The following is a 72,089-nucleotide window of genomic DNA, read 5'->3' on the forward strand; positions in this document are numbered from 1 at the left end:
AAGAGCAAATATTTCCTAGTCCACAGAAGTTATTGTCCATTATGAGGACTAAACTACCTCAAATAAAAGATGGTTAAACTGAGTGAAATTACATCCTTTTACATAACTTTCAAAAATGATAAATAAGCTTGCTGCAAAGGAGGGAAAAGGAATGTTTGACTGTATCTTTTTTATTGTTTTTAGGAGGAAATACAGACAAAAAATCACAAGCATAACATTATTACATTACATTACATTACAGCATTTTCCCGTAAAAGCTTATCACAAATGTAGTGAAAATAGCCAAAGTGTGATCTCCTGACACGGGGGACAGAATATTTCAGGGGAACACAATTTCTCACAACACCTGACCTCCCGGCTGACATCACCCCTCCTCCGTGTGTGAATCTTGACCGCTTCGAGAACAGAACTTGCTTCCTTCAGAACTGGTAGGTTGATAAAACAGTCATAATTGTAAATGCTTTTTTAAAGAGGTGAAGTAGCTTGTTTTAAGCTTTGTGTGGGTCAGGCTGCACAGGTTGGAAACTGATTATACAGTCAAACTCATGTGAGCCACCGTAGCTGCAATACTTTCTCTGAACTGCACGGCGCTAAAGAGTCACATTTTTTCATCATGATTTCAATGGATTTCACACATGGGGCCTTTAAAGTCCCTGTTGGCCACACATGTTTGCTCTTAGTAAGTTATAATAGTTCTATGGTCAATGTAAATCATACTTATGAAGTTCTTTGCACAAAATCTCTCTCATATAAAGTGATTTCATCAGCTTTATTCTTGACATTTTCAGTGCCTGCCAGAATGAGCCGTTTTAGAGCTTTGTCACTTTAAGAAAACAAGCAGGACCTGGCCACGCCCACCTATCCCTCGCTCAGGCTGCTGTACACTGAGAAGCTCTAATATCTGAACTGGGCTCATAGTAGAGCTGCTGCTCCTCCTGTAATAAGGGAGGTTCAATGCTAATTTCCCTTATATGTCACAAACCAGTACTTAACCAAACAGCCTCTTTTGGGCACATAATTTCTGAAACCAAACAGAAAAATGGGTGGATGGATTTTTTTATTGTTATTTTTTATATTTGGAGTGTTGATTGAGGCAGTAGTGACCCACATGGCAGCGCAAAAGGATGCAGAACTGAGTTTTGCACATTAGGACCTCTTTAACCAATTTGGAGAAATATCATCAATGCTAACAGCAACTGTCAGGCTAAAGAGGAAAGTTTTGAAAGTTTTATTAATCAGATTCTTGTTTTTCAAGTTCTGAGCAAATGTCCTGAAGGTGTCACCCAGCAGGAAGCAAACACACACACACACACACACACACACACACACACACACACACACACACACACACACACACACACACACACTTTTATAAGTGAGTGTGGCTGGACTGTGAGTGACTGTTGCGTGATAGTGGCGGACTGCTGGGAGTATGTCGAGTAATCCTGGTTGATTTGGCCCATGGCCTGCTGAGGTATTACATTGCTCACAGGCTGCATTAGTCCCTCTGTTGACATGTGCATGCCTGCACAGATAACTGCTGTGCTGCTGGGACAAGACGAAGGGATGGAAGAGGCATCAGAGGTTATTGAGGACGTTCTCTTCTGGTAAAAAGGATCTACAAATGACTAGAGCTGAAAAAGGAATGGAGCAAAGATAAACAAGGATCTGGAGAGATGTTAGGCTGACTGAAACAGGGTGAATGAAAGTGGTGGCAAAACAATAATCTAATTGGTTACTAATTGGTTAGTATACTATATTTAATACATTTTAATCATATTTAAAATACAAACATGGATAAAACGTGTTGGTACCTTTTGTTATGAACAAAAAAAAACCCTCAGTGATTTCTAAAATAACTTGAACTGAACAAAAGTTAAAAAATAAAGAAACATTTACTGCAAGTGACCCGATAAAAGCAGACCCATTAAAAAAACAAGTAATAAAACTGGCATGGACTAAATGGATGGTTCCCATAGAAAAGACTGAGAATGTTGACATAACATGGATTGAAGCCAACCTCCCTGGACATGGACACAAGGAATACTGATGATAAACTGAAGATAAATATTATAAATGGTGATCAATTATTCCAAAAACTTCCAAAGGAATTAAGAGGTCACTTCCAAGGTCATTATTCATCAGTGTTACATGATGCCCTTCGTCACTGTTTGCTCCAAAGTAGACACCACTGCTGGTGGCTCCAAACAAATTTCTGTCCTCCCTATTGACATGCAACTGTATGTAATTTTCATCCTAGGTACACTTCAACTGTGAGATACAGAATATAAACTAGGCTACATCAAGGAAAGCACATTATGTGACTTTTAAAGAATGTATTTGTCTAACGGTTCTGAAGATAAGTAATTAAGAACCTTCAAACAAGCAAGAATTCTGACCCCACAGATCTATTATTATCTACTATCGCTGATAGTATTGCAGACACATATAGTATTGCAGACACGTGTAGTCATTATTTTGGCATTTTAGAGAATCTTGTCAAAAATTTAAATATTCTGTCTAAACCCATCAGTGTAGCACCCTCTTCCGCTCAAAAGTCTGTTCTAAATTTAATGTTGAATCAGCCACATCTTGCTCATAAGCATGCTCCACAATGTTTATGTGTACCACGGTCAGAGATCACAAAGATAACAGCTACATGCTAACCTGAAGCTAACAGACTTGTACAGGGCGTTTTAGCGAGAGCCAGTAGCCGTGTTGATGCATACTTTTAGATTTTAGATTTTTGGATGAGAGACTCAAAAGTGAAGCAGCATCAACTCAAAGAGCTGCAGTGTTTGTGTGGTCTCCCTCAGAGCCCTACAGGCAACCTGCATGACTACACCCTTGCATGGGAGCTGGGCAGCCGTGCGTCTTGGCTGCCCGGGGAAACAGGAACATCTAGCAGCCTTCTCAAACAACTTTTCCTGGGCGGGAGACAGGAGAAGCTGGGCACCCGCTCAAGTGTCATTATCCAGCCAGCAGCCCCACTAACATGTTTGACCAAGCAGTTTTAAATGCACAGCATTTTCCCCATTCAACTGGCGAAATAAAGCACAGAAATATAATTTTACTTACTGATAAAAGCAGAGACTTTTTGGATCATTTTTGGATAATCTCTTAGCCCAATCAATACCACATTGTTCTCTTTGATTAACGACCAAACACAAACACAGAGGACACAACTAAAGTTTGGTGTTGAAATGGTTGAACATACATGAGTCCCAGGCTGAGGTCTTTTGCTGGAGTTTCTCTGGGAGTTGAATAACTGTGTTGCCCAGTGAAGTCCCAAAATGTTAGCCTGGCATGGCATTCTATATATGTAAATATAGACTAGCCACAACCCATAGGGAAAGTCTAATTGAGGGGTAGAATCTACGACTGTCTTTCAAACTGTCTCTGCACACTAATGGACAACACACAAAGTGACCTACTCCCCGGTACATATGTCCATCAACTCGGCAGTGTGTCATACACCATCGAAGAAGATGCAAATCTATCCTTCTTCTAAATAAAAGACTTAAGAACCTTTATCTGGCCTTGACTAAAAAAAAAAAGCTCAAATCGAAACAGTCCATAGTTGATGTCAAAGCTGTTTCAAACAAGCTGTCCATCTTATTTGTTCTGCTCTGTCACATCATTCAGCCCACCAAGCGTTATTCCCTGAATGAGAGGAACAAGGTACAATGAAGGCACTATGGAACATCACGCCCTCGTGTGGCCTGGCTAGGTACAATGGGACTTATAAAAATGCATCAAGAGCAGCTATCAATGCTGGGCTGAGAATGCAATCTAAGATGGCAACTCAGACCCAGCAGAAAGAACTTCATGAGCCTCCGAAGGGACCACGAAATCCAGACATTAAAACCTCATGAAAGTGTGGGGTGCAGCCCAGCTAGCAGCCGAGCAAATGTCACCAACTAAAATTTAATTGGCCTGAAGTGGCCACACCTTTAGTAGATTGCACTCTGACCCTGTGGGGCTGAGAGCTTTTAACACTCCACAGTCCAATGAGAAAGTCTTTGCATTGACAAAGCTTACTCATGGAGGGTTCGGTGAAAATCTGAGGCCACCTAAGCCTGTAGAGCAGACAATGGAACCTCCTCTGCTCCTTAAAGGCTAAAAGAGGATGAGTGAAAAGCCAAAAGCTATATGGTCATAGAATCGTAGGTCAGCAGGATGACCTTGGGCATGTATGCAGCATTTGGGTGGAGAAACCCTAGACCTGTCTATTGAAAATCACAGACAGGAAGAGTAAAACAAAAGAGCATGAATATCCCCCACCCGCCACCGCCAGGGCTAAGAGCAGGGTTGTCTTAAGACAGAAACTTCATGTCGACCAACTCAATTGGCTTAAACGAAGGAGCACAGAGGGCCTGCAGAACTAAAATGAGGTCCCAGGGAGGGACAGAAAATCTAATAGCAGGCCTCAGCTTGCAAAATCCCTTCAAGAACCATAAAGGTAAAGAGTGGGCCCAAAGGGAAATACTGTTAAAAGACTCATGGTAAGCAGAAATGGCTGCAGGTAGACCTTCAAATTGGAGAAGGACAAGTCCTTGTCCAGTAGTTCCTGTAGAAAAGACAGAATGTCCACAGTGGAGTTCTGTGAAGAAACCACAGACCTGCTCAGGCACAAATCTAAAAATTGTTCCACTTATAGGCCTATAGATCCCTAGTGGTGCATGCTCTTGAGCTCTGAATAGTATCCACCGCAGTCAGGGGAAGACCTGCAAGCCTGCAGTGTCCACAAGTGTGGATGTGGGTGCAGTACCTCTCCCTGAGCTTGAGACAGAAGGTCCTGCCGCCACGCTCATCCTGTGCCCCCTCTCCAGTATGACTGGAATCAGCTCCACTGGAGGACAGGCACATAGGAGAACATCGGGCCTAGGGTGCACCAGAGTGTCCATCCTCTTTGAAGCAGCCTGGTCTGTCAAGGAGAAGAACAGAGTACAGTGTGTGTTTGAGAGTGATGCAAACAGATCCACCACTGCCCTGCCAAACCTTGTCCAGATCTGGAACACCACAAGTGGGTGAAGGCTCCCTTACCTTGCCTGGGGTCAGTGCTCAATTTGAGCCAGATCTTGCCGGAACAAGATCCGGGAACTATCTTATTTTGAAAGGACCGTTCCGGCAACTCACGCAACAAACTTGTGCTATACATAGGATTCGAATTACAGGTGAACTAGGGAGCTCCTGGAAGCAGTGGCGGTTTTACCATTAGGCATAGGTTGGCGGCCGCCTGGGGCCCCCTTGTGTTGGGGGGCCCCCTTGCCCTGACCGCCGGCACCCCTCTGTTAATGCCACAATATTCTTATTACCAACCTGTCGCCGCAGACGGGATTGGACATGCGCACTTCTCATTACCATAATTCCTGAACCATTCAAGATATCATTAAAATTCCAAAGTGCTGAAAAGATTAAAAATGGGGCTTTTCGTGCTTATACAATACATTACGGTAGCCACCGGGATTCCCTGTCTTGAGTGCAACGAATCACAACACAGATTCAGAGACTTGCTGAGTTTGTCATCCAAAATGCTCGCTTTATAACTTTTGAATGGCTGATCAGATTAAAAAAATTCCAACGGTTCCTAAAAGTAGATAAAAGCAGCTTTGCAACGATCTATAGCATGAAGCAATCAGAGTTATGGGAAATATCGCTATGAGGGGAAATCCTGCTGTACAGCCTGATAGAAACAGAGCGCAGCGCCGCGGTGAAAGCGGATAACAGAACGGGAAGCTAATTAGCATAAAAAGCCAGCATGAAATTATAGAAATGTCTCAAAGAAAATCAACACGATCTATTAGGTTTCCCAGAAGGCTTATATCTGAAGACAGTGACCATGAAGACAAGTCAGAGTGGGAGAACCAAATACTTGTAGACTTGCCCTTCTAAAGCGAAGCTCAGGAACTGCCCAGTGATTGGGATAGATCCTCACTTTAAAATTTGCACCCATGAGATCTATCGTAACAAACCGATTTCTGAGGGGATGACAGTATTTGGCAGCTACTTGAGTGCTAGCGTTTTGAAATATATATTAGTATACACAGATCCAGAGTGGGACAAAGCCCTCCCCATTCTTTTCAGGACAACAAAGTAATGGTTACCATCCCTTGTTTGTTTCCTTGAGGGGGGACCGCTCGAATAGCTCCTTTTGTTAACAGCCTCTCTCAACATGACCCCTGCATCTGCATTCAAAATAGTATGCACAAATGCAGTATAGAGCTCCGGGAGTTGACGTCACGTTTCCCGGCATGCAACAGTTCAAATCGAAACGGCGCCATTTGGCAGGCAGAAGCCGGCAGCTGGACTATTTGTTATTGTCAGAAAACTCAATCAAACTGGAAATATGGTAGATTCCTGTTGTGCCCCAGGATGCAGAACAGACGCGGACGACATAATGATTGAGCCATCTACAGGATTCCCCAAGATCCGGAGCGCCGCAAACATTGGATCATTGTAATAAAACACACTAGTGACCGGGCTAAAATGAAGCTGTGGGATCCCGAGAGTAAAGGATTTCACTTATGCAGCGATCACTTCATATCAGGTACTTAAACCAACGTTTCCTCAGCTGTATATGGTATTTATTTTAAATACTTTTATTACGATTCTTAGTGGGCTTCCTAAACTTATTTTGGCGTGGCTTTTTCTGTCTTATTACTCATAGCATCAAGTAAACATCACGTAAAACATTGCCTCGTGAGTTCTGCGTGCTGCCGTTTACGTGTTTTATGATCAAAGCAATTAACCGGCTAAGCTGTATTTAATTTTTAAGCAATGGTTGATCAGTTGTCAGATCACACATAAAAAGCACTTTGGATTGCTATTTTCTGTCTCACCGAGACAGATCTCAGACAGATCCTGAGACGCTCCTGCCTGACATATTTATTTTATTCACGGAAAATAATCAGACTAGTGATTTCTCTTGGTGTTCAGTTTATACATTCAAACAGCACAGCACTCTATTTAAACTACTTACGTGTAAATCTGTTATTTGTCCATCCATCCATTTTCATCCGCTTATCCGGAGTCGGGTTACGGGGGCAGTAGCCGAGAAGCCCTGACTTCCCTCTCCCCAGCCGCCGGAGCCAGCTCCTCCGGGTAAATCCCAAGGGGTTCCCCGGCCAGGTCCAGTAAGAAGTCCGCTCCGACAGCTTCTGGCGTCGGAGCGGGCAGTAGCGTCGAGAGTCCCAGACCTTTCCCCAGCTCCTCCGGCCGGGGGAATCCAGGTCCAGTGTAGTCCGCTCCGACAACTTCTGGCGTTTTAAAAAGTATCCCAGGGGCACGGTAAGGGTCGGAGATGTTTAGTCTATTTAATTTCTGACTATATAAAATGATTTCTTCGGTTTTAAAGTGTGAAGTAAACTCAGATGAAGTAAAATCCAAGCCGATCCCGTTCATTTTGTTTACATTTGTTGCCTGCCAAAATGGCGTCTACTAACTGAGAGTCACGTGACGTCAGGAGCTCTATAGAGCTCCTGACATCACGTAACTCTCAGAGAGTAGACACCCTGTTGGCAGGCAACAAATGTAAACAAAATGAACGGGATCGGCTTGGTTTTTACTTCATCTGAGTTTACTTCACACTTTAAAACCGAAGAAATCGTTTTATATAGTCAGAAATTAAATAGACTAAACATCTCCGACCCTTACCGTGCCCCGGGATACTTTTTAAAAATGCCAGAAGCTGTCGGAGCGGACTACACCGGACCTGGCCGGTGAACGCCTTGGGATTCCCCCGGAGGAGCTGGCCCAAGTGACTGCGGAGAGGGAAGTCTGGGCCTCTCAACGCTACATGCCCCCGTAACCCGACTCCAGATAAGCAGATGAAAATGGATGGATGGATGGATGGACGGACAAATAACAGATTTACACGTAAGTAGTTTAAATAGAGTGCTGTGCTGTTTGAATATATAAACTGAACGCCAAGAGAAATCACTAGTCTGATTTTTTTCCGAGAATAAAATAAATATGTCAGGCAGGAGCGTCTCAGGATCTGTCTGAGATCAGTCTCGGTGAGACAGATAATAGCAATCCAAAGTGCTTTTTATGTGTGATCTGACAATTGATCAACCATGGCTTAAAAATGAAATACAGCTTAGCCGGTTAATTGCTGTGATCATAAAACACGTAAACGGCAGCACGCAGAACTCACGAGGCAACGTTTTACATGATGTTTACTTGTTGCTATGAGTAATAAGACAGAAAAAGCCACACCAAAATAAGTTTAGGAAGCCCACTAAGAATCGTAATAAAAGCATTTAAAATAAATCCCATACACAGTTGAGGAAACGTTGGTTTAAGTACCTGATATGAAGCGGTCGCTGCATAAGCGAAAACCTTTACTCTCGGGATCCCACAGTTTCATTTTAGCCCAGCCACTAGCACGTTTTATTACAGTGATCCAACGTTTGCGGCGCTCCGGATCTTGGGGAATCCTGTAGATGGCTCATCCCTTATGTCGTTCGTGTCTGTTCTGCATCCTGGGTACAACAGGAATCTACCATATTTCTCGTTTGATTGAGTTTTCTGACAATAACAAATAGTCCAGCTGCGGGCTTCTGCCTGCCAAGATGGCGCCGTTTCGATTAGAACTGTTGCATGCCGGGAGATGTGACGTCAACTCCTGGAGCTCTATACACAGCTGGTCTCACCCGAAATTGTAACCAGCGGTAATCCACGTTGACCATGCGCTTGACCCAAGGGGACACAGCACATTCTCTCCCAGAGAAAGGTTTGCAGTATATTGGCTGCTTAATGCTGTCGTGATGATGCCATTGCCCTCTAGTGGAGCGGAAGGACTCGGCACCATGTTTATGACGCACGTCCTGAGCTCCATGTCTGCAAACAGACATTACACGCAGAGAGAGATGCTGTTTTCCATTCAAATGAGAGTAAACAACCTCTCCTGCTTCGACTGAAGCTGTTTGCAGTCGTATTGTGTTGACAATTAAGCCATTTGTCGCTAGCAAAGTGGGCTAACCCAACCTTATGTGACCAATTTGAAATGCAGCGTTCAGACCAGGCCCCCATAATCCTGGTATGAAATTAAAGCCAACACGGAAGTTGACAACACATTCTTCTGGCTTGGAAATCCAACAGAGTCCAAGACCTGACCAAACTTGGTCCTGAGATCAGGACATCTGAGTCTTCTTTTTACGGTTCACAGAGAGTTTATGTGGGCATGCAGGAGGTTCCTTACATCATACAGACTGGCTGGGAGGTAAGGGCTGGGGTCATCAACCAGCAATGGGGTTCACCACCGCCACTGGCAACACTGCCTTCCGAGGCGGCAGAGGCAAGATGATGGCTGTTAATCACTTGCTGATTAAAGTCAGGTATGTTGAAGCAGGGAAAACAGCTAAACATGCTGGATACCAGCCCTTGGAGAAGGGAATTGACCACCCCTGACCTACAGGAAACATTTGACCTCTGTCATTACCAACCAAGGTTACATTACAAAATATTGATGTGAACTTTTGTGTTGGCCAATACTCATTTTCTGTACCATTATACAAGTAAACTCTTCAAAAATCTAACAATATGATTTCCTGGATTTTTTAAAATACAGTCTGTCTTCCAGCCGAAATGTCCCTATGATGAAAATTACAGAACTCTCATCTATTTAAGTGGGACAACTTGCACAATGGGTGGCTACCAAATAGTTTTTTGCCGCTCTGAATTTATTGCCTTCTAGAGTCCTAGAGTCCTGTATCCATGGGGCCTGCCTTCTAGAGTCCTAGAGTCCTGTATCCATGGGGCCTGCTGTACACTAGGTACCACCAGTAATCTTGCCAGTGCTTTGCCCAAAGACACCACTGTGACAGCCTGAGTGGATTGTTAACCTGCAACCTTCTGGTCCTCTGCCACTATCATGATGTTTTTAAATTAAGTAGTTTTAATCAAGGTGCTACAACAGAACTGTTACATGTTTATTTAAGAACAAAAGGCCTTAAACCAATCTGTCAGAAAAAACAACAAAAACATTTTTTTTTACTTGTTGATGCATAATGAGTCCAGACTATTATTACATGCATGTGCTTTATGTTGTTGTTATGCTGCGTTTGTGCTTCAAAGACGGCCTAACAATGGGTTGCAAGCCAGATATCTACCATATTTGGAAAAATCTACAAAATAAACACACAGCCAAGATGAAGAAGACAAGGGAATCCTTCAATGTGGGATTTTCTGCAAAAATAAACTAAATAACTGAGAAAACCCAAACTACATCATCATGAAGAGAGGTTTGTAGTCTGCTTTGTATCAAAAGTCAGCAGAATTTGTTTACTCTAACCCTCTTTCACATTTAAGTCGAAACTTGACTGACTTTGAGTCCTCTGGCAAATCTGCTGAAGCAAATTAAAACATGACATGAACAAACACAGCGTTTAAGACTTTATCATAATAAAGACGACTTCTCTCAGACCACAGATCCTCCAGTGGATTCATTTTTTGAAATGAAGTTCTTCATCAAAATCCAGTTCAGTTCCAAAGTATTTTATTATTCCCAACGCAATCCCAACAGTGGCTCTTAAAGTTTCTTTAAAGATACATTATGGCAGTTTACAGCCGTGGGCAGCAAGAAGCTTCAGTGGTAATTAATGTTGCAGAGGAAAGCTGCATGGCATACAAACCAGGACAAAAATAAATAAATCACTCAAAAAGCAACACCTTCAATTAGAAAAACAAGGAGAAAAATTCCAAAAGGAAAAACTGCTTGTTACATAACAGAGCTGCTGCAACAGAAACCGTCTCAGTCTGGGAAATGCTTCAAAACAGGGGTTATTTAAACAGCAGTCTGATGTTTTTCATTAAAATCACATTGAATACTGCTTTTGTGTATGTGTGTTTAAGTCTAAAGCTGGAGTGAGTAAGCCTGCTGCCTCATCGTTCACCTTGGACCCCCTCAGATCAATTTCATCGATATGAGCTGCGAAGACCTGGCCTGGCAAGCCAGACTATATATTCACATATATACAAACTTTGCAAAGCAAGAATTTGGTCTAGTTCACTAGGCTAGCAAAGACCTGAATGGTTTCCTTATTTTAGAGCAGCGGAGAGGTGGATGCGTTCTCCTCCTCTGCAGCTCTGAGCTTTTAGAACCAAGAGTGTCACCAAATACCTCAGAAATACAGTAGAATAAGGAACGCTACGCAGAGTATCAGCTGAAATCTGAACGTTGGGCCTCAATTATTAAAGTGCTGGTTCAGCTCTTCTTATTACACTTTGGGCTAAAAGGTCCTTTCTAACATGAATCCATCCCATGTACATCTTGCTCTCTTTATGACTCATTTCCTTTATTTTAATGGTTAAACGGTTCTTTCTGGATTTAAGAATAAGTATCATTTTATCCCAAATGTCATTATTTAATAATCATCACATTCATAAATTAGCATATTAGAATATTTTGTTCTGTCTGAATGAAAAATTTATCATTTTGTTAAAGAAAGAAAAACCCACAGAAGTCATTAAAACAACCTGAAACTGACTAAAATCAGAGTTTAAATGAATGAAAATCAAATATTAAAAATCAGATGTTGCCTTCAATTTGTGGTTCAACAGAATAAAAAACTGACTCCCAATTACTTATATGTACATATATGTTGCAAATAATGCATTTTAATTCAGTCATCAAGAAACATGAAGCACAACTCTGTTTGTATCTTCTGCTTTCTCCTTAATGAGCCTCTAATGCAAACTAATGAGTTATTTCTCTGAACCAAAAAAAAAAAAAACACTTCACAGTATTTTCTAGTTGCAGATTCTTGTAGATTCAAATCATTCCTACTTTATGTTTATGTTTATTTATTTAGCAGACGCTTTTATCCAAAGCGACTTACAATTCATAACCTATAGTGCATGTTGTGATCTGTGGGGGAAACCGGAGTACCCAGAGGAAACACGCAACTCCACGCAGAAAGGCCGCAGTCGAGTTTCGAACCTGCAGCCTTCGTGCTGCGAGGCAACAGTGCTAACCACTGTGCCACCATGCAGCCTCCTTTGCTGTTGCACATTAAAATAATGTTTTTCTAATATGATTATCTGTAATTAGTAACTAGATGCTCAAAAAACACAGATGCTACAGCAGGGCTGTCTGCTCCACATCCTGAGGTCTCAGACTGTGGTTCCAAAAAAACAACATGGCAGCTCTTGGAAATAAGATTTTTTTGTTGTTGTTTAACTTTTCAACAAAAGGAGCCATTTGCTCCACCATTATTACACATAAACATGTTGCTGACCAAGAGCACATGCATACCAGTAAAACCTCTTTAACACTATCATTACCTGACTTGGTTCCGTTAAAGATCTGCTGGATAAATGAAGCTATTTGCTTACAGCGTAACTCAGTCTGTGCTTCACATTTTATTTCTTGCTGTCAGTATTTTGAGGTCTTCACTGCCAAACATTTTACATATTTATTCACTACTAATGATTAAGAATGTAGACAGCAAACAAACAGCTGGGATGGGGAGGTGTTTGGTCAGTCAAACAAGCATAGCAGCTATAACAATAGGTCTCTTATGCAGTACCTGTCTGCATACATATGTATATGTTGATGGTCTGCACATAGCTTAGTGTGTCTCTGCATGTGAGCAATCCTCAGCACAACCAAACTCTTGTCTCTGTCCTCCTATGCCGTCCTCATGGCGCAGTCGACTCGTGGTCCAGGAATCTGCTGAGGCCTCCTACATTAAAATAGCCAAGCATGCACCATCAGCACGCCCTCACAGTGTATGCACGGGTCCTAGCAGCTGTTCAACGAACCCAGGGAGAAACCAGCAAGCCGACTCTGATGACAGTATGGCTAGAAGTAGAGGCAGTGGGGTCAAATTACCCTGAACTCTTCCCCTCTTCTGCTACTCATCATAACCCTGCACTTTCACTCACAACACTCATCAGACGAGGGCTTCAGGTGATGAGGCAGTGATGACCCATCAGCCTGATTTGGACTGCTCTTCTGGCAGCTGAGTGTGTGTGTGCGTGTGTGTGTGTGCGTGTGCGTGTGTGTGTGTGTGTGTGTGTGTGTTGCGCAGTCAGAGGTGCTGGTAAAGTCCAAACTTGTGGATGCATAACAACACAAAACGGAGTCCCTCATTCTTCTCTGAGTTTGTCTAAAATGAAAAACTTTCAGACATTTTTGCTCCAGATGTGTTTTGTCTGCTCACGAGTCATCCATGATTTAAATTAAATGTTATATTCTTTGTGTTGCATCTAATACAAGTTCCTGGTAGAATAAATGTTAATGGTGGCAGTGATCTCTAATAGGAATTAATAGGTGTAGGAGACTATTTTCATGTTCAGCCTGCCTGAAAAACTCACAGTGACCGATTATAATGAGAAATGAGATCTAAAAAAGGTTTTCAGTGAACCACACCTTTGTTTCTTATGAGAAAAATAGTGTTGTAAAACGGTGGGTAGTGCATGATCCGGCTACTAACTGTATCTGGCCAATCAGAGAGCAGCTGACTTTGTTTCTATACCTACAGGAAATAGCACCTCTTCATATTTTCACACACATCACCATGTGAACTTTAGTAAATATGGGATGTTTCAGTTTAAAACATGATCAACACTATCAAAATGACTAATGAAAATACGTAATGTGTCATTGACAATGACAACAGAACAATACAAACGGATCAAAAACAACACAGTCCACCATTAAAACCGTGCATAACTTATTTCTTGATTAACCTTAATAATGTCCAACGTGTCCCTTGTATTTTACTCACGATTGTTTAATTATTGGAAAATCAAAATGTCTTGATTTGCAAAAAATATGTACTGGAAAAAAATTTTGGTAAACAAAAATATTTAACTGAAGAGTCAGGGGGGAAAGCAAAAAATCTGTTTGTTTTTAAAGTTGAGGTTCACGCAAATTAAGCTATTGTGTAAATTAAGTACAACAGCAGATCCTCAAAAGTCCTGAAGCTGTCTCCAAACACACATAAAATCAAGCTGTCTGCAGCATTGGTCTGTGATCAGCTTCTTAAATTGGTGATCAGCATGTAGACGTGCATCAGTAACTTTATTTTACCATGAAGTTAATATAGAAAATGACTGGCTTTGATCCAACTAAACAACCCATCTTCATGCTTGCATTTTTTGAACATTTGATATAATAAAAAGCTCTGATTGTTGATCAGGACTTGAGAAACGTGTTGCGTTTAAAGACAATTTAATGAGGTCTGACTCTTTATCAGCAGGTTTAACTCCCTGAAGTAGAGGGACCCAAGCATAGCCTGGTATCAGAACTAGCCAACATCGAGCATCGTGAGTCCAATCTGAAACATGAAAATCGGATGGTTATCAATCAGTAAGCACATAAATGCCAAAAAGCGTTTAAAAAAAATTAAATCATCCAAGTTTCCATGAACTCGCCACTAAGCACTAATTAACACAGGTAAAATACCTTTCATCAGCAAATGTTTACTTTGAGAATTATAGTGCTCGAGTTATTTTAAAGTGAAAATTTCAGATTTTTAAGTAAATGAGAGCAACACAAAACCGACTTCAGCATCAGCTCTAAACCCGGTCTTGCCAGTGAAATGCAGAGTGAAAAAAGTCACATCAAAGACAAACACAATCATTAAAGGTTATTTTAATTCAGGAACTGATATATTTTTGTCTCTGGGAAAAACAAAAAGAAAAATAATCTGGTACTTCTGAGTAACAACTTTTGCTGTAAGAAATTAACTTTTTAAAATTTTTCGTCTCGACATTTCATTAGACAGTACATTTTCTTTAGAAGTATTTGAAAATATCTTTTGCTGGTTTGTTTAATAACATCTTCCTTATAAGTAGAATTTCATTTCAATATAGTTCTCTTTAGGAAAAAAAAGAAAACATCCATCAACGCATTTCTGTCCAGGGTCATGATCCTGAGACGGATCGGACGTCTGACCATCTCCGAGGGGATGATGGGAAAACTCCTTCCTGGATGTGATGCGGCACTCCCTGGATTATTTGGTTGGACCCTTGTTATGTGGGAGATAATAAACCCTGGAAAAGTCCTGTAATAAAACGTCTCGTCCTAGGTGGAATCTGCTCCTTGCCTTCTCAAACACCAGAGATGCTCTGGTGTGAGAACGCACCTCTCTTTTAGGTTGCTCCTGCTGAAAACACCACGCTATGCATTGCTATGATTGTATGTATAACATAAAACCCAGCTGAGCTGCACTTTAACTGACTGCTGGAGTCAAAGCTTTAATTTATTCCATGAGGCCCTTGTTGTTCAGGCTTACAGATAATCCTCTCAATAGCTTCCCCCTGACATTTTTGGGTAATCTTTTCGATTAACGGCCTGCAGATGCTGCACGCTCGTATGACAGCTCTCCATCTGCTGGCGCTGATCTTATGCACAGCATCTACATCCGCCACAGCAGCTCTCCATACATTCCTCTAACGTTCCTCAGACTTGTAAGAATCCCACAAACTGCTCACGGAAGAGAGACCTGGACTGGAACTGGATGGATGCTCGCTCTTGCCTCCACCGGAGTGAGGAACTCATCTTTTAACAGGTTCACACTCTCTGACTATGAATATGAAAGCAATCATCAGTTTATCTTATTACAGAAACCAATCTGCTGCTTTTAGTAGGTTCTCTCTTTCCTCATTAACAAGGCATATCACACTTTTTTCAACCAATGAGAAACATCTCATCTACACATTTTTCACTTTCAGATTCACACAAACCACTTCAACCCTCAACCCTAAAAACTTTTAAGATAATACACCAATAATTCCCTGCACATGTACTTTTTTACGCCACAATACTTTAGTAGGCTATTACAGCACGATTTGTCATGCACTTTATCTGTCGTTTCATATTTTTTCTTTTATGCAAAATACCCCTATGCTGCAGATCCGTGTAGCTGGACTAACAGCTGTTTAAAGTTCTCAGTCGTCGTCCACGTCGTCCCCCTCCGACTCCTCTCTCCTCTCGTACATCTTATCCCTCTGCCTCTCCTGGATCTCCTTCATCTCCTCGGCGTATCTGCAGAAAGCGCCTCCGAATTTGCTCCAGGCTTTGAGCGGGACGGTGATTGAGTTCCTGTAGCTGGGCTTCACCTCGCTCACGCGCAGGAACACTCCGTACTTGTTGGACCCCACGTCGAAGAAGAACCGCTTGGAGTCCACCATGATGGAGGTGCCCTCTGGGAGCTCGCTGAAGCCCCCCGCGGCCGTGCCCCCTGTCAGCTCCTCGTCGTCTCCTCCGTAGTCATCTATGAGCTTAGCAAGGGCGTCTCTAAACTCTATTAGCCCTTGCGCCGGAAGGGCAATGGTCTGGCCGGACAGCATGCCGCCCACAGGGCCTCCAACTCCAAAGCCTGGTCCACGGTTTACGGTCTGCCGGATCCGCAAGAACCGACCCCGCTGGTTCTCCTTCAAGTCCAGGTAATACTTGCGGTTTTCCCGGACGAGAAACTCGCTCTTGAGCGCTCGCCTTGGCCCGCCGTCTTCGCCAGCGGTGGCCTGGGCGATCTGCTCCGGAGTGCTAGGCCCCAGCTGGGCGTAGTGCTCGATGAAATCCCCGAGGTAGTCACGGAACTCCGCCGCCACTGACAGCGAGAGGGTCAGACGACTTTTGGAGCCCCCGGCCCCTACCTCAGCGATTTTGATGAACCTGCCCTTGCTGTTCTGCTTGACGTCCAAGTAAAAGCGCTTGTTCTGGATGTCGAGGCGCTTGGACGCCAGCTCCTGGGTCTCCTGGTCCCTCTGGAAATGTTGGAAGCCGCCTCCTCCCCCGCTACTTCCACCACGCTCACTCCCACTGTCTCCATCCGCCATCTTCAGCTCCACCATTCGGCTTCTGCCCTCCTCTTCTGCGTAGCTGCTCCCTGCGTGCCCTCGGCCAGCGTAGCGCGCCCTCCCTTCACGCGGTTCCCCAAGGAGCGCTGTGATTGGCTAAAGCCTTGCCACTTTTACTAGTTTACACAGTTACGACCATTCTATTGGCTCAGAACATTTTGTAACCGCGCCTACTTATTTTAGATCTGTTTGCCTATTGGTCTAGACTTGGATTCTGTTAGGACCTTCGACATAATAGGTTAGGACAAATTAGCTAACTTTAATTTATGTATTTTGGACAGACACTGCTTTAACACAGGCTTTAGATTATCTTGATTAATCAAATTTTACTTTTTTTATTTTACCAATAAAAAAATCTTATAAAAAAAGGAAGTAGTTGTCTTATTTACTGGTTGTTTTGTTGTTAAGTACTTATTAAGTATTTCTTCCTCCAATCACTAATTAAGAAGTGGGGGACATAACAGTCAATAATGGTTACAGGTGCCATAGTCTGTTTTTGCATTACCTAATTTTTCCCAACAGATGGCGCTATAGTGATTCTGACATCAGTCAATTTGATGTCTTACATTTTTTAAACTACAGATAAGCAAAACTGCTTTTGACTTCCATAGATATTTGGATCAATTATAATTTAAAATCTGAAGTGTCTGGTTTATTTGTAGAGCAAAGCTACATTATTACTATTTATGTAGCAAAGCTACATAAACAAAGCAGAGAAATGCTGAATAAGTATGAGCTCAACAATAAAACTATTCTTGCATCACATTTAGCGTATTCCACCTCCTAAATAATGTGCAATTGAGTCCATTGTGCATTTATAATAATTGATTTGTCTACTCATTTCTGTTCACATAGGCAGCCCAGCATTTTCAAGTTTTTAGTGACTTGTTTTGGAAATTGAATGAAATGCACAAATTTAGACCAAACAAACTACCGTACTAACAATACACTTTATAACTGTCATTTTAAATAAACAAGACTGGTTTATGCCAAATTAAGTCAAACCTACAAAGAACTACTTCAGAGAGGCTGAATAGACTTGTGGTTCCTCAACCAGTGGTAGTGAACCACTAATTTAGGCTGGTTTTCCACTCATCTCCATTTCCTTTCAGCTTAATGTGTAAGAATAGAGATGAAACCTCACCTGTAGCATGTTTCCACAGATGCTTCATAAGCCTCTTACACTGCTGTCAGGGCTGGACTGGGACAAAAATTCAGCCCGGGCATTTTGACTGGAGACTGGCCCATCACCTGGTTTTTGTGGAAAAGACATTAAGCCTTATGCTGTTTTTGACACACACCAACGTACACTTTCTTGTTGGTAATATTTATGTATCAATCTAATAAACGTAAACCTACACCATCCTTCCTATCCTGGTATTCTAAAAAGTACTTAGTAAAAAGGAAAAAAGACCACTTGATTAAGGTGACACCCCAAACAATCTCTAACACTTGGTAGAAACCTGACATTAAAACAGAGAGAACTATTAATCAATAATGAATATTAATATAAAAAAAGACATCTATGGAAATTTTCATAAACTGTTTTATCACCACACCAACTAGGAAATATTTTTACAATACATTTAAAAAAGAAAGGAGACAGAGAAAGGTGAGATAAAATAACTTAATTGACCATTTGAGGTCTTTTTAGAGATCGTACTGGTGCAGTATCTAGAAAATGTGGGGAAAATGCTGACATCATATACAGTATTTACTTCTGTAACTATTTGTTAATATGTTGTTAATACGAGTTGCAGTATTTATAGCTATCCTGTTAGGGTGTGTAATTGTTGGACGGAATCTTTAACAAAACACATAATTCATAAATTATTTGTGTATGATTGTGTGCATTTAGAATATCTACATTAAAGTCTCCACAAACACTAACTTATGATTATTTGTATTTAATTCTACTGTACATTTCTGAAAATTTGTTCTGATAAATAATTCATTATTAATAATTAATTATGAACTATTTAGTTTACAAATGAAATTCTTACCTTCTTAACTAAATATTTAACTTAAAGTAAATATTTATCATCCAAACTAAATATTTAACTTTTTAACTAAATACTTTGATTGCAAACTAAATATTTGCCTTCTTAAATATATATTTAGCATCCAAACGAAATATTTAACTATTTAACTAAATATTTTGTTTACAAACCAAATATGTATCTTCTTCAGGGCCGTGCAGAGAACTTTGACGGGGCGGGTGCTCAAAGTTAAAAAAAAGGGGGCACTTATAGAGCAACCCAACAAGTTAGAAAATTCAAATAATGAAACCCTTGGGTTCAAACAACATAATAAAAATATATCAATTAGTGTCATTAGTGTTAATGTTAATGTTAGTTCATAAATAACAGTTTTAGTTTATAAAGCTGACTTATATCTAGAGGTGTTACAACCACGTTTTTGCCCCTGATCCGAGTCCAAGATGTTTGATTTTTTATTATCTTCCAATACTGAGTCCTGTTCTGATACCAGGTGGTGATGCAACGTATTATAAAAGAAGAAAGAAGTCGTCCTTCTGTCTGTATTTGTTATTTTAGCCTGAAAAGGTCACTCATTCAGGAAGTTCATTTAACAGGAATCAAGATAATTTATTGCTACTGCACAGGTGTACAACCAAATATATTTTGCACCTACTAAAGATAGCTCTAGTAAGAGGTAGTAAAATAAATGCAACCACAGAGACTTATCCAGTGTGATCTACAGCTATGTTAGCTGAGATCTTTTTCCTGTCAGTAGAAAATTCTTGATCCCATTCCATGATCTCACTGAACTTAACACTAAACATGAGAGCTCTGCTACCAACCTAACAACAACACCCTTTACACAAAGGCACCATCATCACATACGTGGCAGGAGTCTCAGAGAAACTTAGAAGAATCTTCTCCAAACACAACATCCCGGTAAAGTTTAACCCAACAGCACCCTCAGACAGAACCTGGTCCATCCAGAAGACAAAACACCCAAACAGAAGCTCAGTGGGGTAGTTTATGCAGTCCAGTGTAGTGAGGACTGTCCAGATGTTTACATTAGAGAAACTAAACAACAAGTACACAAGAACATAACACAACACAGGAGAGCTGCCTCTTCAGGTCAAAACTCTGCAGTCCACCTCCACCTGAAGGACAAGGGACACACCTTTGAAGAGGACAAAGTCCACATTCTGGACAGAGAAGATAGATGGGGAGAGGAGTAAAAGAAGCTATCTATGTCAAACGTGAAAACCCCACTTTAAATAGGGGCGGGGCTTAGATTTCACCTTTCCAGTACCAATAATGCAGCTTTGAATCTCATTCAGTTTCAGTCTAGGTCACACCTTCCTGCATCTAATCAACATGATGACTCACCATCAATAGAGGCTAATGACTCATCAGGAGATGGAGAGGCGGGGTACTCAGAGTAGTTTCTGCTCTTTAAATAACAACAGACAGCTACAGCTTATAAGCTTGACTCTCCCATATTCCAGTTAGAACTGACAAAGCTCCTCAGAGGAGAAATGAAATGTTTTAAAGAAACCAAAGAAGTCCAGTTGCCTTCATCTGAACTCTATGGAGTAATAGTCAATAGTAAAAAATACATAATAAAGTAATAAAATGTATATAATTATGCTCACATTCACTTTTACCATCTCTTTGTGGGAGGCGGAAAATTTATCACAGTTAACCCTCTTATGACCATAAATATAACTGGTATTTTCTTTTGTTTAATGGCTTTAAATTTGTAATAAAAGTGTAAAATGTTTGTAACTCTGCTCCTTTTTTCAGAACAACCTCAGCTTTCAGTGTCTGGTTTGTATTTGTGTTTATGTTTACTAAAGTCTGTAAAACTGCAGCTTAAATGAAAAAAAATAAACGGATTTGAATTTTCTTTACATTTATTACTAAACAGGAACTTCAAAATTACTCGAGCTAACTATGTCAAAAGAACTATTTAAACTCAGAACTGTGTTGCTAACACTCAGAAAACAGTGTGACCCCTGACCTCATGTTAACCAGTTTAATGACTGCAGCCTGTCTGTGACCACAGGTCTACGCTCTGGTCCAGAGAACGGGATACAGTAAAATAAATACTAGGTATCATAAAACAACACTCATGGGCTACTTCACACCTGTAGCTACATTTCTACCAGCATTATGAAGATCAGTAAGCAGATAAAAGGTTAAATGTAAACATTTCATTACAAAAGTCAACTAATAAAATTCTGCACTGATACAATTATATTTTCAGCTAAATAAATATTTATTGTACGTATAAATAATGCTGGAATGAAGCTGAATCATTTAGTAAACAGTTGAGTGTTCAAATAAAAACCAGTGTGACAGTAATCTGTCCCTCCTCATGTCACCATCTACAGAAACAGCCTTCTGGGACACCTGACCAACCAGGTGGATTTTATTTGTGACGTTTCCATAACTTTATAAAAGCTGCTGATGAAGATTATCAGATAATCTCCTCCTTTCGGTTCTCGCTCTCCCGTCGCGGTTCGCTCCGTTTCTTTCAGTGACGCTAAAGCTGGTTTCCCTCTAATAGTGATTTTTGGAGTAACATGAATTACATCATGTAATACCTCGTTGGAAAGCTCGTTTTATGTACTTTTAGAAACCGTTATTTCTATTCGATTAGGAATTCAGAAGTTATGACCCGGACAATCTAGAGTGAGAAACATCTGTGTTTCTTTGTTATGATTACACACAAGCGTGACGCGTCAACCCGGTCTCACAGTAAGACCGGGTTGGACCTGTTCAGGTTTACGCAGACAATCTTTACATTGTCAAAGCCATGGATATCAGGAGTCCGCTTTCAGAACTGGACATTAGTTTCATCGATCGTCTAGTTTAGAATGCCTGAGTAAACTTCATAAAAACATTCCTAATAACCCCAGGTGTTACAAAGCTATCGGAAAACATGGCTCACACCTTAGTAAAATGTAGGTTTACCTTAAACAACTTTTGTTTTTGCCAGCAGGGCACCACAGGGAATCAAACCCTGTCTCACTTCCAGCAGTGCCTTTAACTCCTTGTGTTGCTGAGGAGAGCAAAAGCTGCAACAAGACCTACAGATAGAAAAATGTACCTTTTAGACCTGAATGAAGATGCATTACTTTATTTTCTTCTAAAATTTTCTTTATTTGAAATAATTTAGGGTGTTTTTACTTCAAAAATTTGTTTTTTTTTGTGTGTGTGTTTTTGTGTTGTTTTCTTCTGCTTTCAGTTTATGAAGGACTGTTAAATTTTAAGATTAACTAAGAGACCTGGGGCCTCATTTATCACGCTTGCTTACGCACAAAACGGTGTCGGAAAACAGCATAAGCAACTTTCCACGCAAACTTTGGGATCTACGAAATAAAACTTAGTGAAAAAATGTGTGCAACTTGAAGTTGACTAAAGCCTGGTTCATGCTTCTCCGTCAGCTCCGCAAGGGACAGACACGCACGGATTGATGGAAGCGTTTTGCTCTCATACTTCTCCGTCTCCTGGAGAGTGTTGCAAAGCAATTCCCCGGCAGGACAACAGAGGGCGTAGCGCTGCTCTGTGGTATCCTGTCATGTATCGTCCAAGATAGTGAGTTTATATAATGTTTTTTTGTATACAAGATACTTTTTAACACGGACAAATTTGTCTTTCATCCTCCACCACCTCTTCATGCGCTCGCCACCTCTAAACCCACGTTTCCTGTAATTTCCTCCACAAATAAAACGCTTGCTGCGTATCTTTTCACTCCTCCAGTCACGGGGAATTAAATGTTCATGTTTTTGGAGTTTTTTCGTGAGGTATTCAACTTGCTCCGTGTCTGCCGCTTGTTATCCTCGGCTCTCTTTATGTTTTTGAGGGCGCAATGGCGGCGGTGTAGATGACAGCGGCGTCCTGACCAATCACAAGCTTGCGTTGTCCGTCTCGACTGACGGATGTTTAGAAAAGAGAGCTTGACTTCGTCCGTCCTTGCGGGAGCTCTCCGGCAGGCCCGCAAGGGCGTTGCGTGTCTCCGCGCTGACGCAGACGTAGAAGCATGAATCAGGCTTAAGGACCTGGCTTACGCACATGTTGGACATGGAGAGCACCTGCAGTGCTGCTGCTGAGAAGGATACAATTATGAAATCCTGCAGCATTATCACTTGTACTGCTTCGTTTTCACACGGAAGATGACCCCCCCCCCCCCACATACACACACACACACAGCCTGAAGCCAGAATACAGAATATCAGCAGGGGAACAGATTGAGACAGAACATCATGCGTCTGTGACAGTGTGTGTCCCGTCACTGTGACCCGATTGATCATGCACCCTGGCTAGTTAAACAGGGGAGATCTCTGTTTGGGTGACTGCTTAGTGTGTGTGACTTTCACCCGGGAGTCTGGGGATCGAATCCTGACTGGACCATTTTTGTTTATATCCGCCACAGATCTCTCTGAAGAACTCAGCATTGACGGCTTCAGCAACGCTGTGCCACTCCGTGAATTTTCTCTTATTTGTTTTGCAAAAGCACTTCCTTTTATTTCTCCACCTCACCCACAAGTACCTCAATTTCTGCTTGTGAAATAGCGCTTCCTTGATCTGCCTTGATCTACGGTCGCCATCGTCATTGGTGGAGCGCTGCAACAGCCGGCTTATGTATATGCATGAGATCCACAAGGCACTTTGCATTGACCATTTATGGCAGTAAGTGGGCGTGGTGAGGGATGTGACTAAAATGCAGCTGAGAAACATTCTCGTTAGTCTCCGATTTATGAAGTGGAGATTGCGTGCAACTGTGCATCCTCCATTTTAGATAGATCACAAACGTACTTGGCATAAGTACATATTTTTTTTTGCTGAGCTTAAGTACGGTTTTAGTAAGGATTCTACGCAATGTTTGATAAATGAGACCCCTGGACATTAAAAGGAAGGATGTGTTTATTATTCTTCCGCCAACGGCTCGAGCGGCATCAGCACGAGCGACCCGGCCATAGTGAGTGTGATATCATGATTTTGTAGGCGACGGTGGCACAGGAGTTAAGTGCTCGCCCCGTAATCCGAAGGTTGCAGGTTCGAGCCCCGCTCAGTCTGTCGCTGTCGTTGTGTCCTTGGGCAAGACACTTAACCCATGTTGCCTGCTGGTGGTGGTCAGAGGGACCGGTGGCGCCAGTGCTCGGCAGCCTCGCCTCTGTCAGTGCGCACCAGGGCAGCTGTGGCTACATTGTAGCTCATCCCCACCAGTGTGTGAATGTGTGTGTGAATGGGTGAATGACTGATTGTGTTGTAAAGCGCCTTGAGGGGTTCCAGGACTCTAGAAGGTGCTATATCAAATACAGGCCATTTACCATTTACCATTTTGGGCCTGGATGACACATGGCCTCTATCTTGTGCCAGCGGGCCGGCCCCTTTCAGACTTTCTTCAGGATTTTTCCAGTTATTCACGTATTATTTAGCTCTCCTGCTGTTTTGGTACCTGCAGCAGTCGCTGGGTAATCAGAGAAACAACGTCTGATTTCTCTTTAAGGGTTTTGGGGGAAGCAGTAGCTGCTTTTCTCAGATTAGTTATTCAGTTCAGTTTATTTATGTAGCACCAAGTTAAACAGCAGTCATCTCAAAAAGCAAACACTGCAGTTGAACCGTTCGTATTAAACCGTGTCCTGAGTTCACCTCATTATTCTAATTAGTTATAATTTTCCTATCTAAGGAAACCCAGCAGATGTCATTGAGTCACTGACTTGTGTCAGTGACTTTAGAAGAAGAAGAAGAAGAAAATATCATTTCTATAGCGCCTCTAAAGATAAGATAAGGACTAGGTGTGTTAAAATGACATTATTTATATGTAATGATGAGCTTCTCCATTATAAGATATCTGTTTCCCAGATATGAGAGTAGCACCTGGTCCTGGTGACCCAGCCAGTTACAAAAACTAGTAGGGATCCTAACTTTTGTAAATTTGTAAATCCTCCAGTGTAATCATATTACGGTATAAATCCTCCCAGGTGAATTCTGACTAAATCGACCACTTGTTCAAATCTATGAACCCTGGAGCATGGAGAAAGTAAAGGTCGGATCCCAAGCTAGCTAACTAACTTTTGTAACTACCATACTCAATTTGCCCCAACTAGTGGACGCCAGGCTAACCTGGCATAAAGAAAAGCAGTCTAAATCGCTACTTTCCCCCTCCGTTGAATATTTGTGTAACTCACTATTGACATCCACCATGGCAGACCCTACGTCAGGTGACGCGGCTGAAAAAAAGGGTCAAAATGACTCCATCGTAATGATGATGATATTAATGTGTAGATAAAAGACGGAAAGAGGAAAACACTGACTGCCTTTGGAGGACCACTATCCTGGTGGGTGAGCCAATCCTGGAAGTCAGAACAACAAACAGATTGAGAGCTGTTTTAGTGAAAAATGACAGACTACAAGCAAAATCAAAAAGTTCCACCCTAGAATATAGAAAGATGTCAATTTTGCAGCACGGTAAACACAGAGAAATTTGAAACAACACAAACAAGCCAATTAAGGGACAAATGAGGCTAACTAGTAAACAGTGAAGCTGCAATGGCAAATTTAGAAAACAAATTAGCTTAAAACATTTTTTTATGCCTTTTAAAAATGTTCTAACACAATAAATAAATTGTGGAGATTAAAAAAATTCAATAAAGTGTTTCTTTGGCATTTATCTAAAAGCCTTTGCCAATAACACGTTTCAGACCTAAAGCAATTATTGGATCGTTCGGATGTCGGACTAGCCAAACCACTGCACTTCCCAGGGACCTGCATTCAAAACACACTCACGTTTTTATCAGCAGAACGCCACTGGTGTGAGTTTCTCAGCTCAACAATATCAGAGAAGGAGAAACAGTCGGCTGCTACCACTTCTACTTTAGGACTAACTACTAGAGTCCCTATAATAAAACACCATTTGAAGTCACGGACAACAAGACATTTGGACCTAGAAAACGGTGATGCGTGTTTAGCCCCGTCTCTTTTCCTCTGGCGTTGTGGGTTACTAGTTCTGGCAGAAGCGTCTCAGGGAAGATACCCGGGGTGGGGGTAGGGGGAGGGGTGAGTGTGCCATGGCCGTGTTTGTGTTCAAAGCTTGTTTGTAGATTTGCTGTAACAGCTTTAAAAGAGAAATATAATTTCTAAAATCAAAACAACAACAAAATTGCACATTTTTAAAGGGTTATTAAAGCAATGCTAAAGAGTTAACACTTTTAGCGTTAGCTTTAAAACTGGTTTCAGTGATTTTTCACAAAATCTTTAGCAGCTTCACATTGGACAGCACTCTGTATCCCTCTGCTGACCACAAACTACGCTTAACGGTTTTCTATGTAAAATTTGAATATATTGTATATTTATATAAAATACATAAATTAGCCCTTGAAAGTGAAAGCTGACCTGTTCTCTAGCGCCACCATCAGGCCAAACTGAAATCACCAGACCAAAGTTAAAATAAATGTATCTTGAAAAGTTTTGATACAAATCTTCTCATATTTTCTAACAACATTAATGATCACAAGATTATGAACCTTAATGGGTTTTGGTGATGATATGACCTTTCCTGCAGCGTCACCGTCAGGTCAAACTTTAGAGTTAGTGTATCTTACAAATCTTTCATCCAGATCTTTACTAATTTAGGGTGCACATTCATGATTCTCACAGAATGAACCATAATGATTGACGTTGGTGACCCCCCTTTTCCCTCTTGTAAACATATTTATTTATTTTCATCTGTTTTTTGTCACATAGTTAGAAAGTCAAACTCTCCCCTCCTCTTTTTTATCCGGGCTTGGGACCGGCAGTGGCAGAGTTAGAGAGTTTTTTTTTTTTGGTTTTATTTTAGTTTATGATTTATTTATTTATTTATTTGCTTTTTATATATATATATATATATATTTTTGTGTTGGGGGATTACATGTTTGAAAGTTCACCCATCTCTGAAACAGAAAATCATAATGAGAACATCAGGGTCTTTGGGGAGGCAGTGGCTGGTTTAACCTCTCACATTCATCCTGGACAGTGCTACCCGCTGCCACCAGGAGATGGGATGTCTTCTAATTAGCCTTTTCTGATTTGTTAGCAGGGAGGTTAGTTGCTAGGTTGTTTGTTTTTGTGCTGACGGAGACATCCCGGGGTTACAAATTTCTTGAAATGCCTCCACACAGAAACTTTTTCCTGTTTTTTTGTGTCTGAGTGTGGAGCGTCTCTCTGGGACTCGAGGCTTTCTGCTAAAGAGTCGTTTTCAGCAGGAAGACTCTCGTTTCCTTCTGCAGCGTCCACGTTCTGCTCACTGATCGTTTCGGTTTGCTGATCTGGGTTAAAACGTTCAGTCTTCAGTCTCAAGATCAGATTTTGACTTTCCAGATTTGTAGTCAGTGACTCGAGTTCAGAGACTTGTTCCTTCAGGATTCCCAACTCTTCCTCGTGCTGCTTTTTGCTTCTAAACAGATTTAACTGGAGGTTAAGGACGACTTTACGGAGTTTTGTTTCTTTTTCCTCCATCTGTTTTAGTTTGGTCATCAGATCATCGTGACCTGCACTGACCACGTCTCTGTTTTGGGCGAGCTCAGTCTCCAAACCAAGTCTGATCTTCTGCTCGTCTCTAAGCTGGTTTTCCAGGCTCTCACACAGGCCAGATGTTTCCTGGAGTTGCTGGTACAGCTGGAGTCTGAGCTTCTGTTCGTTGGTGAAACCTGTTTCCAGGCTTTCACAGACGACAGATTTATCCTGGAGTTGATGTTTGACGCTCTCCAGCTGCTCAGCCAACTCCTGGTGAGAAGCGGCGTTCTCAGCGGTCAGGTTTTCCACAACCACTCTGAGTTCTGAGTTGCTCTGAGTCAGATCTTTGATCTGCTCTTTAAGATCGGAGTTCTCACCGACTATTGCCCTGTTAGAGTCCAGCTGAGCCTCGTAGCTAACTCTGAGCTGCTTCTCCATGTCCAGACTGCTGCTAAGTTCTTCACAGACGGACATTTTTTCATGGAGCAGCTGCTTAAACTTCTGCAGATCCTCACACATCTGTTCTGATTTAGTTTCTACAGCCTGACCACTTCTCAGCGTCTGACTGAGATCTGTGTTCCTCCTTTTCAGATCGTTGATCTCCTTCTTGAGATTTCCGTTCATTGAACTCATTTGATCTTTAGTTTTTTTGAGTTCTTCCTCACAGGTCAGGCGGAGCTCGTTTTCTTTGTTCAAACGTTTCTCTAAACTTTCACAGATCAGATTCTTCTGTTTGAGCTGATGCTTGAAATTATTTTGCGCTTCCAGAAGTTTCCTGTCTCCGTTCTTCAGATCCGTTTTAACGTTGTCCAGCATCTCAGAGAGGTCACCGTTCCTTTTCTTAAGATCTTTGATCTCCTTCTTAAGGTTCTCGTTGACGGTGACTTTATGCTGGGCGTTCTTCTGCTCCTGGACACTAACGAGTCTGAACCGACGTTCTTGATCTAAATCTGTTTGCAGATTTTTGATGAAAACGTTCTTTTCTGAAAGCTGCTCCTTCAAATTCTCCAGCTTGTCGGTCAACTTCTGTTCTACGCTGATTTTCTCATCTTTTTCTCTGCTAAACATCGCTTCTAAGTCCAAATGCCGTTCCTCCAGTTTTTCAAAGTTCTCGATCAGATCGTTTCTCGAGACTCCAGAAAAACGGGACTCGTCTGTCTCACCTTTTAGATCTGAGCAGATTTTTTGTAAGTGTTCATTCACGTTTTTCTGCTCCTGTAACTGCTTCTCTAAAGCCACCAGCTTTTGTTGCTGCTCAACCAAACCGTTCTCCATCTCTTTAGTTTGCTCCTTGTAAAGCACACACTGGTTCTCTGCAGCAAGCCTCTTCTCCTTCTCCTGATTGAAACAAGTATTTCTGTTCTGCAGTTTTTCTTTCAGATGATCCACTTGTTTCAGAAGGTCACAGACGACAGATTTATCCTGGAGTTTATGTTTGACGCTCTCCTGCTGCTCAGCCAACTCCTGGTGAGTAGCAGCGTTCTCAGCGGTCAGGTTCTCCACGACTACTCTGAGTTCTGAGTTGCTCTGAGTCAGATCGTTGATCTCCTTCTTGAGATTTCCGTTCATTGAACTCATTTGATCTTTAGTTTTTTTGAGTTCTTCCTCACAGGTCAGGCGGAGCTCGTTTTCTTTGTTCAAACGTTTCTCTAAACTTTCACAGATTAGATCCTTCTGTTTGAGCTGATCTTTAAAATCACTTCTTTCTTCCAGAAGTTTCCTCTCTCTGTAATTCATATCCGTTTTAATGTTGTTCAGCAACTCAGAGAGGTCACCGGTCCTTTTCTTAAGATCTTTGATCTCCTTCTTATAGTTCTCGTTGACGGTGACTTTATGCTGGGCGTTCTTCTGCTCCTGGACACTAACGAGTCTGAACTGACGTTCTTGATCTAAATCTGTTTGCAGATTTTTGATGAAAACGTTCTTTTCTGAAAGCTGCTCCTTTAAATTCTCCAGCTTGTCGGTCAACTTCCGTTCTACGCTGACTTTCTCATCTTTTTCTCTGCTAAACATCGCTTCTAAGTCCAAATGTCGTTCCTCCAGTTTTTCACACTGGTTCTCTGCAGCAAGCCTCTTCTCCTTCTCCTGATTGAAACAAGTATTTGTATTCTGCAGTTTTTCTTTCAAATGATCCACTTGTTTCAAAAGTTCATCGATTTGCCTGCTTTTAAAATCAGCTAATTCCTGCTGAACCGTCTGAGGTGTAGGGACAACCGTCTCAGATCCAGAGAACTCCAGTTCAGCAGGTAATTTAGTCTCATACTGAAGAGACTCTTTCTCAGCATCAAAGACCGATGTTTGTTCTGTCATCTGAGACTCCATCTCTTTAGTTGTAGACAGTAGATCTGACTTTTCGTCCTCACCATCAGAACTAAAGTCGATGACTAAATCATAATCCACTTCTACGTTGTTGACACATAAGTCGTACCAGGACATGTTTGTGCTGTTCGTCATTTCAGCCAAAGTAAGGGTTTGTTCTGCCTCAATTTGGTGTTTAAAATCAGCTAATTCCTGCTGAACCGACTGAGGTCTAGGGACAACCGTCTCAGATCCAGAGAACTCCAGTTCAGCAGGTAATTTAGTCTCATACTGAAGAGACTCTTTCTCAGCATCAAAGACAGATGTTTGTTCTGTCATCTGAGACTTCATCTCTTTAGTTTTAAACAGTAGATCTGACTTTTCGTCCTCACCAAAGTCGATGACTAAATCATAATCCATGTTTACAGGGTTGACACATAAGTCGTACCAGGAGATGTCTGTGCTATTCAACATTTCAGCGAAAGTAAGGGGTTGCTGTGGCTTTCTTGGGCGTTTAAAATCAGCTAATTCCCGCTGAACCGTCTGAGGTCTAGGGACCATTGTCTCAGAATCAGAGTCGACCGTCTCAGATCCAGAGAACTCCAGTTCAGCAGATAATTTAGTCTCATAGTGAAGAGACTCTATCTCAGTATCAAATGTATGTTCTGTTTCATCAAACATATCATTTTCCATCTCTTCAGTTTCTGAGAGAAGTTCTGAGTTTTCATCCCCACAGTCAGAAACAAAGTCCATGTCTGACTCATAATCCATTTGTCCTGGGTGTAGACGTGAGTCGTACCACGACACGTTTCTTCTGTTCACCATTTGAGCGACAAAAAGGGTTTGGTCAAACTTACTTGGGTGTCTGAAGACAGTGGTGTGTCCTCAGCGGTAGCTCTGAAGAGACTGAAGAGGAGCTGCTGCTCGTGGGCCTTTTATAGTCTCGGAATGTACCAAGTTAGAACCCTCCTTTATGATGTCACACACAGATTCCTTTATTGTGTTTGTTAGTGTTAATATTAGTAGTATTAGTATTGTAATTGTTGTTTTTATTATTAAAAATAATAGTAATTATATTAGTATTAATATTAATTGTAATAAAACACTTAAATTAATGGACTCTTCCAGATTAAAGCCATCCTTTATGATGCCATTATTATTATCATTATATTAATAGATAACAACCTTAATGGAATCTTCCAGATTAAAGGCATCCTTTATGATGCCATTATTATTATTATTATATTAATAGATAACAACCTTAATTAATGGAATCTTCCTGATTAAAGCCATCCTTTATGATGCCATTATTATTATTATTATATTAATAGATAACAACTTTAATTAATGGAATCTTCCAGATTAAAGGCATCCTTTATGATGCCATTATTATTATTATTATTATATTAATAGATAACAACTTTAATTAATGGAATCTTCCAGATTAAAGCCATCCTTTATGATGCCATTATTATTATTATTATTATATTAATAGATAACAACTTTAATTAATGGAATCTTCCTGATTAAAGCCATCCTTTATGATGCCATTATTATTATTATTATTATATTAATAGATAACAACTTTAATTAATGGAATCTTCCAGATTAAAGCCATCCTTTATGATGCCATTATTATTATTATTATATTAATAGATAACAACTTTAATTAATGGAATCTTCCAGATTAAAGCCATCCTTTATGATGTCACACACAGACTCTTCTATTGTGTTTGTTAGTGTTATTATTAGTAGCATCAGTCTCAGACGTCATGGTGCTCAGGTGTTATTAGAACTACCTGTGTGTGTTCACCACCCAGCTTCAGCTCTTCTGTGGTTGGGTCTGACCAGGGCTGGACTGGGACAAAAATTCAGCCCGGGCATTTTGATTGGAGACCGGCCCATCACCTGTTTTTTTTGGAAAAGACATTAAGCCTTACGCTGTTTCTGACACACACCAATGTACACTTTCTTATTGGTAATATTTATGTATCAATCTAATAAACGTAAACCTACACCATCCTTCCTATCCTGGTATTCTAAAAAAGTAGGGTTGGGGGTAAATGATTATTTTTAAAATGATTATTCTGACGATTATTTTATCGAATAGTCAACTATTCTAATGACTATTTAGATGATTAATCTAGCGATTATTTTTCTATTGCACAATTAATAAAAACCAAAAAATCTTAAATAAATTCCTCCAAAAAATTGATAAGTTGTTACTGTAAGAGAATAAACACTACAGGCCTTCCATTTTGTATAATACTGCTTTTATTGTGTTGCGGTTGTTTATGTTCTGGTGACATGTAGAACTTGGGAGTGCAGGCTGCTGCCTGAGAGGTGGTTGGAGACGGAGTGTCTCCATGCTGCTTTGTTTTGGTCACTTATGTGCATGAGGCAAGTGGTGTTACGACCCTTCCTGGGGAGTCAAGTGTAAAGGGTTAAATTTACCTAAATATTGCCTTATTTATTATCTCTTGATGTTATTAGTCCCTATTTCTGTGGTTAATTGACAATAGTTCCCTGAAATGTTTCTCCTATTTTAACTGTAAATCCTTCTAGCTGTTATATTTATAACAAGAAACAGATATTCGGACGGAATATTTTCATGTTTATTCGAATATGATTGTGGAACACACCCAGCATCATAATAAATGAAGTAATATTTATGCCAATTTAAGCCTTTATGGGTGACCAGGACACTGTGATCAATTTTTGGCAAGGGAAATTATCATTTGTTGCCATTTTTGAGGTGTTTATGAATGTGGAAGACACCCAGCAACCTGTGATGGCACTAATAACATCAGGAGATAATAAATAAGGTAATATTTAGGTAAATTTAACCCTTTACAGGTGACCAGGACACTGTAATGAATTTTTGGCAAGGGAAATGATCATTTGTTGCCATTTTTGAGGTGTTTATGAAGAGACCCAGCAACCTGTGATGGCACTAATAACATCAAGAGATAATAAATAAGGTAATATTTAGGTAAATGTAACCCTTTACAAGTGACCAGGACACTGTAATCAATTTTTGGCAAGGGAAATTATCTTTTTTTTTTTTTTTTTTTTGCCAATTTTGGGGTGTTTTTGATGATACAGTAGGCAGTATGAGTACAGTAACATCAACAGATAATACATAAAACCCTTATTTGGTCAATTTTAGCCTCCATGAAAATCTGAGCGATTCAATCACTTTTTGGCAAGTAAAATGCCATTTTAGTTGTCTACAATTAAATCATCAATAAAGAATTTAAAGATATTTTGAGGCGTTTCTTATAGGTAAACGGGAGGGTGTCGTCTATTTGGCAAGTGACCAATCTTAATTGTATGTGCTGAAGAGCTTTTATCTTGTTACTTTTAAATAGAGCAACGTAATGTTTAGCAACTTACACAGTGTCATTGTAAAGCCAAAGCTTGATCAGTTTAAATACTATTTTTCCAAGTAAAAATGTGCCCCAAACTAGTTAACTGTGGCTCCATGTCAAGTGGACTAAAGAAAGGAAGGGGAAAAAATTAAATCGCTGGAGAATTGTTTATTTACATTTATACAACGTTTACATTCAATACAGGGTGCCATTTTACATTATTTATTTTTTTTAGTATCAAGGCTGTAACATAAAGAAAGCCAGTTCTTACCACAAACCATCTTTCAATCGCAAATATTGCAAAAAGGATTAATATATCCTCATTGTGAACGTTTAAGACAATTAGCAACACTTAAAACAACTTCCGAACTGGAAAAACTAACGTGGCAAGCTGGATAAACGACGGCCCGGGTTGTATTCGATCCCCAGACCTCTGGGGTGAGAGTCATACGCTCTAACCAGTCAGCCAAAGGAACATCCCCCTGACCAACTATCCAGGGCGCAAGATCAATCAAGACATTGTGACAGGATGCTCACACTGCCACATCTTCCTCCCTCTTTCCACAAGCACGTCCTCGTACTCCCGCGCAGGGTGCCACAAACACTGCCACACTAATATCCGCGATAAACATCTGTTTAAGTACCGGAAGAGGTTATCTTTGCTTTCTGAATGTCCATATTGCTAGATATGCTGAGTTTTAGGGTGAAATCCTGGGGAATTTTGTCTAGAAATGCAATTACCTAACCGTGCGCGATCCCGCGGTGGCTAATCATTTTTTGGCAGCGAAACGATTAATGGCACAACACCGGCTCGGGTTTCTCCTCCTCCTCCCTCTTTTCTTCGCTAACCTGTCGCTGGGCTGAGGCTCCATCACTTCCTAAATTGATTTTACTTGAACCTTCACTACCAAACAACTGTGAGATTTTAACACATGTGCCAGCATCAGCCTGAAGGGCCAGTTTCTTTTTTAGTCGAATTTTCTCCGCTCCTGCTTTCCGTTTTTTGTTCTCCATTTTGTTAAGCTCGTCTGTCTGTTTACTGAGATTCACAAACAACTGGCGGGTGCATCAGACCTCTGGCTATTGGTCCAGCCCAGAGTGTATTATTACCAATTGGCCAATCCACCAACTTTTACGAGGCGTCGCGTGGGGCGGCGCGGACAAGTTGTCTGCAACAACTAGAGGCCAGGGAAAAAAAAAAAAAAAAAAAACAGACACCGGCCCATAAAAGATGAAAGGGTCGGCCCAGCGGGCAGTTGCCCGCTATGCCCTATGGTCAGTCCAGCAGTGACTGCTGTGTATACCTGAGTTCAAAGGACAGGTTACGCTTCTAAATGGGTTTTGAAAGTCTGGGAAACAGGAAGTCAAACTCCTCTGAATTCACATTCAGTATTTAATAATACTGAACAAAATATCATAAATGTAAACAGCACACAGAGTTTATAATAAGCCCAGGAAAATTTCTGGTTCTATAAAATGTTTTTTAATCTTATTTGCCACAGTTTAGAACTGAAGAGCATTTTGTTTTTCTTCTTCCTTTTATGAATTGTCTATTCCCCCTCTGCCTTCTGTGAGTTGTATCAGAACCCTGAACTCCACCTGTTGGTGTTTCTGCAGGTAGCTATCAGTCACACCTGGTTTCGGTCTACCAATGACCCGTGCAGCACTAAACAAGCCTCCTGTACTCTGTGCTGGATATACTAGTGATAGTGGAGTCGGTAACTCCTTGTGTTTAGGGATGGGTACCTTTCACATGTGAATCGATTCTGTACCAATTCCTCCTCCTCATCCTCCTCCTCCTCCTTATCATCATCGTCTTTACTTATAAAGCGCTTTCCAATAATGAGAGATTGAACCAAAGTGCTGTACACACAACAAAGATATAAATGAGTAAAACAACAGCAACCATGCAGTGACTAAAATAAAACAAAATGGATTAAAACAATAAAGATATTATTTAAAAGACTAAATAAGAAAGACTAAAAGAAGGCTAGTGGAATGCCGTGGTGTAAAAATGGATCTTCAACCTGCTCTTAAAAACTGGCAGAGAGGGTGCTTGTCTGATCTCTAATGGAAAGTCATTCCATAATTTGGGAGCCCAGACCGAGAAAGCCCTGCCACCTCTGGTCGAGAACTGCACACGCGGAACGACCAACAACTCCAGCTGTGATGACCTCAAGGCACGCTATGGAGTGTATGGGTGGATTCAATCCAAGGTATGAGGGTGCATGGCCCTTTAGTGACTTGAAGAAAAACGTGAGTACCTTACTTGACTCTAAAAGAGACCAGAAACCAGTGCAGAGGAGCCAAAATTGGTGTGAAGTGTTCATGCCTCCTGCCAGTCAGGAATCTCACTGCAGCATTTTGTAGCATTCGGAGCCGAGCTAGAGCAGTCTTGCTAACTCCAGAGTAGAGGGAGTTGCAGTAATCTAATCAATATGTGATAAAAGCATGGATTCCCGTCTCCAGCTGAGCCCTTGACACTGGCGGCTTAATCCTGGATATGCGGCGGAGATGACAACAGCAGCAGCGAACTACACTGGTAATATGAGCATCCAGCTATAGTGATGTGTCCAACTTCACACCCAGATTACTAACTAGTTTTTTCTTAAAGGGGGCCAACAAAGAGAGGTCAGCGTCTAGACCAGAGGCAATATTTATACTGGGGCTAACAATTATGTCAGTTTCACCCTCATTAAAACTTAAGAAGCTAGAAGCCATCCATGCTCTGACCTCCTCCAGACAATCCAGTAAGGGCTAAATTGAGATTGTCGATCCCATTCTCAGGGGAAAATAAATTTGACAATCATCGGCGTACAGGTGAAAACTAATCTTATGCTTTCAAAAAATGGAACCAGGGGGCAACAGATAAAGGGAAAACAGCAAACACCCCAGGACAGACCCCTGAGGCACCCCCCAGAAGAGGATAGCGCTGGTGGAAAAGAAGTCACCAAGCTTCACGCAGAATTTTCTCCCTGAGAGGTAGGATCTAACCCACTCCAGTGCACATGCGGTGATTCCCACCCACTGTTCAAGCCGATATAACATAATATTATGGTCCACAGTGTCGAAAGCAGTCGAGAGGTCTAATAAGAGCAGAATCACAGGATCGCCAGTGTCATTAGCTAAGAACACATCGTGTAAAACCTTTAAAAGTGCAGATTCTGTGCTGTGCCCAGCTCTGAAGCTGGACTGGAACACCTCCAAACATCCATGCTCATCGAAAAATGACAGCAGCTGCTGGTACACACACTTCTCAAGCAGTTTGGAGGTGAAAGGCAATTGTGACACAGGCCTATAGCCAGCACTGACGAATTAAGGCCAGGTTTTTTTTTTAACAGAGGAAGCAGCTGATGCCACCACACTACCCCACTTGCACCCACAGCCCTCAGTGTCTAATTGCAGTTTAAAATTGGAAGTGGGCACCGGCACTCGGTATGAGACTGAAAAATCCGCCTGCCAAGTGCCGTTGAATGTGCTCACTCCCAAGGCCCTAAGTGTGTGTTTGCATGGAATGTCGTTGGTGGAAATGTTTAAGGTGCAAATAAAATTGGGGCACAGGTTGCCACAGGAATGCAGAAATGGGGTCCATACCCGCACTCCCTGACTTGTCCACCCCCCAAGGTCCTATATGCGTGATTCTGTGATGATGTGAGGGAGCAGGAGGAGAAAAATGTGTGGGGATGGGGAGAAATGGCTGGTTGGACTTAAGCCCTCCAGGGAGCCAGCTCCCCCGCTGGCCCCAAGTGGCACATCTGTTGCCAAAATGCCACCCAGGGCACAGAGACCCCAGCCCATCTTGCCAGGGCCCAAAGCAGCAGCATCTCAGAGCCTCACGGAGTCCGAGGGCACCAACCCAGCCGAATATCTACTCCCATCCCTGCATTTGCACAACTTCCAAAATATATAAGACATAGGCCATCCAGGTAAGGTTGGGTCCTCCCCCTCCTGAACATCCCCCTCCCCTGTGATGGAACACCAGAGGAGCCAAGGTCTACCCGATGCCCCTGAGCCCGGGCCAGGCACTGCCGCATGTTCCTGCCTTCTTCCCGGCAGCATACATGTCAGAACCCGACCTCCAAGGCCCCGCCCATATCCCCACACCGGGCCGGCCACCCCCACACCCCGAGCCCCCAGGCCCCCACCCAGACCCGCTCAGGGGCAATGCAGCTGCCAGGCAGTGACCCATGGCCACCACCAAGACCCCCAACGGGCCCCACTCACAACCACCAGTAGTCCAGCCCCGAGGCAACCCAAGCACCTCCAGAGATGGGCAGCAGCCCCCCAGTCCCAGACATCCCCAGTGAACCCACCTCCAGGGAACGTCCGGATACTCCAAACTCAGACCCTCCACCCCATCACCCACATCATCCCGCAGGACAATATCAATGATCCCCCATCATCGCTATGTGATGGAACCGATCAAAGGAGCCCAAAGAGATTGATCTGAAGTGGAAGCAGAGGCTGTATCAAGTGTAATATGATCTAACAAAAGATTTCTATACTGGTTAATGCAGAGAGTGTCTCTATTTTTCCAATTCATGAGGATAGTTTTCTAAACGATGCATATGGCAGTCAGAACCACGCATAGGCAGAGATCCCAGGGGGGATGGGGGGGACGTGTCCCCCCTCACACAAAGTTGTCCCCCCCCTCCAAAAAAAAGTTATTGTAAACACATAAATGCTATCAGTAAACCTGTATTGTCTTCTTAAACCACAACGTAAAAGTTAGTCTGCAAATACAAAACAATGTGTTTTTAATTGTTGAGAAATTATAGTCCACCCCCCCAATTCCTCAAGTTGGTACGGTCGGTCCACACACGCTGTTTCCAACGGGCGGGTCTGCCGGCTCTGCCTCGCTCACAGCTTCACAGCAGCCCGCAGGCTCACAGGAGGCGGGAATCAAAAAGCCAGCAGTTTCCAGCAGTAAGTCAATAATCACACGCTTGTTCTACAAACTTAAATATGTATGTTAAATGTGGTCATAAATGTCAAACAAAGACACCGATTATCTTTAGATTTTGATCACCGGTCGGAGATCCCTTTATGACAGACCACCACCACCACAGTAAAAAAAAAAGTTGTCACTTCATGTTCTCTGGTCATTCCAGGATTATTCCGCTATTATTATTCCATTCACTAAGGTAACCAAAAGTTCCTTTTTCCGGACACGTACGCTTTCACGGTCTGCCCCTGGAATCTGCGGAGCATTTATAGATTGATGACAATGTCCGCGTTTCATCCTATTTAGCAGATGAATATGGTAGAATCAAAACTAACTGGTCCCATGTATGGAAAACCACAGCGTTTAACCGCTCTTATCACGTCTTCCCCAGGCTCTGCAGTTGTTTACAATATGTGCAGGTGCAGGTGCACCGTGCAGCTTAGGGATGAGCTGGTTGCAGCAAATGTGTGGTGGAGGCACGTTGCTCAAAGCTCTCAGTGTAAAACATAGAGCCAAAGATCCCGTTGGCCACACAGACCCAAAAACACTATGAAAACTGAGAAAAGTGAGAGATCGATTCAACTGAAAGATAAACTATAGAGTATGTATATGTTTAGTGTATTTGTAAAGTAAATGTTTTAAATTTTTATTATTAAAATGAAATGAATATTTCAAGAATATATTTTTAGATTTTGTGTATCTTTTCATTCAGTAGGACTTAGATAAAGTTATTAAATATTACAGTTATTCTCTAATAGCCTACAAACATTTCTATGATTTATTAAAGAGATTTCAGTCATTTTGATACTTGACTTGTGAAAGCTGATTTGAAGTTTGTTATTTTTTCTAGACATATTTAGAAGGAAATTTTCAAATATATTAAAATCAATATGGAACTATTTGGATTTTAGTAGCTTTCATGTTATGTGATTTAATAAAATTTTAATTTGACATTTTATGTTCTCTCTCTTTGTTATGAAAAAGTTAGACATGTTTTAGTACTTAAAATTAATGCTTTGCATCCGTCCACACGTGTAGCTGCTGGTCAGCTAATAGCCATGTCATTTCAGGACATGTTGCTTCAACTATTAACAATCTACTTTTAAATCTTTATTCTGAATAGCTTATTCCGTTTTAGGCCACAGTCTTGTTATTGAAATGAAAACAAAAAGAAAGGATGCTTATGGAGATGTACAAAATTGGCAAGATATTATTGTTGATCAATATCCTCCAGCTCCGTTCTAATGACAATATCCCATCTGTGTGCGTGTTGCTGTCCAACTGTCAGCAGACCAGGTCAGTTGAAATGGTAGAGAAACAGACAACGGCAGACATCAGGTCGTTTTTTAATGCTCCAGAACGTCAAGTAAGTAGAAACTTCCATTTTGATAAAGACATCTATAAGAAAGAAATGAAATGCCTATGAAATTGTTTCTAAATGGTTTCATTAGGCAAAGTCCAGTCACTTGAGCACAGGCAGCCAGAGCCTGTCAGACGCAGGCACAGAGTCACAGGTCAGTCTCTTATAAGGACATACAGTGTTGTATGTAGAGAGCATTTTTTTTCATGCCCCCCCCAAAAATTACTCTCTGAAGTTTTACTGTTTATTGTCCCCCCCAAAATTGAAATGGGATTTCCGCCCTTGGAACCACGTGAACTAAAGATGTTTCAATCAGGATATCGTCCAGTTTTCCCAGTAAACAATGAGAGAGGGAAGTTGGGATATGACATTTCAGACACTTTCACAGGTCTTCAAATACTCTACCACAAAATTCCTGGACAGGTGGACAGGACCACAGCGCGTGGATGTAATTGTCAGGAATGTTGTTTGTGCAGTGTGTACAGGTGTCAGATGACACAAACCCCATCTTGAACATCCAATGACCTGTATAGTGTACTCTGTGTAAAATTTTGTACTGAATTAATTGTAAATTGGGGTGTCTGATCATTTTTAAAGTTTTTAAACAAGTTTGGGACCAGAAGTTCTGGTGAAAGCTGACTGATAGATCCACCTCCCATTTTTCAATAGGGATTGTTGTTCTATCATCTATTTTGGACAGTTAGACAGTAGTTTTTTTTTTGGGGGGGGGGGGCGGGGGGGGGTGAGATTATAGAAGTCTAATACCCTTGGTGGTGTTTGTAATTCAATTTTATTGAGCTTAAATTTTTGTTTGACTACAGATTTAATTTGGTGATATTCTAAAAAGCTATTCTTATCCATTCCAAATTGGGAGACTTTTCTATTAAATGGGATGAAGTCCAATCCTTCATATATGTGTTCCAGGTATATGATTCCTTTACTTTTCTAGTCCGGAAGGTTCATCATTTTGTTATTTTGCAAAATATCAGGATTATTCCAGATAGGTGTGTGTCTGCATGGTATTAGTGAAGACTGTCATTTTAAGATACTCCCACCATGCTGTCAGACAGGTCCTGATACTAATACTTTTGAAGCCTTCATGTTTTCTTATGCTTGATCTAATAAATGGTAAGTCTGAAAGCTCTATCGTATTGCAAAGTGTCTGTTCTATGTCTAACCAGGACTCATCTAGTGGGTTATCTTGCAACCATCTTGGTATATATTGCAGCCTGTTGGCTAAGAAATACTAATAAAAGTTGGGTAGATCCAGTCCTCCTGTCTTTGGTCTTCTGAAGCATTTTTAAGCTAATTCGTGGAGGTTTGTCCTGCCAAAGGAATTTTGTGATTGATGAGTCCAGAGATCTAAACCGGTCAGCTGGTGGTTTGTTTGGGATCATTGAAAATAAGTAATTTATTCTGGGTAAGACCATCATTTTAATCGTAGCAACCCTCCCCATGAGTGATATTGGTAAGTGATATTCCATCTTGCAAGATCATCTTCCACTTTCTTTAAAAGTGGGATGTAGTTTAGTTTGGTTAGATCTGCCAAACTAGGAGAGACATTAATTCCCAGGTATGTGATATTCCCTGACTAACTGTTTATTAAGCAAATTGACAAAAGAGAAATTAATTGGTAGAACTGTGGATTTTAACCAGTTTATAGAGTAATCTGAAACTCTTGAAAAAGAGTTTATCAGTTCTATTGCTTGGGAGAGAGAGGATTGAGAATTTCAGAGAAAGAGTAAAACATCAGCTGCATAAAGACTGATCTCATGTTCTATTTTCTTACATTTAATGCATTTTGCCTAATTGCTGCTGCTAGTGTTTGATAAAGATAGCAAACAGTGAGGGGGAGAGTGGGCATCCCTGCCTGGTCCCCCTCTGAAGACAGAAGCTAGCTGATATTTGGTCGTTTGTCCTGACACGTGCAGTTGGTGAACTGTATAATGTTTGTAGCATGTTTATGAAGAAGTTCCCAAACCCAAATTTATGTAAAGTTGCAAATAAGAACTTCCAGTTAACTCTATCAAAAGCCTTTTCTGCATCTAGAGATAATATACTAGTTTCTACTGTAAGAAAAATCTATCAAATTAAGTAATCTACGTGAGTTTGTGGATGACTGTCTACCCTTGATGAAACCAGTTTGGTCAGGGTGTATTATGAAAAGGGTTACCTTCTCTAATCTTTTTGCCAGGGCTTCACAAATTATTTTGAGATCAACATTAATAAGAGAAATTGGGCGATAGCAGAGGAAGCACCACCACATGCTTAAAAGGGGACGGTACTACACTTTCCTGTAGGCTACTGTTAATAATAGCCAGAGTAGAGGGGGCCAGTGTAGAAGAAGCCTCTTTGAAGAGCCTAGCCGGCAAGGCAAGGAATCAATTCCCGATACCTAGGAATTGATACCCGTACTTAACGGTGCCAACTTTCGATACTTTTGAGTGCTTAATAATTAATAAAAACTTTTTAAATTAAATATATATTTTTTCTTAATATATAACCATATTTGATAAATATGATGAATAACATACAACTGTTTGTATTTTTTCATCGTTGTGTAGTACAAAATTCTTCAATATCAGAACCACAACTGTTTCTATATGATACAAAGAAAACCGGAAAAGGGTGGCTTGCCAACTCCGGGTCGGGGGAGAGGTCCTACCTCAAGTGGAGGAGTTTAAGTATCTCAGGGTCTTGTTCACGAGTGAGGGTAGGAGGGATGGGGAGATCGACAGGCGGATTGGTTCAGCGTCTGCAGTGATGCAGACACTGAGCCGATTTGTCGTGGTGAAGAGGGAGCTGAGCCAGAAAGCCAGGCTCTCGATTTACCGGTCGATCTACGTCCCAATCCTCACCTATGGTCATGAGCTTTGGGTAATGACCGAAAGAACGAGATCGCGGATACAAGCGGCCGAAATGAGTTTCCTCCGTAGGGTGGCCGGGCTCAGCCTTAGAGATAGGGTGAGGAGCTCTGACATTCGGGAGGGACTCGGAGTAGAACTGCTGCTCCTCCGCATCGAAAGAAGCCAGTCGAGGCGGTTTGGGCATCTGGTCAGGATGCCTCCTGGACGCCTCCCCAGGGAGGTGTTTCGGGCCGGGTCGACCCAGGACACGTTGGAGAGGTTACGTCTCCAATCTGGTCCGGGAACGTCTTGGGGTCCTGCCGGAGGAGCTGGTGAAGAAGACCGGGGAGAGGACGGTCTGGAGCTCCCTAGTTGGGATGCTGCCCCCGCAAACCGGACCCGGATAAGCGGAGGAAGACGACGACGACGACAACAACAAAAATTAAAACCCAGCTTCATGCCCTATAACTATGATAAGGACACCATGTATTATAAAGCACTTTTTTTTACCATGCTGCTTTGTTTACAACTTGCCCACAGCAACTGATGACATGCTCTTGCGCATGCGCTGCTGTCCATCTTGGCAAGTCGCTGTCTCGCAAGTTATAGTTAATGAAGGACAGGCACCAAACTCAATGGTACCGAAACAAGGCACTATTTCATACCACATGAATCAGTCCTCGCTCTGTGCCTTAAAAAGTACCAAATTCGGTACCCATCCCTACTTGAGTTTTTTTGTTATTTGTAAGTCTGTGACTAATTCTTTCTTTTGACCCTTCTCTGATCAGTGATTATCACCAACTTGAAAATGGTTTGTGAAAACTCTTACATGAAAAAGATCCCTCAACGTCTCTGCATATAAAACCCAACCGCCATGGTCAGCTCTCTTCCAGTACCTGTGGCTGCAGTAAACTCTCAGACTCAAGCGATGGCGCACCCAAGGGGTGGCCAGGGATGACCATGGTCACCCCTAAAAATTGCTGGCCCCACCAGGAAAAGCCAGTGTTAATAAATAATATTAATGCTCACTCAAACGATAAATTAATTGTATTTATTCAAGACATAATTGTAAACCACAATAAAAAATTATACAATTAACGAATGAAGAAATAATCAGAATAAAAAAACACATGTTTCTGCTTCTCACCATTTAAAAAAAGTTTTTATTTCCAGTTTTCTGTGAACACAGCAACAGGTAAATTAAACTGAGAAAAAAATAATTAAAAATAAAGTTTGTAATAACATTTTAAATAACTGAAATGTATTTCTCCAAAATGTTTGTGTTTGTAAAATTTGAGTTAAGTGTTTTGGATACATACTGTTTTCTATTTTTATTATTAAAAATTAATAAAGGAGCAACGCAGTGCACACAGGCTGAACTATCCCAGTTACCACAAGGAAAAATTTGGTGTGCCACCCCAAAAATTTATTTGGACCCCGTCTGGCCATCCTTATCACAATTTTCTGGAGGTGCCCCTGAAGTCGTTACATGAGAAGAATTGTAAGTTGGATGCTCTGAGCAGTAATCTGGCTGCAGTTTCAGAACTCATACATGGAATGTGAAACAGCTTGGAGAACATTCTCAGCCTGGTGAAAACTGACACCTCGATTTGGCTGTTTAGTGGCCTTGAGACCGCAGAAGGCAGAGAGAAAAATTAATTAATTAATTAATTAACAATTTCTGTTATGCAAATTTGGCTCCCCGATGTTGGCCTTGAAGGCTGAATAAGTTCAAACTCCCCTGGAGAAGATACAGATGGATGCTCTGCCCCTCTCTCCCCCATTCCTCACAAGGATCCATAAACTCCTTGGATCAACTCGCAAGGGACTCGGATCTTAACATCCTAGACAAGAGACACTGCGACTGATCTGGGAGAAAGATCAAGGACTCACTACTGACGCAACACGCATGCACAAACAAAACTTTTACAGAAACAAATTCACTATCCCTCGGGTTCAACGTTCTCCTCCTGCCCTGACTCTCCTTCCCACACCTGGGCTGCGAAGGTTGAAGGGCGTACTGGATAGTTACAAACTCTCTCGCTTGTACGGAGGATCCTCGCCTCTCCCATAACGTTATTTATGTAACATTTGAAATGTCTTGTGCCAAAATACTATTGACCTTGAATTAAAATATTGGTGGATAGTTATTTTTAAGTGTTTGTCAAAGACCCAGTTTTAAGCACTGAATGTGGAACAAACAACCTGTAACACTTTATAAATAAAACACGTTGCTTAATGATAGTTTTTTTTATTGTAATCCAGTTGCACAGTCACACATTTCCAAATAAAACAATCAGTGGCTTCTAATTTAAATAACACGAAATTATACACAAAGATACACACATGTCACATCATTGCACACCACCCTGCTGGATCTGTGGCTCAGGTTCAAGTCTCAAAGTGTGGCACCAAACTTTTTTTCTGTTCACATTAATAAAACAAGCCATTTAAAAAAACACCTCAGTGTGGCTTGTGCCAGTCAAAAAAATTATCCAGCTTAGACTTAAGACAAGATGGTCTCCACTATTCAGTAGTATGGAGGGTAAGACGGGTACGGCCCCCTGAGGTGAGATGAGGGCAGCATGACTCCTTGGAGGTTGTACTGATAGAAGGAGTCCAGGGGGAGGGAGGGGGAGCTGGGGAAAGAGGAACTGTACTGAAGGCTGTGGGCATAGGCGGAAGGAGGTGTTGCCTCGGGTCCCACAGCTGCCCCTGCTGAGTGGTACCTGGGGTAGGGTGTGGACCTGTAGCCCTGCAGCTCAGGGTAGTGTATCAGCTGAGAGGTAATGTTGGCCTGGCACGCATGAGCCAGAGCGTCATGCACCGTCCTCTTCAGCTTCATCCGCCTGTTCTGGAACCAGTTCCTGATCTGACAGGAAGAAAAATCAAAATAAATATTAATAAATGAAAGTAATAAATTAGATTTTGTTTTAAGGATGATTTAATTTCCAAGTGTTACCTGTTTGTCAGACAGGTTAAGCCTCTTGCAGAGCTCCACCTTGTCCTGTGTTCCCAGGTAAGCGTTTTTCTTGAACGCCCTCTCCAGGCTGTTGAGCTGCTCTGCTGTGAAGGCAGTCCGAGGCCTCCTGCCCACCGGAGGTGAAGAAGGAGACGTGGAGGTGCAGGTGGCGTGGGTGGATGAAGACAGAGACGGACAGCCTTCGCTCTCGTATCCGGACGTCTCCTCCTCGGTCCCACTGCTGAAACCAGCCTCAACCGCTGGAAACAGAAGAGGGAGACCACTGTGTTTACAAAGTTTATGGAATTAAAAGTCACTTTAATAGGGCATCTGTGGTTACAATGTAGCTCATCATCACCAGCGTGTGAATGTGTGGATGGCTGACTGTGTTGTAAAGTGCCTTGGGGGGTTGAAGAACCCTAAGACAGCGCTATACAAATACAGACCCTTTACCATTTAATTAAACAAAACACATTATGGGCTACTCTAGGACACGTTTTGGATTTTGAAGTTTTTTTAAACCAGATTATCACCAAAATAATCTGATGGCAGTCATGAGTGATCAAAGAATCAGGGAGAGATAGTCATGAAGGAATCAAGCCAAGCTTCTAAACCTGAAAAAAATATATCAGCAAAGCAAGTATAGGTTTCAGTCATTAGATACATTATAGACCAGCTGTAAAACAGTAAGAAGCAACCCAGCCTCCATTATGAAATTAAAATGACATTCACAGACATATCTCTTTAAATTCTCCTCAGATTTAGGCAGAAAGAGAAATAAAAAATATGTGAATCTAACAAAACACGTTGTAAACATGTGATGAGGGGACTTTAAAAAGTATTTCACAGGCCTGAACTTTAATTTTCAGCCATTAATATTTCTAACTCATTTCTGAGGTGAAAAGTTAAATTGCAGAACAAAATGTGCCATAAACATCTAATAAATGCTAAACTTCATTGCTATTCACCTCAAAATGGTGTGTTATTAATGAATTCAGCAAAAGTTGGTATAATTCATGAAATTGAAGATTTGTGTTTCTTATGTAAAGTAAGACTTTAAGTGTTTATTATTAATCTTACGTCACCAAAATAAAAAGATTTACTTAAAACACAAACTGAATTGTTTAAAAATAATAATTTGATGTAAAAAGCATTTGTTGACCTTTTTGAATGAACATATTCCACTACAGGCATTTAAAGTATTTGTGTTTATTACAAAAAAAAATTTTAATCATTTGGATATAAAAGGGAATAAAAACCTAAATAGTTCCAAAGAAAGCTCACATTTCTGAATCTTTCATTAAACATAGAAATTCAATCAAATCTCTTGTTTGCTTGTGGTGAAGTGGTCTGCAATACAACTTTTGTTCTGCTTGAGTGATTAGGCCAAACACTCTGAACTGAGTCTTTTTGGGCTTTAACAGAAGACTGAAACTCTTACCTTGATTTTTGGGAGCAGTTTGGTTCTGCGTTGCTCTCTGGTTGGATGCAGTGAGGTGCTGATGTTCAGGTAAACTTTCAGACTTGTGGTAAAACCCAGGCAGACTGTCTGAGTGTGTCCCCCAGCCTGCAGGCTCAGAGGCTGGGCTGATGGAGGTCTCTGGTCCTGCTGGGCGGCTGCTCTGGGCCATCCACTCGATAGAGAAATGTCCCCTCATGGCAGCTGAACACTGAAGTTTGGCCCCAAAATAAGATGAGTTAATAATCATTAGTTTTACTGTGAAGCGGAGGGTTCTTCTCAGGTGTCTTTTGCTCAGGTTCAGTGTTCAGAGTGATCTGAGTGCTTGTGAAACCTGACTGTATTTATAGCAGACGTCTTGGCTCATTTCAACCTGAAGATCAAAGCACACATCCTCCCCTCCCTGCTTCCCCCTCCTTCAGCTTTCACAACTGGAGTAATTAAGATGTCCCATTCAGTCTCAATGAGGCTGTTACAACCAGGCTCCAGTGAGTCTGGAAGGGACCTCGCCTCACTTAACCTCACCCCCTACCTCCCTCCTTCCTGCCTTCAACACAGATAATAGACTCACCTCAGTCCCCAAACCGTCTGCATCTCTCCCGTGATCACATCCACACTGTATAATCGTGTAGTAGTGGTTTGCAGAAGTGGAAAGGGAAACATTTCCAGTCAGATTAGAGAAAAAAAGTCTAAAAATTACCCAAACTGAAAGAATCTTAATTCCTGGGAGGAAAATATGAAAAAATTAGAAATACATGAAACATAAACTGGATCACTTTTGATTGTTGATAGGTAGTCAGCTTAATAAGTATAAAAAACACTGAATTAAAATAACTGTAGAAATGTAAAAAGTAAAAAGAAAAACTGTGTATTTTATTAATAAAAAAATGCTGTGACAAGAAGGAAAAAAGGGAACTTGAAGTGAAAAGACAAACCACGGCTGTGCAGTTTTTGCTTGTGTTTTTACTAAATTATGTTTTACAGGATGTAATAAATGAAATATGATGTAGATGTTCTGGTTGTAATCCACATTTTTCACCGTTACAGTTTAATCTGTAAGAAAGTGATCATTGTTTCAGCCTTTAATCATCTGATGCTCCTCAAATGTTCAACAAAAGAGCCTCTACACCACTCATCAGGTCCAGTAAAGCAGGATCAGCTTCTTCAACAAGACATTTCCTGCATTTTCAGGTAAAAAGAGGCTTTCGGGTTAATAAGCAAGACAATGAGCACGGAGTGGCTTAACATACAGACAAGAGCTAATCCAGGGATGATCCAGAGATTAAATGACAGTGGTGTGACGGTTTACATAACAGAGAAATACGCACGCACACACACACACACACAGACACACACACACACACTGACAGCCTCACGCACACACACACACACACACACACACACACACACACACACACACACACACACACACACACACACACACACACACTAAGAGCATTCTGGTTGTGTGATTGCGTTTTATTTTTGAACAAATTCAACATTTCATTTTTTATCACATCAGTTTGGAGACATCAAGGATTTGCTTTTGCAGAACTGAAATAAAACCAAGATATTAAGCATAAACTTTACATTTCTTATGAAAATTCATGTTGACAGCTGAATGAGTGTAAAACTGATTTTCCCCATGTTAGAAAAACATAATAATAATAATAATAATAGTAAATAATAACAATAATAACAATAATAATAATAATAATAATAATAATAATAATAATAATAATAATAATAATAATAAAGTGTTTCATGCTACACAACTACTGAAAAATAAGTTGTGTCAAAATAAAAGTATTGATTGCAGGACCTAATCATTATTACTCCATATTAAAGTTTGTTTTTCAATAAGAGGTGTACTTTTTGAAATAATTAATTAAATAATTAAATTCAAATAATGAAGATTATCTGAAAATATTTTTAAATAATTGAACACATTTTGTCAAATTGGTTTCTTTTTATCTATAATTTTGCTTTGTTTTTGTTTGTTTTTAAGGAATTTAAAACCTCATGAGCCCTAGGCCTTTTTTTTTGTAGAAGTCTGCTGGAAAATGGCATGCTCACACTTTAACGAGCATGTTTCTGTAACCACAAGGTCTATTTGATTCATTTTTGTCTCATTTAAAAGGAAAACCTTGTGGGATCTGTTGAAATGTGTATTGATTAGTACATAGTCATTTTTACGAAACAATGCCATCAATTTGCTGCAGCGCTCCAGTTTTCAATGTCAGCTGATTAGGTTTAAAAAACAAAACTTGCGGCCCGTTTTTTACTTTCATTTTCAATGAAGTTGCTGGCCGGAGCTCGGCAGTAACTCCCCATGTCATCACGACACTTCCCTCTTTTGCGTCAAGGCAGTTACCACAATATTACTACCAAGCGAGGTGGAAGGAATGCCGCAAAATTCGTGGAAGGCCATGCCGGCATGTTGCATTTATAAGACACACTGTTCCGGTAATATTACATCAATTTGCTAGCACGGTCTTGTAAAAACGGCTTTAGTGTCACTGATTAAGTGTACATGGACATGGAACATTGGTAAAAAAGTAGATTTTTTTTCTTTGCAGCAGTAGCTTCAAGCTTCAATAAATTCACAGCCCTATATCTTGACAGCAGGGCCTTGACACCAACTGTTTTTCTATGAATATCTTTAGGATGTGTGTTTGTTTTGGTCTTAGTGCTTCAGTATCGTGACTTGTCTTTTTCTTCTGGAGCCAGTTAATCCTATAATGTTACAGTTTTTTTTTTTTGTCAGTCAGTGTGAGAAGCTAAAAAGCAGGATCAGGTTATTTGAGCAGTGTCCCTGTGGTTTTAGCGGCCCTCACCTCCAATCATCTTTATCCAAATTTCTTTAAAAATCCTGACAAAAACTGGGACTTTCAAAGGTGAAATATGGTGGAGAAGAAAGTAGCTTTTGGAGCCGACATTAATCAGGAATCACAAGACGACAGATAGAAACAGCAGCCTGCTGATTGTAACAGTTTAAAGTTCAAACAACTGCTGCCCGTCTGTCCGTCTGTTCATTGATGAAGATGCGTGATGAGGCAGATGGAAGGTCATCCTCTTTGAACATCTTAGGTGTGTTCTTGCTGTGTCTTTCTAATTCCATGCTTTCGTTCTTTATAAACACAGAAACAGTTTTGTTTACCTGTTTTGTAGCTACAGTTTCGCCGACGGAGATAAACGGAGAAGGAAGTGACGCGCCACCATCAGCGTCAGCCTGAAGAAGCCGGCAGCCGTCGGCGAAACTGTAGCAACAAAACAGGTAAACAAAACTGTTTCTGTGTTTAAAAAGAACGAAAGCATGGAAGGTCATCCTGCTTGTCCCCTTCACCTCCGTTCTGATGTGCTACACGCAGCACCAATGCAATGTCATGTGACTTTTGCTGAGGACGCAGGAACACAAATCAGACCCATTTGGTATTTTTAAACTGGTGAGGTTCAGAGAGAAAACCAGACAAATGCGTGATTGAAAAACTTAAACATTGGCCTCTAAAGCACATTCTTTTCCTGATTTATACGTGGAAAACTTATACATGTTTTTACTGCATAGTCTAATTTAAGCATGTCCAAAATTAGGCACAGGGTCTGTTTGCAGCCTTTGGTGAGATTTTGTGTGGCCTGCGTTTTTCTAGGATGTTGAATCTTGTCTTTACGGTAAGCTGTTGAAGCCAGACTTTCTAACATTTTTGTGATCAGATTATTCTTAATATTTGCCACTATGAACATATTTTGATGAACAAAAATTAAAAAGGTATCATAACAATGAAAAAAGAGATAAAAAATGTTTAAAACAGCATAAATCTACTATGTGACAGGATCTTTGGACCTAGCGGTTAGCTCATCAATCCGTTCAAAACTAATTCTGTCCAGCCTGAAGGTCATTCTACAAAATCAGCTATCTACACAAACTGAAATAGTAGTTGTTCATAATCCTTTCACAGAAACCCACTTTTAAAAATCTGACCCACAGCTCTAAGAATACCCACCTCTAAATGTGCTCTGTTCATATAATGTCTGACAAGTGAGAAACACTGAAAAATAACTGAGTACTGAACCAGAACCAGTTTGGAAAAACTCACTGAACTTTAGGCTGAATGGGATTTTAAGCCAGCTTAAAGAACCTCAACATGTCACACTGAGCCGGTTTTGAAATCCCCATAGCAACTCATGCCCGCTGATGTAGGCTGGATGACTCCTTGTGGCAGAATTGCATCACAGAAGGAGGAGGATGAAGGGAAAAGGTGACAGCTGCAGCTGTACTAATGAAGAGTCAGACCCAGAGCCATCTGATCTTGTTTGAAGATGATCCCAGATTGTATGGTGATGGAGCCTTAAATCATCTGTCGGTGATCCTGTCACTCTGAGCCGCCCCCATTCCAAACTCAGGAACTTTTTTCTTTTTTATTTGTGGAACTTTTTATTCCACAGCATGAACCCAGCTTTAGACTATCTCTAATTTAAGTGAAGTGATCCCATAAAGTGGAGTTTAATTTGTGTCACACTCTTTCTGTCTGCTTTGTCACATGTTGACTTGTCTCGTCCTCAGACGCTGTACGTGGAGTCTATTAGTCGTCCATACCTGGCTCAAAGATGTCTGAACAGAAACAGATTGTATGAGTCGTGTTTGTGTGTTAACGCTGCTTATCCGTGGCGATGGGGGTCATCGATCCTTGTCGGCCCCAGTCCTAGGTCTGGGATGTCTGTGGGGTGACAGTCTTGCTGGGCTTCTCTTTGATTGGCTCCATTCAGACCCTTTCATCTCTAATGGGCCTGTTTGCTGCTCTGTTATGGATGCAAATACCCTGACCTCCCAGCCCCCCTCCCCTTCCTAAGGGGACACATGTCCCAGTGGAGTGCGATGTGGAGCTCAGATCCTTCCTCAAAGTGTGTATGAAAAGATTTACTGGATAAAATGTCTGCAGCAAACCTCAAAATGATCACAAATGGTTTCATTTATCAGAGGTGGTTGGATAGGTGGGGGGTGGGGGGCTACTGCACCCTTGCAGTTATAGTATTGACCCCTCCAGCTGCCCTTTTGCTTTCATGTCCTCCGAAAATGTTCTATATTTGCTTCTGTCATGTTTCATAGTAACTAAAATAGAACAAAAAGATTTGATTGGGAATCATTTCTGTTGCAGTGTGACCTACAGCTCGGGTTCGAGCTGGTATCAGCAGCAGCGCATTTAATCTGCTTTTAATCTGATTGGTTCAGAAGACTAAAGCAAATTTTAAGCCTTTGTCTCCTACTTTTCCTCAAACAAGGATGCTCAGTGGGTCATTGGATCAAGATACCGGGAGAGTTTAGAAAAGAGACAGAAAGAATTATAGTGTGTAGTTATATTTTTTATACATTCGGGATGTTCCTAATTTTAAATACTATTACAATACTTTACGGTGACAGTGAAAAGATGGATTTATATTGAATTTGTAATGATTGCATGCTATTTTCTGCCCTTTACTGATTTATGCTTTTGATTAGCCCCACCTCTTCACTGCTTCAGTAAAAATGTACGTCACTGCGGCAAAAATAAGAAAGCCTGCGGATCTCCGCTCTACAACAAAACTAAAATCAACTAGAGTGTTTTCACAAACATCATTAAACCACAAATGTAGGTGACCCACCTCCAGTTTGGACAAATTTGTAGTGACATTGATATCTGAGTTTGGTCAAACTAAAACACTCATATAAGGACATCAAATTTACTAGACCGTACCAGTAAAGCTCAGAGAAGAAACCATGCAAGTGCATTTAAACATAAGTGAAACAACAGATGGTGGAGGAGTAGATTAAAAGCTCATCCCACGTAGCATTATTACCCAGAATTTGGCCTTCACAACACATCCCAACACCTCAGAAGACAAAGTCCTACTGAAGCCGTTACGTGTGATTCATTGTTCTGCCCTGATTCTCTAAAGATAAACACAAATATCTCAAACATTCTGAGACTCTAAAACACATCAACATTCAGTTCTTCAGTTTAGTGGACATGAAGACCAGAGGACCTTGGTGCTAAGGGTCAGGGGTCAGCAGGACAATACAAATCACTATATGCAAATGCTTCAGTCCAGTAAGTGAAACCATAACTGAGTGATAATAATAATAATAATGCATTGAGCTTATATAGCGCTTTTCTAGACACCCAAAGACGTTTTCACACACTCTCACATTCACACACTGCTAGTGATGGTAAGCTACTTGTAGCCACAGCCGCCCTAAGGAGGTCTGACAGAGGCGAGGCTGCCATTTGGCGCCGTCGGCCCCTCTGACCACCACTAACACAGGCAAGTTGGGTGAAGTGTCTTGCCCAAGGACACAACAGCAGGATACCCCTGGCGGGAGCTGGAATCGAACCCATGACCCTCTGATCATGAGGCAACCCGCTCTACCTCCTGAGCTACGGCCCCCGATCATCATGTACCTGACACAAAATGCCCCGCCTTCACTCCAACATCGTTCTAAACCTTCTTGTTGATTTACTTGGCCACAGGTGCTTCTTCTCTGGCATTGTTCTCCTTGATCTGGAATGACTGACCAATAAAAATAAACATGTTTCCAAGGTGAAATTGACAGAAGCTCATCATCTTTACATCATAATGGGGATGTTTGCATTAAAGATGAGAAAGATCAGCAGGTGATTAGAACGATGCTATGTGTGGGTGACACCAGTATGCCAGACATCAGGTGTGGCAATGTCCTGTGAAAGAGACCAGCCCAGAATTCAGGACATGCTGGGATCATGCCCCTAGGCTGGGGACAGCTTGGTGGGAGGTTGACGGTATGACAGTTTGGGCCTCCATGCTTTGGGGTTTTACCCCATGAAACAGACCTGGATGAGCAGACAGGGTGAGTGATGTATCCGTCGTTTTCTGATAGTTTTCACCAAACTCAGCAATTAAACGAAATACACACACTCTTCTAAAAACATTAAGTCCAAAATAAAAATCAGGGTCCGTTCTAAAGGTCGGTAAGGGTAACAGTAACTAATCAGGGTAATCGTACTTAGAAAACAATACATGCACATGCATATTTTATTTAACACATTCATGATCAGTTTGAAACTTGCAAAAATGTACCTAGATGAATTGTTTTTTTACAAGATGAAAGTTATGACAATATGGTGCTTTACACTCTCAGTTACTGTTAACGGTCTCATGGACACAAGTAAGCAGAACAATGCAGAGACGCTCCAGACATGGCTTTAGAAGCCCAGTAGCTACCAAACACCTCAGAATGTGTCTCTTTGATGCCGAATGGATTCCTCTATGCAGATCAAGGCCCTGATGACACCTAATAATCATTGATCTCCACTGCCGGCAGTCTCTGGCAGTTGCCCGCCCCGTCTGTAACACAGTCAGTTAAGACCTCTTCCCCTGTCTCATTGATCCCTATCAACCTCATCAAAGGCTCCCTGGGCTTTGATGGGGCCAACAGGACTGGTCCCGGTGGATGAGCAGGCACTGCGACTCCCTTCATCAGACGGGAGGGGGTGCAGAGGCTCAGGGGCTAGGTTGTGAAATTCAAATTTCTGACAATAACGTGGGAGCTGGAGGTTGTGTTGTGATGCAGATCACCTGAAGGTGTTCCCTTAAACATAATCTCATCTAAATTATTCTTCTGATCAGATTAACTCTGATTATCCCTTATACACAAAAAAGTCAGAGTCTCATGTTTGTTAACCTGCTGGATTTTTCCTAGTCATAGGGACTCTGAGATTACTCCCAAAGAAGTTTTGGATGAACAAACTTATAAAACATTTGCAGTGCTGAGGAAACAGGAAGTACAACTCTTTGTTGGTTCAATAGAAGTATCACTATCCATACCAAAGGAAATTCTGAATGACAGAATCTACTCCATATAAATTTCTACGGCAAATTTGATCCTAAATAAAATTGTGTACCTTACTCTACAATTAGCAGAGACAATGAGCACAAAATCTTGCTTTGCAAAGTTTGGTCTAGGAACAATCTATTGGAAACTCCTTGGCCCCTAGCAGCATTCTGGTGGGCCAATCACCGCTCTCTATAGGGGTTTCAAACTGATAGAGTTCTGTGATTGGCCCACCATTGTGGACCAATCTCATCAAAGGCTCCCAGTTTTTCTATAGGTAAATAAACTGTTTAAGATAACGTTGTTAGCTTGATATTTTACCTTCCATTAACATAAGTTAATGGTGCGTTCGCCTTCTCTGAACTCAGAAATTCCAACTTTCGAGTAGGAAAAATCAACTGATTGATAAAGAAAAGCAAAAGGAATGAAGATACACAGTAAATTTAGTTCCTAGCAAAGATGTTTGCTTCAGTTTAACTTGCAGTTCATAATACTACAAGGACCCATCACACAATCTGTCCAGAGGGGAAAAGAGGAAAAGGAGGCCATGTAGCTGGGTTTTAGAAACAGTTGTGGTTAAAGGTTTTCATATAGAAGATTTTTGTACAACACAAATGATAAAATACAAACAGTTGTATGATATTTATCGTGATTCTTATCAAACATGGTTATATATTGAGAATTATTTATATTTATATGATTATATATATATTGTATTCACACACACACACACACACACACACACACACACACACACACATATATATATATATATATATATATATATATATATATATATATATATATATATATATATATATATATATATATAAAGAGATTTTATTAATTATTAAGCACAAGTAATCACAGGGTTGTTATGGGTGTCTCCAGCCACCCATTAGTTTGTCTGTCATTAGTTTCTGTGAGTCTAGTTTAAACTGAAGGCAACTGAAATGTTCTGGTCCACTTGTTTCCAGCTAAAATCATCATGTCCTGAATGACAGAGAATCTACACCAACACAGTTCTGAATGTGAAATGTATGATACGGGCTCAGGAAGGATCGGTGACCAAATGAAGTGAGGATGAACTACAAACAAATTAAATCACTTTTTAAATTAATTTAATCAAAAATACAATTATTCTGTAGTTGTATAACTGTCACATTTTCACTGGTCCCATGTGACGGGGCCATTTCTGAAACATGTCACCAAAGTGTCAAATGTACCAAATCAGAAATTTCAAATAAAAATTTGAACATTTTGAGCCAAACATGTGTCTCCATCTGCTCACAGCTCTATCTCCCTTTACTGGATGTTCAGCCAATAGGCTGCATTCACATATATAGGATGGCCTGCCAGGCTAACAAAATCCTTCATTCACAGTAAAATAACAGCACAGCAGCTCAGAGATAGACCTTTTGCTTCACACATTCAGTGTCAAACACACTCCTGTGTTAATGCTGATGTAGGAACGGAAAATAGAACCAGCTCTCCCCCAGGATGACGCTGAACATCACATCACACGTCCATCATGTGCTTTAAAGCTGAAACCCAAGCTGTTTGTGCACTAGAGTTGATTCATAGAGAGACGTGATGGACTGAGAGGAGATGGAGGTGTGAGCAGCATCGCCGTCTTTGATGTCAAACTGGTGTTTAGAGGTTAATGAGGTTGTTAGGAAACACCTACTGGTTCACACTGACTCAAAAACACACAGTGACAGGAAACCTGCAGCTCCTCACAGGTCTCTGCTGAAGAAAACCGCTCAGGGCTTGAGTTAGTCCGTGAGATAAAAAACATTAAAAATGATGTTCTACATAAACAGGCCTGTTGTTATTTAATGTTCTGTATGATGAATTATATTTACTAGAATTTTTGCTGCATGTCAAAGGTGATGAAGTAAACTGCATCTGGAATGTTAGAATCAGACTCAAAATGACAGACAAGTAAAGTACAAGAACTTGAGTAAGAGTACCTAACTACTGTTTTTTCTTGCTTTCTATTTAACATTTAACCAGGAAGATCACATTGAGAAAATAATATCATTCTCAAGAGAGATTTTGTCAGGCAAAACAATTATAGGTCACAGTCACAAATAACTTGTCAACAATATTGACAACCTGGTCCTAAATCAGATGTTCCAGTCCTACCGGGCTTAATGGCCGGGTCTGACTTTTACCGCGTGGAGGTGACAGATGGCACAAATCTGAGGAGGCAGGAAGCACCAAGATTACACACTAGGATGTGTGGCAGCCATATTTATTTCTGTGAGCATTTGCAGAATAATATTTGATCTGAGCAAATAAATACTTATTTTAACCAATTCAAAAGAAAAAATAAATGAAATGTAAATTAAAGTTTGACAAACCCTTTACAGAGCTCTGTCATGTTTCACTCTGACAGGTGGAATCATTGGCATTTTAGTCTCACCTTTTTTTTCACCTTATTTCCTTTAAACCTTTATATACCAACCCATTTGTGTTTTTATAAAGTGAACTACTACTTTGCTACTACAGACATTTTCCATGAAAAGGAGGAGAGAAGTTAATATCTTATACTATCTGCCCTTTAAAAAAATAAACCCAGAATACTTACATTCAAACAGCTTATTTTTTAATCATCTGCCTGATGTGATTTTCATACTAAATCAGACACCTCAGACATCACTGGACTGCAGCTGAATGTCCTAAACTGGAGCTGGACCCACTGTTTCAGTACTAAACACAAGTTTCCAAAATCACAATAAATACAAAACAAAAGTGTTTTCTTATAGCTAAAGAACAGCCATTAACTGCAGGTGAAGCATCAAAAACATTAAATAAAAATGACGATCTCCAGGTTTGGTTTCAGGACTGAGTGAGAGCTCCGCTGTGGGGTGTTCCTCTGAAGACGTGTAGATGACACGGTTGAAAGCAGGTCACTGTAACACAGATGTGTCTGTGGGGATAGCCACTGTTTGACACAAAAACTGTTACACTTAAAAAAGGCTCCACATGAGCTGCAGAGGAAACACACACACACACACACACACCTGTTCTAGTGTTGGTATGCTGATGCCGAACTTCTGAGGCCGTCCTGAAGCCTTCAATGTTTCATCAGCATGGATGTAAGGATAGTTTGCATTCTCCAGGAGCTTCAGGCTAGTAATGAGAAACATCTGAGATGAAGTGTTTGATATAAAAACAATCAGGTAGAATGAAAACTTCCACCTGAATCTGAGCAGAAAAGCTCAGAGAGATTGTCGTCTTTCACTGGTTCCTCTTTCCTTTACAACTGAGATTCCTTTTAGTTCATCGTGCTGAATATTCATTCATTCCTCAGTTTTATGTTTAACAAATTGCTTCTCAAAGGACTGAGTTCAGAAAATGTGTAATTTTCCTTACATTTTGGGTTAAAATATCACTATTGTCATTGAAATATCAGTGTGCACAAACAATAACTGAAAGAATCCCAGGCTGTTGTGTTCTGAGTGACCTGCAGGTTAATCTAACAGACTCCCTCCTGCTTACGATGATAGCTGCTGAATCACAACCATTATGGGATGTGTCTAAAAGATGTGATCATAAAACACAAAGAGAGGAAGGAGGAAAATGTGGGTTTGTCACAACAAAAACTGTAATTTCAATATGACAACTGGATGTTGGTTTCCTCATTCTGAAGCCCTAGTTATTGTGCTTCTCTTGCTTGACACATTATCTGTTAAATTGCTGTTACTCGATTGCAGCTTGGTTGTACAGGTGTATACTTCACCAGGATCACACACACCCCAAATCGGAGTACACATCTTTGTACATTTTCTGAACATACACATTTAGTTTGATTGCTATGTGGAGCTATTTTGTGTCTTCACCTCGATTAATTTTGCTACAAGAGCTGTGGAACACATTTCTCATTTGTGGGATAATAACGTCACAAGCCTGAGGTGGGGGAGGTTGGACCCAAGGTGCAGGAAACCCAAAACCACACGGAGTTGCAGAAAAACCTTTATTCCAGAGACCGGGAGGTGAAATAACAAAAGAAGGACTGGAATCCAAGTCTTCAGCCCAACAATCCAAGCATCAAAAAAACAGAGATAAAACCCTACAAACAGGGAACATTGGAGCACAAGCAGCAAACATGTAGACAAGACAATGACCCAACAAACACTGAAGGACAATACAGGGTTTTATATACACAGGGCAGTGATTCAAATTCAAAGATACTTTATTAATCCCAGAGGGAAATTAGGAAACAAGGAGCAGGTGTGTGGGGAGAGAGAACTGAAGGGAGACTGGTGAAATCAATAAATGGGAAGGAAAAACAAAGCGGAGGAGGGGATTAAACCATAACCTGTAAGACTATACATAAATAAACCTAAACAGAAGAATAAGGGCATAGGAGAACCAAAGATAAATAACTAATGACCTAAGGAGTGACAGAACTAAATACATTGAACAGCAGGGGAGACTAATTGACCAAGTGGGGAAGGAACATAAAAGTACTGAAGGGGGAAAACTAAACTACTATAAATATACAATACTACAGATAGGAAAGCTCATAAACTTGAAACAAGAACTTAAAGGGGAGATCCAATAATGGGAAAAAAGAGGAAACCTGGAAGGGGCTGAGGAACACAGGGACGCAGAACATGACAAATAAAGGTTTATTCTATTCTCTTCCACTATGTGCAGCATGTACAGTGTAGCTCAGCGGCCTTTTCTTTGGTGACAATCGCTGCTTTGCAGTTGCACATCTATTCATATCCTGTTGAGTCTGAGACACGCAAGCATGGATGGACTTAAACTTTTACTGTCTTAAGAAAATCAGGTCAGAAATTCTTGCATTTGGACAATTTGAGCTGCTGGGTGGTTAGATGTGTTGGCCCATTAGGGTCACACTGAACCTTGGTCGGCATGAGCATCTCTAAGTTGGATTCTTCAGTGACATTCAGCCCAATCTTCCATCTGACAGGTATGGAAGTGATCCATGCCTCCACCCCACCTGCAGGCATTACTGTAATTCATTATAACCCTCCTCACAATACTTATACACCAACTGATTTTACAGTAAGATTTCATAAAACTTTCATTTAAAAATATCATCTGTTCAAAAGTCAACACAAACACACAAATGTTTTATACGTAGCAGCGCATTTTCAAAATCTGGGCTTCAGATTTTCTTGGCTGTGTTCGTTTAAAAAACCAAATGTTTATTCTTTATTAAAGGCCGGGTGCAGCGGTGGGGCTACAGTTTATTAAAACTTGTTTGTAAAAACATCTTCACAAAATGTGCATCAACACTGGAGCCAGAAAACCCTCTGCTCACACACATGTCTTCCATGTGTGTGTGTTTAAAGCCCCTGGCTCTCAGGCCTTTAGTAAGATCTCTTCAGGCGTTTCTTTCTGATGGAGGGATGAACTCCAGACCAAGGTGAGCAAATATTTCCTCCTCCGAAGAAGCTCTTAGATATTTTCTCTGTGGGAAAAGAGTCTCGTTACAGGATTTCATCTATTTTATAAGCATAAAAAAACCTGGAGAGCACTGATCTGCTAATTCGAACCCCCCTAAAGGCTAGCATATTTTCACATGAATGGAAGAGACATGAAGGTATCTGAAGATGTTTCTTCAGGGTCAGGATTTGAGGATTTCAGTATCCGACTCATCTGTAGGCTGTGGTTGATTCCAACTGACCAATCAGAGAAAACATGATGAAAGGGTCACTCAGGTGTTTTTGTTGTTGTTTACCTGGTTGTTGTCATACAGAGCGTGGCTGCTCAGAGACATGCCCTTCTCATACCGCGCCCACCGGCGCAGCTCCCTCTCAAACAGCTGCAGAGAACATGAGAAAAACCTGAGAAGATCCTAGAGATGGACGGCAGAGCTCTTCAGAAAACCTCACCTTGGATCCCGTCCAGCCCAGCAGAGCAAAGGCAAACTGACTGATAGGAGAGACCACCAGGTCCACTCTCACTGCTCTCCACCGTCTGTCTGGAGCAGCTTCGGGACATTCAGGCTCATCAGACTTCTGATTTGCTTGCAGACAGTTTTCTGTCACGTTCTGTGAATCTTTAGCTCCTTGTTTCTCCATCTTAGGTAGCTTAAAGATGGAGAGGCATCTCTCAAATCGGTCCATGTTGGAGGGAGGACGGCCAGGGCCGTCAGCTTTAGACTCCAGATAAGAGTTTCGTGTTGTTTTCTGGTACAAAAGGAAACCCTGGGAAGAAAATCAGAGATTCAGGAGAAACATTAAACTCGGAATATGATAAATAAACCCTAACTCAAGTATTTATAGAAGAAGGGGTTGGGTGCCAACCACCAATACTTCTGAATATTTACTCAGATTTTTTTATGGAACAAAAATAAAAAAGTACAACTGCACTAAATGTATGTACTTGTACTTTTCCAATTGTTTTTCGTCTTTCTCAAAGTGTATGCGCTGCTGTAATGAGTGAATTTCCCCTCTGTGTGTTTAAAGAAGTCTATTCTATTCTAAATGGGCCTTTCTTGAACTTTGACAGCAGCAATAGATCTTTCAAAAATCATAAACAGCGTTTTAAAGATTCTCCTTTAAGTAACAGCAATAATCAAGTCGGGTTTGAATAGTTTACTAGAACTTTTGTAGATAAAATAAAATCAGCTGAATCACCGTTTAGTCTAATGTTGAATGAAAAGCAGTTATGACGTCTGATAGCTTTGTTCCTGAGACCAAAGGCTTTTTTTCTGTTGTCTTTTTTCTTGCAACTTGAAGCTTTTTTCATCTAAAGTCTGACACCTGAGGCCATTAGGGTTTTCCTGACATCTAAGAATACCTTAAAATCCACTTTGAGCACTAATGAGCATTATATTTTTCATAGGATTAATTATATAAAAACCCCATAAACACTGTAGCTTCAACAGATCATCAGGTTTGTCTCCATTATCTAGTTTGAATGAATAACCTAAAAAGTGGCCAGCAGGGGGCGGTACAGGCTGGAATAAACATAGCCATCACCATTTGTAGACTAATGTGATAAGACAGGAAATAAACCAGATACATTTTTCTGTATAATAGGGCTGGAAACTTATCTGTAGAGATTAATAAAACCATCTTCTATTATGAGACTTTCATGCCAGCGAGTTCAGAGGTCAATCATGTAACATCATGTGTAAAGTTGAATATGGAACACAGACACCAAAGCAGCATCTAGTGTGTGGAGGTTGTAGTTGCAACAAGGTTTCCAGCCATCGGGATATCGGGTTCACTGCCGATACTTGAAATGCTTTATTTGGGTTCCATCTGAAGTAGGTTTCACCTAAACTCACTCTGGTTTTACATCTTTTATGGTCGCTCCTCTTCTGGCAAGTATAATGACATCTTCTAGGCTCGGAAGCAGCTGTTTGAATTACCCGAGTCCGCCATTTTCCACAACGCCAGCCTCGCTATGCCTAACGGACTGTTTACAGTTATTGGCAACCCGCAATTGTGCCCTCTATTGGCAAGTAGATGTAAATATGAACCCAGTGCTGTACCCATCAAAATAAATATTTCATTATTTTCAAAATTAAAATATAGCTTTTAAAGGAAATACTGTATACCTTCATTCTGAACACTTCTAAACGCCCAGTGGAAGTATTATTTTTTTAATATTTCGCTTTTTATTAAATTATTCCATATTCAACCTTTAATGCATAAATTAATGTGGAAAACATGTTATTTCTACAAAAAAGGGACAAAATAGCTTCAACCTTAGGTGGAACTTTAATCCAACTATAATGTGAAATTTAGAGATTAGTGATTAAGTATTTCTCCTCAGCTGTGCAGCAAACAGATGAACGAGTTAAGTTTACCTGCGCCTCCAACCAGGAGACGACTTTAGGCATCAGCCCCACTTCGCGGCCTTCCTCTGGGTGTGTTATCAAAAAGTCGACGTCATGACCAGTCTGCTTCCCTCTGAGAAAACAGAGGTATAAACAAGAATTTTCATTTTCTCTTTACATGTTTCTTGTGGTGACGTGATCATATCAGGTGTGTTTGACCGTTACCTCCTGAATCCTCCAGTGAGGATGATCTGAGCTCCTGGCAACACAGAGGAAACGGCTTTCTCCACAATCTCCTCGATGGCGCAAGCTTCTGCCTTTGTGACGGGCTGGTTGATGTCATCGTAGTGCTGCAGACCTACCAGACAAGAGGGTTTAGTTTCATATTCATCATGGAGAAACTCACTAGTATCAGGGAGAAAATTACAAGTTTAAACATACAAAGTCAGCTTTGTTTACAGTTTATGTCTCTTTTTAAAAATTTTAATGATTTTTGTTCATCTTTGCTTGTTTCACACCTGAATTCCTTTTTGGACCTCACTAATAATTATCATTCTCAGTTGTGGTAGCTTTCATGGTTTTTCCTTATCCGTCATGTCCTGCTTTAACCATTTGTGTATTTTGTGACTCGTGCTTCTGGATTCTCTGCTACAACAGCACTTTGTGTTCTGTTTGATTTATATAGGGGATTAGCAAAACTCACCTTTTGCACATTTTGTACTGCCATATGGGTCTCAACCGCTTCTGTAAACACTCTAAATATGAAGAAATTCATCTGTTTGTTTTGTGTCAGTGTTTGGTTTTAGGAATTATGTGCTTAAAACAATCAGTTTCCAAAATACTCTGTTTGTGACATCACAAATGGAGAAATTGGAATTGAACCACCTCTCATGCAAGAGAGCTGCTACTGCTGGAGGAGCAGCAGCTCTCTTCCAACCCACTCGCACATATTGGAGCTTCTCAGCTTATAGCAGCCTGAGCGAGGGATGGGCGGGCGTAGCCAGCTTCAACTTGTTTTCTTAAAGTGGCAGGGTTCTGAAACGGCTCATTCTGGAAGGCACTGAAACTTTCAAGCTGCTTGAATTGTTTTATGTGTGGGGAATTTAGTGCAAAAAGCTAAATAAACCTGTTTTGCTATCTGCCTGACTTCTGAGTGTGACTATATTAATGTCGATGGTGTGACTCCATATTTATATATAAAACCATTATAGGAAAAGAATGATCAATTTTGAATCTGCCTTGATTTAATTACTTGTATTTCCATGATTTGGCTAAAAACACACTCACTTTGCTACTTTTTAGAGAGCTCAGTCTTCTTGTTGTGAAGTCATAAAAAGGTTTATCAACACACAGATAACTTCCTGTTTAATCTACGTTTTCTAACCTCCCTAAGAACACAGACTTTAGAAAACCAAGTCACGGTTCCTATCTTTGCTATGTTTCTACAGATCTCTTCAGATCTCTCCTCAAATCGACCAACTGCTCTACTCTAAAGTTCTGATCAGCTTCAACATGAATGCCGGTCTTCTAAAACCTCAGAGTGTTATCTGCTTTGTTTCAGGATATATTTCAAACCAAAATTGTGACTGAATGAAGTTGTAAAATGATTTAAATAGCTTTGTGTCTGTTGCTTGATGTCAGAAATATCTACACTGATACTGTGATAAAGAAAAACCTCTACATTCCTCCACTGTTAAAGAAGCCATAATGTCCTGTTTACATTTCCTGCCATGTTGTAGCTTAAAGTCCCACCTACTCACACATTCACTGTGTTTTTTATGTAAATGAAAATAAATAAAACCTTTTGCTGCAGCCAGCCACTAGAGGGATTAGTCTATTTAGATGTCTAGCCGATGCTGAGGGATAAGGCCAAAGCTTTTGGGACCAGCAGAAAAAGAAAACCTTACAAAAACTATTCCAATCAATTTCAGAACAATCTGGCCTCAGCCAAAGGAAACTCGGGAACAAATAAACCGGATTCAAACCAATTAAAGGATTTTTAAACCCTGTTCATCTCATTGACTTTGATCAGGGGTTTGCTGTGTAACTATTTATTAACATTACAGCTTCTCTGGAGCCACACAAGGCTCCTTGGCCTTTCCTCTTAAAAGTGTGGTTCACTTGTTTAATTAATACATTTGCATTGGTCTCTAGCAGGAATGAATGCCTTGTAAGTCACACTCGGGGGTACAAATCAGGAAGTACAAGTCAGCTTGAGGAGAAAGTAGCTTCAGATGACAGGACTTGGAGTACTAGGAGTCTTATTTCCTGATATTTGGCCATCTTGCCTCTGATTGGCTAACAGTAACACAACTTTACCACTGACTATTTGCTCTGTAACATTGATGTTTTATCTCCACAAATAACACAAGCCTGAAGGAGTTCTGCTGTGTGGTGGAGTTGCCAATGCTAACAGTTAGCTTCTACCAGCTGAGACGTTCTCTGCTGTTTGCTGGATGCTAAGCCTACAACAGCCTTCCTCGTTGTGAGTCAAGATGGGTGAGTCCATGAATGCTAAGAGACAGTGTGACGTAGATCTGTCAGGCTTTTTTAATCCTAGAGTTTCATCGTCTATCAGAAGCTAATGCAGCAGGTATGTGTGGGAGACTATTTTAATGTTCAGCCTGTAGGAAAAACTGAGTGACCGATTATAATCAGAAATAATCATTACAAAACAGGTTTTCGGTGTTCAGCACCTTTAAAAACTTTGGCCAAAAAACAATGAAAAAAAAAAAGACTAATCTGTTTCAATTTAGATTAATATTTTTTTAAAAATGCAGGTTTAACCAATTTTTTTTTATTTTCATTGAATAATTTTATTGTATTTGCACAATAGAATGACACTAAAAGTACCACTAATATTTTTAGATCTTTTTAAAATCAAAACAAATATGCATATTCGTTGGATTGTTTTTTTTATCTTAATTTACTAATAAAAATTAAGTTTTTCTTTTTTAATGACAGCAAATATAAAAAACAAGATTTTTAACTTTAATTGCAAAAAAAAAAAAAACCTCAGAATCCTGATTTTAATCTTAAAATTCTGGGAGAAAAAAACAACTTTTATTCACCCAATGGCTCTAATCCAGTTCCTTAAGTTATAAATTACTTATTTTCAAAAGGTCCTGTAACAGTTGTGGCCCTAAACAAGTTTTCTGTGGGTGTACTGGTTTTGCAGACTCCTGAGCTATGACATCGCAACGAAACACGGAAGCTGAAACAAAAATAAGTTTTAGGCCCCGCCCCTTTATGTAAACAAAGGACATTTTCCATGACAAAAAATGACAAGCAAACCAAATATCCAGATCATCTTTTTTGTGTCTAAATGCATTCATGTTTAGTTTGAATTAGTTATCCGGGGTTTGAGAGCACCCGTGTGCAGGTGACGGGATGGGCCTCTCAGCTCCGCCTCATGACTGAACAGATTCTGGCTCCACTAAGTAAATACGGCAGCAGCGAAACACCAACCTGCCTGCTGAGCTCGATTCAGAGTTTGTCCTGAGTTTTGTAACTGATGCAGGTCGTGTATGCCCTCTCTGATCCAACGGTCAGCTGTTTTAGCTCCAACTCCAAAAATACCTGTTAACACCTGGAAAACAATCAATAATATTACAAATAAACAACCCTGTCTACACAAAGATATATTGTCTGATAATTACCAGAATATTTTAATACAAACTAATCTTCACATGATTAATGTTACAGCATTAAATCCGTGAGCAGCTATAATGACATTTTTATTGTTAGTTTTTCATAAGTTTTTATTTTAATTAGTCAGCAGCACGTTTATAATTTCACCTCCTCTGTGTGGTTTGGGCGTAGCACAGTGTAGCGTGTGATTTAAAAGCATGCACTCTAAAGAAGAGTCAGATGCTTAATAACTTGAGATATTTAGATCACAAAAATACTTTTTCTCATCACAGCTGTGTTGCTGATCATGATGTTTTTGCTTGATTTAGGTCAGGCATGTCTAAAGAGTGGCCTGGGGGCCATTTATGGTCCTCAGAGTGAGTCTGTGTGGCCCCCACTCAATGCTTTCTAACATTTTTGTGTTCAGAATTTTACTAATATGTCTGTTTTTGAGATGCACATTTTTAAAGACTAAATTGCATTTCTTGAAAAAAATTTTAATAAAATATTACATTTTGAAACTTGATGGTTCAGGACCTCCCAAAGTCTGGACACTCTTGATTTTAGTCAATTAAAGTTTTACTCTTAAGTAAAAAAAAAAGTAGTCTTCAGAAAACTGCATTGTAAAGCTGATGCACGTGTAAAAGAAGTTTAGTAATATTTGAGTAGCGTCCCTCTGACTGTTCTAAAATTTCCTGGAATCTTCTTCTGATTCTGGTTTTCTCTTTTCTTCTGAGTGGATCAGATAACTAACAAGTTCCCGCAGAAAATGTGAAAAACCAACATTTGAGGCTCAAAACAAAAGTGAAAGCTAAGAGAGTCCCATTTAGATGATGCAACCAACACATTTACATTAAAATCTAATAAATAAATCACAGTACTAAATGTGACCCTTAAAAAAACAAATCATCGTCAGTTGGACATCCCAAATATTTAAATTTGAATCACAAATCTATTCGTTGATCGTATGGTGACACTTTCTCAGATCTTTCCGTTTTTGAGGAGGTAAAGATATTTTAGTTTTACTTATTCTAGGTATTAAAATGAACTAAATACCCCCAAAAGGTTGGAGAAAAGAGCTGTTGTGAAAAAAGGACACACACACACACACACACACACACACACACACACACACACACACACACACACACACACACACACACACACACACACACACACCTACCTTTAGCGCCTTGAATCGTTCAGACACTTTGGTCGATTCAACTTCACTTGATGCTCCATTCTCCCAAATGTCCTGAAAGAGCCGAGAGTTTGATGAAACATTTTCAGATGAAACAGCCAAAACAAAGAAGTACAATAAATGAAAGTAAATAGATGAACTCATGTGACCTTGATGACCCTGAGGGAGTGTTCTCCCAGACAGGGCAAGCCTGAGAGCTGAGAGATGCTCATGACCGCTGAGGGGAGTGCCTTCAGCACGGCGGCGGCACGGCGGAACGCCACTCCTCGTCCGTCCTCATCACTGAGCTCTGCGTTTTCAGCCAGGAGTGACAGAGCATCCTGAGACAGAGATCACTTTTAATGAGTGGTACAGTTTCTGCTGATGTCAGAGATCTGTGGGTGGGAACGGTCGTACAGTCAGGACAGTGTTATGGTTCTCCAGAGTGGTCCTCCTCTGACAGGCATAGCTGGGGACTGAGAACACAGCTACCTCTGGTCCACTCCCCTGCAGATCCTGAGGCACACACAGATGAATAAACAACACTTTTACTGTGATGGATTATAATAACAACAACAACAATAATAATAATAATAATAATAATAATAATAATAATAATAATAATAATAAATTTTATTTAAAAGCACCTTTCAGGACAACCAAGGTCACTTGACAGGAAAAATACATTCAGTAAAATACATTAAAACAACAATAAAACACAATGAAAAAAAAAGAACATAGAAAAAAAAAACAATTCTAATAAAATCAGAGGTCATAGGCAGATTTGAACAGGTGTGTCTTGAGTCTGGATTTGAAAAGGGCGAAACTGTCAATATTTCTGATGTCTGGGGGGAGTGAGTTCCAGAGACGGGGAGCAGAGCACCTGAAAGCTCTGCTCCCCACGGTGGTGAGACGGGCAGAAAGAACAGCAAGATGGAGGGAGGAAGACGATCTGAGGGAACGGGTAGGGGTCGTAATACTTATAAGATCTGAAATATATGGAGGAGAGAGGTTGTGGATGGCTTTGAAGGTATGGAGGAGAATCTTGAAGAGGGACCTGAATTTAACTGGAAGCCAGTGAAGCTGCTGGAGAATCGGGGTGATGTGGTGAAAGGAAGGGGTTCTGGTGATAATACGGGCTGCTGAGTTCTGGACCAGTTGAAGTTTATGAAGGAGTTTGTAGGGGAGGCCAAAAAGAAGAGAAATGCAGTAATCGGGAGAGGAGGTGACGAGACTGTGGACAAGAATGGCGACAGTGTGAGAGGTAAGGGAGGGGCAGAGACGGTTAATGGATCGAAGATGAAAATAGGCTGTCTGAGTTATGTTATTGATGTGAGCATGAAAAGAAAGTGAGCTGTCGAGGATGACACCCAGACTCTTAGGGGAGGGGGAGACTGTGGCGCTGTCAATAGTTAAAGAAAAGATGTCAGATTTGGAGATGTTGGATTTGGTACCAACAAGAATATGTTCAGTTTTATTGCCATTGAGTTTGAGGAAATTAGAGGTGAACCAGGATTTGATTTCGGAGAGGCAGAGGGTAAGGGAGGAGGGTGGGAGAGTGGAGTTAGGTTTACTGGAAATGTAGAGCTGGGTGTCATCCGCGAAGCAGTGAAACTGGATACTAAATTTGCACAAGATATTGCCAAGAGGGAGGAGATAGATTATGAAGAGGAGGCACCCCAGGACAGAGCCCTGGGGCACACCCGACTTGACTGGGGAGGGTTTTGAGGAGAAGGATTTTAACTGGATGAACTGAGTGCGGCTGGTAAGGTAAGAGTGAAACCAGCAGAGGGGGATGTGAGTGACGCCCAGGGAAGAGAGTCTATTGAGGAGGATGGGAAGAGAAATGGTGTCAAAGGCCACACTCAGATCGAGGAGAATGAGAATAGAAATCAAACCAGAATCAGCAGCAATTAGTAGGTCGTTGGTGATTTTAATGAGAGCTGTTTCTGTGCTGTGGTGGGGAATGAAGCCAGACTGAAATTGTTCATAGAGGTTATTGCGGGTGAGATGGGAGTGGAGCTGAGATTAAACACTTTTCTCTAGAATTTTGGAAATGAAGGGGAGCTGGGAAATGGGACGGAGATCATTGAAATTTTTCGGATCTGAACCAGGTTATAGGGCCACTATAGGACTTAAATACTGGCTGTTATAAAGGGGAGGACGGGGGAGAGGCAGGACTTAACTAAAACTGTTGGAAGGGGATCTAGCTGACAGGTAGAAGATTTGGACTTAGTAAAGAGATCTGATAGTTCTTGATTTGAGTTGATTAAAAAAACTCTGCTGTGTGTTTAACTTCAAGCTGGGACACGCACTACAACTTAATTTCATTTTATTTGGGGGGGGGGGGGGGACATGAATAAAGATATCTGATCAACCCCAATTTGATAATAACACATCTGCTTAGCTCACTCTCCCCTCCTTGACTGTTAGCTCCTGTGTGACTAGCCTTGGGGTTAAACTTGATGAAGACCTCTCCATGACCCAGCAGGTAAACATTACGGTGAGATCCTGTTTTTATTCAACATTGTTGCATAACATGCTTGAAACCCATTCAAAGGACATCACACTTAGAATCTGTTATCCATTCATTTATTACCTCGCGACTTGACTCTGCCAACTCTGCTCTCATAGGTGTCAGCACAACTTCCCTCACCCGTCTGCAGAGGGTACAAAATGCAGCGGCCAGATTTCTCACTGGAACGAATAAGACGGTGCCACATCACTCCTGTTCTGGCTGATTAACACTGGCTCCCTGTAGCATATCCTATACAATTGAAGGTTCTTATGCTTTCATATAAAACTGTCAATAACACTGCTCGCCTCTACCTGTCTGAACTACTCACACAATACGCCTCAGCCTGTTCACTGCATTGCGCAGGTCACCACCTTATGTGCATTCCCAAAATGAAATACAAATCCCTTGGAGAGTGGGCTTTTGCCTTTGCTGCTCCTAAGCTTTGGAATGCACTTCCACTCTCAATACGTCTGGCTCCATCACTTACACATTTTAAATCCAGCCTTAAGTCACACCTCTTCAGAATGGCTTTTGGTCTGTAAAAATTTTATTAGCAGGCTTTGTTCTCAAATTGTATTTATTTTCTTTAGCTGTTTTATCACTCTTTTGCTTTTATTCTGTTGTTTTTATCTTGTTATTGCAACCAAATGTTTATGTGTTTGCAATTTGGGTTGCATTCTTGATTTTATGTTTTACCAGCCTGTTGTATATTCTTTGATTGTGAGGGCTCATTTCATCATAGGATTACTGCTCTTTTGTCTCTTTTACATTTGCCCTCTTTCTGTGTTCAAGCACTTTGGTCAGCTGACACGCTGTTTTAAATGGGCTCTATAAATTAATATGGTATGGTATCTGTTAGAAGTGATCCATCATTTCTGTCGGGTGGTTTTAGTTTGTGGCTAAGAGGAATAATGCAAAGGATTTTAGTTGTAATAACAATGATGATGATGATGATAATAATAATAATAATAATAATCATAATAATAATACATTTTATTTGTAAGCATCTTTCAAGACTATCAAGGTCACTATCAAGGTACCACAGTTTTAAAACAGTGTAAACATATCAATTAGAGATAAAAGCAATACACATAAACAACTGAGCAACACCTAAAACAAATAAGAGAAGGCTTGAAAGTTAAGGGCAGATATAACAACACATGAACATGAGTTGTGGTTTGTTATGTGGCGTCTTACACAGATGTCCCCTACGTTCTTCCTATGGACAGTTCTGATCTTTTAAACACAACGATTGTGTCCAGTTGAGTAGAATGAATTTGGTATTCCGCCTGCGTTAGCACGTGGGCAGACAACACCAAGCCTCCAGACATTTTGTGGGAGGAAATCAGACCATCTGCTCCGCCACGTGGCCTAGCTTAATCTAAAAACATTTTTAGATTAAAAGGTAAAACTGAATATAAATAGACTTAATTTGTGAGACTAAGGTCACCTGTAGCCTGTGTCTGTCCAGTATGTCCACTGGGTGTCCTGCTCTTATGCTGTCCGTGTACCAGCTGATGTCCAGCAGCAGGACGTCTGCTTGGCCTCCTCCCTGGAAGTCCAGCCAGGCCGTGACCTCCTCACGAGTGTTGCTTTCACTAATAATGTGAGTCACACTTTCACTGTGGAGACACACACACACACGTCAGAGGCATCTTTCTGACTGGTCACGTTTTCTATAACCAAAACACAGAGAAATCTGTTTTATTTGAATGGATTTTATCTTTTACTCCCGTTTCAGTCATGATTTCCCAGCATTCACAGAAAACCTTTCTCACCTTAACACTTGCTCCACCTGAAATCCTTTTCTTCGTCCGAGCTGAGAGAGAAAAGCTCTTCGACTGGTTCCCATTTTTCTTTCCAGTAAAAACAAAACAACATGTGGAAATTTGGTTCGTACTGGGCCTGTCCCAGTGTTCACAGCGCCTGTGGGAACCAGTTTCCTTCGCTTTAAGGGAACCATGATGGTCCTTGATGTGTTAGCTCTGTTCGTTTATCCTAATCTGAGATTATGTTGCCTTGTTTTATAAAGGCGGATGTCGTAAAAAAATTATTTAAAGAGAAAATAAAGCAAGTTGAACATTACAGTTAAACGTAAAGGTGCCACGTAACCTGCGGCAGTTTCAGAGCTGGGTTAGTAGGTGCAACAACCGCATACTAGCACAGCAGACGCAGCTGTGGTGCTTCACCGGCTTCGGTCCTTCACCAAAATACATCCGAAGAGAAACAAAGCAAACACATTTTTTTTAACTTCATTTGTCACCGTAAAATTGAGCTGCACATTAATTCAAACTAGCTGGTCCATATTTCTCCAATCCTATATATTTAGGTTAAGACCATAAGCAGGATTAACAAGGTACAACAAATTAGTAATATTAAACAATGTCACACCACTTTGTTATTAGTATATCTGGCACTATACGTGCATTTAATAATGTTTGTAAAATAATTTACAGGACAACCCATCAGTAGGCTATATAAGACTATCCTCCACATTAGCTTTCCAGTGACATAATGTTGATATAGCTACCATAAACGATGCGAAAAAATAAAATTACTACTAGTTGCTACATTTGGTAAGTAAGTACATTTTATTTGTATAACACTCAT

At 40.8% G+C, this 72,089-nt stretch overlaps 4 protein-coding genes across 5 annotated transcripts; all 4 read right to left on the bottom strand.

Moving 5' to 3' along the window:
- Positions 1-14,589: 14,589 nt before the first annotated feature.
- On the bottom strand, positions 14,590-17,353 carry purbb (purine-rich element binding protein Bb). The gene has a single exon (XM_015975337.3). The coding sequence runs from the start codon at positions 16,807-16,809 to the stop codon at positions 15,904-15,906; it is 906 nt and encodes a 301-aa protein (XP_015830823.1). The 5' UTR covers positions 16,810-17,353; the 3' UTR covers positions 14,590-15,903.
- Positions 17,354-26,205: 8,852 nt separating this feature from the next.
- Positions 26,206-30,507, bottom strand: LOC139070461 (interaptin-like). Its single transcript, XM_070552722.1, has one exon. It carries the CDS (start codon positions 30,414-30,416, stop codon positions 26,883-26,885), a length of 3,534 nt encoding a protein of 1,177 aa, XP_070408823.1. The 5' UTR covers positions 30,417-30,507; the 3' UTR covers positions 26,206-26,882.
- A 13,841-nt stretch (positions 30,508-44,348) lies between these two features.
- ved (ventrally expressed dharma/bozozok antagonist) lies at positions 44,349-47,073 on the bottom strand. The gene is made up of 3 exons (XM_015974704.3): positions 46,517-47,073; positions 45,076-45,335; positions 44,349-44,985 (listed from the first exon to the last, which is right to left on the bottom strand). Exons 1-3 carry the CDS (start codon positions 46,782-46,784, stop codon positions 44,644-44,646), a joined length of 870 nt encoding a protein of 289 aa, XP_015830190.3. The 5' UTR covers positions 46,785-47,073; the 3' UTR covers positions 44,349-44,643.
- A 12,004-nt stretch (positions 47,074-59,077) lies between these two features.
- On the bottom strand, positions 59,078-71,669 carry polm (polymerase (DNA directed), mu). 2 transcript variants are annotated; one of them, XM_054744100.2, is made up of 11 exons: positions 71,258-71,669; positions 70,930-71,101; positions 67,379-67,477; positions 67,132-67,302; positions 66,965-67,036; positions 65,620-65,740; positions 62,377-62,509; positions 62,182-62,284; positions 60,254-60,568; positions 60,100-60,183; positions 59,078-59,355 (listed from the first exon to the last, which is right to left on the bottom strand). In XM_054744100.2, exons 1-11 carry the CDS (start codon positions 71,440-71,442, stop codon positions 59,302-59,304), a joined length of 1,509 nt encoding a protein of 502 aa, XP_054600075.2. In that variant the 5' UTR covers positions 71,443-71,669; the 3' UTR covers positions 59,078-59,301. The 2 variants fall into 2 exon arrangements, with proteins under 2 accessions (XP_054600075.2, XP_015830845.3); XM_015975359.3 differs by lacking the exon at positions 59,078-59,355 and adding an exon at positions 59,488-59,829.
- Positions 71,670-72,089: the final 420 nt, after the last annotated feature.

Source organism: Nothobranchius furzeri, chromosome 6 (assembly GCF_043380555.1).
Source record: "Nothobranchius furzeri strain GRZ-AD chromosome 6, NfurGRZ-RIMD1, whole genome shotgun sequence".
Classification (NCBI taxonomy): domain Eukaryota; kingdom Metazoa; phylum Chordata; class Actinopteri; order Cyprinodontiformes; family Nothobranchiidae; genus Nothobranchius; species Nothobranchius furzeri.

Bases quoted from the DNA above. Each gene is read 5' to 3' on its own strand.
- purbb (XM_015975337.3), bottom strand. From the start codon at position 16,809: ATGGTGGAGCTGAAGATGGCGGATGGAGACAGTGGGAGTGAGCGTGGT.
- LOC139070461 (XM_070552722.1), bottom strand. From the start codon at position 30,416: ATGGTGAACAGAAGAAACGTGTCGTGGTACGACTCACGTCTACACCCA.
- ved (XM_015974704.3), bottom strand. From the start codon at position 46,784: ATGATTATTAACTCATCTTATTTTGGGGCCAAACTTCAGTGTTCAGCT. The intron at 45,336-46,516 runs GTAAGAGTTTCA...TTCTGTTTCCAG, and splicing joins AACTGCTCCCAAAAATCAAG to CGGTTGAGGCTGGTTTCAGC. The intron at 44,986-45,075 runs GTAACACTTGGA...TCTTCCTGTCAG, and splicing joins TTAACCTGTCTGACAAACAG to ATCAGGAACTGGTTCCAGAA.
- polm (XM_015975359.3), bottom strand. From the start codon at position 71,442: ATGGTTCCCTTAAAGCGAAGGAAACTGGTTCCCACAGGCGCTGTGAAC. The intron at 71,102-71,257 runs GTGAGAAAGGTT...GTGTCTCCACAG, and splicing joins CAGGTGGAGCAAGTGTTAAG to TGAAAGTGTGACTCACATTA. The intron at 60,184-60,253 runs GTGAGGTTTTCT...TGTTCTCTGCAG, and splicing joins TGGGCTGGACGGGATCCAAG to CTGTTTGAGAGGGAGCTGCG.